The sequence below is a fragment of the Staurois parvus genome, unplaced genomic scaffold (genome assembly GCF_062004578.1).
Source record: "Staurois parvus isolate SC_StPar_1 unplaced genomic scaffold, SC_StPar_1.0 ptg000694l, whole genome shotgun sequence".
Classification (NCBI taxonomy): domain Eukaryota; kingdom Metazoa; phylum Chordata; class Amphibia; order Anura; family Ranidae; genus Staurois; species Staurois parvus.
Genome location: NW_028318490.1, coordinates 1,700,318 through 1,760,038, shown reverse-complemented (window position 1 = coordinate 1,760,038; position 59,721 = coordinate 1,700,318). Strand labels below are relative to the sequence as shown.

General features: G+C 42.9%; 1 protein-coding gene across 1 annotated transcript; it reads left to right on the top strand.

The window, feature by feature from the left end:
• Positions 1 to 21,937: 21,937 nt before the first annotated feature.
• Positions 21,938 to 59,198, top strand: LOC149446172 (phospholipase A and acyltransferase 4-like). The gene is made up of 5 exons (XM_089652789.1): positions 21,938 to 21,982; positions 28,068 to 28,112; positions 29,473 to 29,572; positions 38,507 to 38,766; positions 58,279 to 59,198. Exons 2-5 carry the CDS (start codon positions 28,101 to 28,103, stop codon positions 58,393 to 58,395), a joined length of 489 nt encoding a protein of 162 aa, XP_089508915.1. The 5' UTR covers positions 21,938 to 21,982; positions 28,068 to 28,100; the 3' UTR covers positions 58,396 to 59,198.
• The last annotated feature ends 523 nt before the right edge of the window (positions 59,199 to 59,721 follow it).

Genomic DNA, 59,721 nt, shown 5'->3' with positions numbered 1-59,721 from the left:
GATCACACATTAGTAAGTAAGGCATCATGAATTCCTAATACTTGCCACTTCATGCCCCAGGGGTCACATGCCATACGGGCCTCTGGGAAGAAGTATGGATACCTCCGGAACAGTAAAGAACCTGCCTTTGTATGTACATTTGCTGGGAGGGAAGCAGTTAAGTGTATATCCACTCCAGACAAATGATTTTGCAGCATATTACATTTTTAAAGAGATACTGTCCGTTCGCAAGTGTCTGTAAAGCCAGCACCCCACCACCAACCCACTGATCCTGCTCCAGTGCTTCCAACGGCTTTCTTCTCCATCACAAACTCCACCAAAATACCTGGTGACAGAGCCTACAGGGTCGGGAGTTATAAACCTCTCCATCACACTCTGCCATTTTATTATATCATTTTTGACAAATGAATCAAATGTTCTTTAGTTTTTGTGGGGCTACACCTATCAGCATTGTCCAAGCATGGGGAATTTTCTAGTCCCACAAAGGAAGCATGACGAAGAGTTCAGTAAGGGAATCATGTTGTGGCTAGAAATGAAAGCCCATTTAAAAAAAATATTTCTGCTATGCTCCAAGTATTAGTAGTTTTGTATTTGCAAAGGTTATAGATGTGGTCTTGTTCCTGCCAAAGACAAAAGTAGTTACACAATTAAGATAATAAAATTAATAAAAAAAAAAAACACACACACAGAAAAACAAAATACAATAGTGATATAGTGGTTTAAATACAACTTCAGATGGAGATCAGATATTAGAAAAACACAAGTAATTTTATTAATTAATTATTCACAGCGATAAAAAAAACACTACTACGTATCCAGAATGCGTATGCTAGTATGATCACACAAATTGGTCACACCAACAGTCTACCGACACAGACCAGAAAATTTAGGATACGATTCTAATCCAATATCCTCTGAAGCCATAAGTAGGCAATAAGGAGTCAATGTGCAAGTTGGAAATCTCCACCACATGTGCCACCGAAAACGACATTTAGAAAGATGTCTTAAATCCACGATAGAAGAGACTTCCACTGATGGTCAAATATGTAGACAAAAACACCCTGAACCCCCTCATTGTACAAAAAAAAAAAATCATTGGCATTGTGCTGAAATGTATCACTCCACATGCTATTAGGACGACTATATTATAGCACCATTTCCACGCAAGACCCATTAATTGTTCAATACTGTTCTGTTAGATACAGACAATTCTGTACACAGGTCTTATTACCAAGCCAATACTCCCATAAATAAACCCACCCAATTAACACACTGTATATGAACAGAACATTCATTAGATCCCTCAGGAGAAAGCTGGCTCTGCATGATTGCCCAATAAAGCAGGTGGTGCTTGTGGGCTCTGGCGGGGAGCTGGCCGGACAAGAGGTGGAGGACGAGCTTGGAGAAGACGTCCAGGCTGGAGTGGAGGTGGCTGACGATGAAGTATAGGAGCAGAAGGAATTGTTGGTCTTAGCAATGGAGGTGGGAGGGACATGGTAGCAGCTGTCAGAGTTGTAGAAGCTGTTGAAGTAGTTGTCACTGTCTGAGAGGAGGCAGAAACAGATGTGATTTGTACTTGTGAGAGAAGAGGATGAAAATTTAGCATGTTTCCATTGTCACATTAGGCAATTTTTATGTCAAAATAAAAGTGCAAATAAAAAAAATTAGACATGAAATTAAGCATTTTGTCAAAATTCAAAGTGAAAAGGAAAAAAAAAAATAATGGGACAACATGAACCTTTGCTTTAGAGCAAGGTTTCTTAACCAGTGTTCCTCCAGAGGTTGCTACGGGTAGCTTGAGCAATGAGCAATTTCTGCCTCTCAGATAAGTTCCCACTGACACCAATGATCTTTTTTAGCTTTCTGTAAGGGGGGACTCTTCGCACTGACCACAAATGTAAGGAACATTCTTCCCAATGAAGAACACAAATGCAACCCAGTTTTTTGGTCAAATATAAAAGATGAAGTAAATAGAGAACTAATGAATCAAGCCTTAAAGCTGTGTGGTCCTGTGAAACAGCAATTACTTCAGTAACCTAAATTTTCCATAGTCAATTCACAGTTCACTCTAAAGCAGGGGCGGACTGACCATTTGGAAACTCGGGCACTGTCCGAGGGCCCGGGGTCAGTAGGGGGCCCCATGAGATGCCCCTGGTACCTTTTTCATAGGCTTTTTTGAGTTTGGGCAAGGACACAGGGGCCCCATGATCCCCTATTGCCCGGGGGCCCCATGAGTTGTCAGTCCGCCCCTGCTCTAAAGTCACGGTTCACTAAGGCCCTAGAATTATTACGCTCACTCTCATTGTGCTACACGTATATACTGCCAGATATACCAACGTTTTTGCACATAGGCACCCCTGACATGTGTGTTTATGTATATATGTGGAGCTCAAACATTTTTTGGTGAGAGTTTGATTGTAACTTTTTGCTGCATAGAGAAGGTTTTTTCCTAAGTAGTGAGCATAGGAAACAATGCGACTGATGAAAAAAGAGGTAGCTCTTGGTGTTCATCCCAACTGGCCTACTCACTGGGGTTGATTTACTAAAGGCAAATAGATGGTGCACTTTAATAAGCTCTGGAACAACAGCACCTGCAAATGGGGAAAAAAACAAACCAAACCTAACTAAAAAAAACCAAAACAAAAACACCACAGCATTTTTGCTTGCACACAAATTAATAATGGAAGTCAGCAGACCCTCCCCTCATTTACCAAGCTCTGAAGCATATGCAGTTGCAGAGTGCAAAGTCTATTTACCTTTGCTAAATCAGCCCCACTGAGTGAGTCCTTAAGAACAGGCAAGTGCTGTGGACATTATGCCGCCTCTGGACCTGGACAGCACTATGCAGCTAACGTTTACCACAACTGGAGTCTGTTACACACAACACGCAGATTCAAGTGCCTGAACGTCACTTCCAGGCTATCCCTCAACGTACAGTTCAGCCGGGTCCGAATATGACAAAAGCCAGGCTGTGGACAACACCAGATAACTGCTGAATGGAGGGGAAACTTCCAGTAGCTGTGTAAAGAAAAAAGTATTTTTAATTTTTTTTAAATAAATTCCTTATTTTGTTTTTGCAAAAGTACTAAAGAATAGCATAGCTTTACATCAGAAAATGTGTTTACATCCAGATGGCATATATTTAAGTTTTGGGCACCAATTCACAAAAAGAACATTGGGGAACTGGAGAAAGTACAGAGAAGGGCAACCAAACTGATACGAGGCATGGAGGAGCTCAGCTATGAGGAAAGATTAGAGGAACTGAATTTATTCTTTCTTGAGAAGAGGAGATTAAGGGGGGATATGATCAACATGTATAAATACATCATATAGTGAACTCGGTGTAGAGTTATTCACCCTGAGGTCACCACAGAGGACAAGGGGGCACTCTTTACGTCTGGAGGAAAAGAGATTTAATCTCCAAATACGGAAAGGTTTCTTCACAGTGAGAGCTGTGAAAATGGGGAATAGACTCCCTGAAGAGTTTGTTCTGGCCAGCTCAGTGGATTGCTTCAAAAAAGGCCTGGATTGTTTCTTAGATACACAGAATATAACTGGATACTAACATTTATAGGTAAAGTCGATCCAGGGAATATCCAATTGCCTCTCAGGGGATCAGGAAGGAATTTGCTTCCACTGCAGGAGTAAATTGGATCGTGCTTTGCTGGTTTTTTTTTTTTGGTCTTCCTCTGGATCAACTGTGGGTATAGGATTATAACTTTTTTTTTCTATGGTTGTACTGGATGGACTTTTGTCTTTTTTCAGCCAGACTAACTATATAACTAAGTTAAAGTGACAGAAAATGATACAGCATGCAGAAGTCGTTAAGCAGTAATTATTGACAATCAAAGTTATAAAACCAGGAGAGTTCTGCCGAGGACACTGGAATCTGAGAATGTAGCAAGTTGTTGTCCTGTAATGGGCAAAAGTAGCTCTTGAGCTGGCGGTACCCAATGAAGGCAAGATAAAGATAATAAACTGCTGGTTATGGTCAATGGTAAAAACACAAATCATCTCGTGTGTGAATGAATGCTTGAGAGAAGAACCCGGCCATAGGTAAAAGACTTGGAAGCAGACTGTAGAAAGCATAAAACCCTGGAAGGGATTCCATCAGGACAGGAGGGAAAGTGAAGGACTGGGTGAGGGGAGGGTAAAATAAAATTCCACACCAATCCTATGTATGCATATATAGGTACACGTACCCATATACTGTATTTATGGTGGGGGGCAATGACGGAAGGCATCAGCAGTGGACACAAGATTCAAGAGCAGAGAAAACTGCTTGGTTTTAATGATATATAGAGGCGTTTAGGCATTTGCAGATGCCAAGAGGTCATGATATTCTGAAAAACAGATAAAGTCATGCCAGTAAACCAGGTTTTATAGAACTGTTCTGATCTCCCATTGGCGGACACTATGGTGTCCCCCATGAGATCAATTTAATTAATTCTTGATACATATTTGCACATAATAGAAATATGCTGCTCTTTGACTGAAACCTTCTTTATATGCAAAACAAATGCGGTCTTGGCATTTAAACATTTAAAGTAGACAGCATACAGCTCAAATAAAATAATAAAAAAAATAATAAACACAAAAGGTAGACTGTAAGAAAATGGCATCATTATTCAGGTATGCCTAGGGCAGTGTTTCTACCCAATGCTTAAAAGCCTGTGAATCGTCCTACAACAACCCAAGTAAAGGCAAATGTAAATGATATTTAGAATTTAAAAATGTGTCCTTGGTGTACAACTTAACCCATCTGCTGCCAAAATAAATCCTCTGCCCAAGCATACTGAAGACAAAAAGTCGTAACAAAAGAGGTAGTAGTTGCCATGAGCCAACTACCAAAGTAGGTAATAAACACCCAAGCAATGTAGCTTATATGTAGAATCACATATTTTTATTATTCCCTTTGGGAGAAAAGGTAATATCCGTGGATGGTGACACATACAATCACTGAATACAAAAACAATGAAAGACAAGCAATCCGGATTGCAACATTTAGTATTTCTAGTGGTATTCACTTTGACTGGTTGAGATATACAGCAGTATATTAGCAAAATTAGCCACAATTTAGCTGTGTATCACAAAGCATTATGTTATACACTTATAAATCCTGCATATTCAATGATAGCAGTGAGACAAAAAATCAGCCAAGTATATAGCTATATATGCATGTTCATGATCATAAATGCGTGAGAACTATAAGCTACATTGCTTGGGTGTTTATTACCTACTTCGGTAGTTGGCTCATGGCAACTACTACCTCTTTTGTTACAAATTTTGTAGTTTACACCCTCACCTTTAAATAGGTGTGATCTTTGAGCTTATTAATAGGCTACCCCGCCTAAAATATTAAAGTGGTACATCTTTATCTCTTAATATGAAGACAAAAAGTCCCCTAGTCTTGTTTACCTGGCCACAGCAACCAGGGTTTGACAGGTCTGATCTTGGAAGAGCTTAGGACTGCATGCATGCCTCTCTGTTAATACCTCGTAGGAGAGATCACATTCAATGATCACTCACCATTCACAAATCCTGATAATATCTTTGGAGGTGGGAGGCCTGAGTCTCCAAAGACCGTTTCAGGATGGTGATCAGCAAACAAGATAAGAAAATATTAAAATGTCCCACCACTATACAAATTTGTATACATGTGTTATAATTTTCAGGGCATACGTCCCTCAAATAGGAACACATAGGAAAAAACTGCAGAAAGGGACGAGACACACTGCAACTTATTTAGCATTAATCAATCCCTTTAAACCCCTTTAAAGTGTGCAAACCAGTGCAAAGAAAATTCAGTGTCCATCTTTGGAACGGCAACAGATCTGTTTCACTCTGGTCTTAGATGCTTACAAACTGCAGGCAAGTCCCTCAAACGCTGTGACTGCATTTGTTTTTTTTATTTATTTCTATCTGATCCTGCCAGTAACACACCTCCTGTCCTTGGATGATAATGCACATGCAGTCACTTTACTGCATCTATGAAACAGCAGCATTGTCACCTTAGGGGACAGCTGTATTAGGACTACAGAACACCACCTTTTTTCATCTACATAACATAACATAGGGGTGGGGGTTGTACTGTAGTGCCCAAAACTAAATTTAGCAAGGCTGGTACCACTGCTGGGATTTGAGTTTAGCAGAGGAAGTAAGGTTCTCACTGATGTCTGTCAGGATCAACAGATATTTTTCTGTACCCGTATTATGTTTTTAAAGAGACAAAAACTCAGCTTTCCAAACATTTAATGTATAGTGCAGCAATGCTACACTATTTACAAAGCAGGCTGGACTTTTTAATGGGAATGCCTAGCGCAGCCGGTAGGCATTTGAGCAGAAGAGAAAAATTCACAAATAAAAAGGCAGTAAGGCATTTAAAAAAACAAGAAAACAACGATGGGCTAATGCTGTAATCTCTCACCTCATCATCTTCTTCACTGCTTATCTGGGGGGAAGCAGTGCTCTTACTGGTGGAATCACTGCCAGCTGCAGATGAATCCTCTCCCTGCTCCGCTTCCCACTCCTGAACTACTTCATCCAAGTTAAACCGTCTACGGTAACTAATGAAAAAGGTCTTCACTTGTAAAGGTGTCTTATTTGCAAGAACTCAAAGTCCCTCAAACGCTGTGACTGCATTTGTTTTCTTTTTTTTTTCTTTTTTTTAACTGATCCTGCCAGTAACACACCTCTTGTCCTTGGATGACAATGCACATGCAGTCACTTTACTGCATCTATGAAACAGCAGCATTGTCACCTTAGGGGACAGCTGTATTAGGACTACAGAACACCACCTTTTTTCATCTACATAACATAACATAGGGGTGGGGGGTTGTACTGTAGTGCCCAAAACTAAATTTAGCAAGGCTGGTACCACTGCTGGGATCTGAGTTTAGCAGAGGAAGTAAGGTTCTCACTGATGTCTGTCAGGATCAACAGATATTTTTCTGTACCTGTATTATGTTTTTAAAGAGACAAAAACTCAGCTTTCCAAACATTTGATGTATAGTGCAGCAATGCTACACTATTTCCAAAGCATGCTGGACTTAATGGGAATGCCTAGTGCAGCCGGTAGGCATTTGAGCAGAAGAGAAAAGTGCACAAATAAAAAAGCAGTAAGACATTTAAAAAAACAAAAACTAAAAAACAACGATGGGCTAATGCTGTAATCTCTCACCTCATCATCTTCTTCACTGCTTATTTGGGAGGAAGCAGTGCTCTTACTGGTGGAATCACTGCCAGCTGCAGATGAATCCACTCCCTGCTCCGCTTCCCACTCCTGAACTACTTCATCCAAGTTAAACCGTCTACGGTAACTAATGAAAAAGGTCTTCACTTGTAAAGGTGTCTTATTTGCAAAACTTCTGAGATGGCCTGAAAATCCTTCCCATATCGCCTGAAAGCTGAAAGGGAAAACAGCAAAGATGTTTTAGTCTAGTACAGTATATCCATGTGTTGTATTACCACCTCCCACTCATTCTGTGATCTGCAATCATCTCACCCAGTGTTACAAGATCAGGCAACCAAACACATCTCACCTTGCACAGCCAGCAATTGCTCATCTGTAGTCCACCGTGAATTAAGCTTAATATTCAGCTAAAGAAAAATCAAGAGAATGACCGTTTAAGGCTGAAAAGTTTTAAACAGGACACAGACATAGAAGACAACAGGCCTTATTTTTCATAGCAACAAATCAGATTCATGCATGCTACCAGTGCAGCATGGGAGAGTCAAGATAGAATCTGAGTTGTTGCTTTGGCTAACAAAGACCATTACCTTTAGGTAAAGTAAAGCCCAATAACAATGGTATATAGCAGGGATGCTCAACCTAGGGCCCATGGAGCCCTCTGATGTGGCCCTCAACCTCAAAATAGGGAAGTGCATGCCCAGGGTTGGCAACCCGTTGATCGTGATCTGGGTTTGCCAACCCGCCATCCCAGAGCATCAGAATACAATGAGCCGGAAACAGAGGAAGTAGGTGGCCATTGAGGGAGAAGGATCCACATTCTTCTGTAGTGCCAGCACCTGTCTCAGGTGGAGTGATACCAAGTGCACTTCGCCTGAGACCTTTCTAACAGCCTGGAGGCAGAGAGTGATGCCAGCAGAACCTGGACGAGGAAAAGGAGGTCAGTGTATTAAACAACATATACACTGCGCATATGCAATGGGCATTTTAGCATTTATAAAAAGGTTAACAACTATTAGGCTACTTTCACACTGACCCGTGGGTGCCAGCGCAGTGCGCCTCTCCTGCAGGTTAGCTGCACTGAGCCATAGACTTCTATTATATCCTGCGGGTTTGGTGCACTTTCTGAAGGAAAGCCGCAGGTGCACTGCGCTGTACAAGCGGTGTGGGTATACTGCAGCACATCAGTGTAAAAGCAACCTTATAGGTGGATAAAGGACAGCAAGGGCATTTAGCACCACCACCCACCCGGCCCCCACAACCACTGGTGTAGGGTCAGGGGTCGCAATGGTAACCCCACCCCACGTGACCTCCCTGTCACATTCTGTTTTACATTTGGACAGGAGGGGTGGCAGGAAAAGACAAATAAATTTTTTAAAAATCGTACAATGTGATTTCCTGAATTTTTTTTTTAATTCTGTCTCTCAGAGTGGGAATGCACCTACAATGTGAATTTCAGACCCCTCCATGATTTCTAAGTGGGAGAACTTGCAAAATCGCAGGATGTTCAAATACTTCTATTCCTCGCTGTATCATGTTCAATAGAGAATAGTTATTCTCAGCAGATAGATAAGGGGGGCTTTCAAGTCAAACTGGACTTTTAATGTCACAGGTGTAAAAAGGGAGGCTAGCATGGTGGTCTTACACGCAGTAGTAAGTGGCAAGTATGTCCTATTACTGATAGATTGCACACATGTGGCGGGCCAGTCCAGAGACCGTTAATTACGATGGCAGTGAACAGTGTTAGTGTGTGCATGGAACAGTGTGTGGTGCAGGGGCGGACTGACAACTCATGGGGCCCCCGGGCAATAGGGGGTCATGGGGCCCCTGTGTCTTTGCCCACACTCAAAAAAAGCCTATAAAAGGTACCAGGGGCATTTCATGGGGCCCCCTACTGACCCCGGGCCCTCGGGCAGTGCCCTAGTTCTCGAATGGTCAGTCCGCCCTTGGTGTGGTGATGAAGTTCTTGTTTGCAAAGGTGTAAAACTTTTGGGTATCTACAGAGGACTTCAAGCACAGTCCGGTGCCGAGACGCTCAGCCACAGTAAGACATTTGAATGGTGTAAAAGTTTCAGCGATGATCCAGGCTGTGATGGTTCCCAGTAGAGATGAGCGAATTATTCAAAAATTCGGTTCGGCTGATTCGCCGAATTCGCCGAATAAATTCGCTTCGAGCCGAATATATTCGCTGCGAATTTAACTTATAAAAAGGGTGTTTCTAGGCTTCAGAGAGCCTTTATATTAGTGCAGAACACTGTACCTTTAATTTAAATGCCCTTGGAGTCTGCTGGGGAAGAGAAATAATACTGTCAGTCAGTATGACATGCAGATGAGTGCCGTCGATCTTAGAATCACCGCACACTTCACTCATTTGGCCAGTCACGGGGCCAAAACCAGAGTGTGGAGCCACAGTGTGGCGGTGGAGGCAGCAGCAATGGGAGGCCATACAGCACCCTATGACAAAATGGAACCCACCAGCAGTGTGAGGAGACCTGAAAGTGGCACATGGCAGAGTGTGGCGATGGAGACAGCAGCAATGGGAGGCCGTACAGGGACCCATGACACACTCTGGACCTGGCAGCAGCATGAGGAGGCGGTACAGGGGCCCATGACAGATTACGGGCCTGGCAGCAGCATGAGGAGTCGGTACGGGGGCCCATGGCAGATTACGGGCCTGGCAGCAGCATGAGGAGGCGGTACAGGGGCCCATGGCAGAGTGGCGGAGCGTAAGCAGCTAAAATTGAAGGCCATACAGAGGCCTATGTTAAAAAGTCCCCCCAGCAGCAGCGTGGGGAGACGACTATCAAGAGTCCAATGGCAGAGTGGCGGAGCAGAAGCAGCTTCAATTGAAGGCCATACACAGACCTAGGTTTAAAAGTCCCTCACAGTTAATTCCAATAACGAACTCTACTCCTCCGTGCAATCTACTTACGAGACCCTGGGCAGGTCTGGGTCCAATTTGTGGTAGAGACTGGTTTTGTTCAGCCATGCTTGAGCGAGTAATAACAGGTCTGTGCTGCCCTTTGGTGTCTGGCTTAATGCGCACAACACTGAACGTCCCAGCGTTTGTCAACGATTTGCCGTTAAGTGATGCAAACCCGCTGAACCACGTTCATGAGGAGCCGGTACAGGGGGCCATGAATCAGTATGGGCCTGGCAGCAGCGTGAGCAGACGACAGAGGCACATGGTGCAGGGTGGCGGTGTAGGCAGCATTATTCTGAAGCCATACACAGGCCTAGGTTAAAAAGCGGAAGCCGTCAGCAGCGTGAGCAGACGACAGAGACACATGGCGCAGGGTGGCGGTGGATGCAGCAGTATTCGGAAGCCAAACACAGGCCTCGGTTAAAAAGCGGAATCACCCACTAATCACCCAAAAAATATTACCGCCAGCCGGCGTGTAAATGGATTTAACTCTTTGAACGTACAATAGTGGTTGTGAAGCAGAAAGTCAGTTTATTTTGCACAATCGGCAAACTGCAGCACCAACTGTGCACGACAGCCACCAAAAAAAAAAAGGGTGTATGTCACTTTAAATTTTTCGATTCTTTGATAGCTGTGGCCCTAAGTAACGATTCTGTGTCCCTGAGTAATGATTCTGTGTCCCTGAGTAACGATTCTGTGTCCCTGAGTAACGATTCTGTGTCCCTGAGTAAAGATTCTGTGTCCCTGAGTAACGATTCTGTGGCCCTAAAGTCTCTGTGGCCCTAACTCTGTCCCTTAATACACACAGGTCTGTCTCTCTTGAATGACCGGAGGCTAATGGAGAATTCTAAGATGGCCACGATTTATAGCTCCACCATTACACAGTGCTGGCTGGCTGCTGATTGGCTAATGCGATCACATGTCATGAATGCATTATGGGTCAGCGCGCCTTGTCTGCGCGCCTTCCCAGAGATCCCCGCCCCATCTTCTCTGTCCATTTTCTCCGTCGCCACACATGTCGCCGCCATTTTTGGGAAAATTCGATTCGTGCATCCGAAGTTTGCTAATCTTCGGAATCGTCGCGAATAGAATTTTTCCAAATCTTCGGAACGAATTCCACTTCGTCATGTTCGATTCGCTCATCTCTAGTTCCCAGTCCACAGCCATCATTCCTGTGAACTTTCAACATGTGGAATGCCTGATCCTGGATAATCAATGCATATCCTGTCATAAAATTGCACAAGAGACGAATCTTTCTGTGGGATCGGTGAACACAATAAAGACAAAGTGAAGCAGGCTGTCCTAGCATGGTTCAGGCATACCAACAAATCTTTCTATGTCAAAGCTTTCCAGGTATTAGTGATATGCTGAGAATAGTGTATAAATGTAGCAGGGGAGTATGTTGAAAAATAAATGCAGTTTCCACTCCTTGAAATTTGTTCTTTTATTATATAAACTCAAAAGTTCCAGTTTGACTTGATCGCCCCTTGTAGATTCTATTACAGGTCCTGCTTTGTTTCGGGATGGCTTTTTCCAGAGCAGGATAAGGAACAAATACTAGAGAAGGGACCAATTTAGACACAAATGTATTTCCAAATGACATCATAGTGCTAAGGACTTCGAAAAGACCAGAATAACTAGTATAGGCCATTCAAATGTCACTTACAACCTGGTAAGCTGAGCTACTGCTGCCCTCTTCAGACTGGGAAATACAGAAAAACATGAGGGCGCAAGGGTCTAGTGCAGGTAAACTTTATTAACATAGGAGGACATAATGAGAGTACAGGTGAAACTCGAAAAATTAGAATATCGTGCAAAAGTTCATATATTTCAGTAATGCAACTTAAAAGGTGAAACTTATATATGAGATAGACTCATTACATGCAAAGCAAGATAGTTCAAGCCGTGATTTGTCATAATTGTGATGATTATGGCTTACAGCTCATGAAAACCCCAAATCCACAATCTCAGAAAATTAGAATATTTTGAAAAAGTGCAATATTCTCGGCTCAAAGTGTCCCACTCTAATCAGCTAATTAAGCCATAACACCTGCAAAGGGTTCCTGAGCCTTTAAATGGTCTCTCAGTCTGGTTCAGTAGGAATCACAATCATGGGAAAGACTGCTGACCTGACAGTTGTGCAGAAAACCATCATTGACACCCTCCATAAGGAGGGAAAGCCTCAAAAGGTAATTGCAAAAGAAGTTGGATGTTCCCAAAGTGCTGTATCAAAGCACATTAATAGAAAGTTATGTGGAAGGGAAAAGTGTGGAAGAAAAAGGTGCACAAGCAGCAGGGATGACCGCAGCCTGGAGAGGATTGTCAGGAAAAGGCCATTCAAAAGTGCAGTCAGTGCATCAAGAGCCACCACACACAGACGGATCCTGGACATGGGCTTCAAATGTCGTATTCCTCTTATCAAGCCGCTCCTGAACAACAAACATCGTCAGAAGCGTCTTACCTGGGCTAAAGAAAAACAGACCTGGTCTATTGCTCAGTGGTCCAAAGTCCTCTTCTGATGAGAGCAACTTTTGCATCTCATTTGGAAACCAAGGACCCAGAGTATGGAGGAAGAATGGAGAGGTACACACTGCAAAATGCTTGAAGTCCAGTGTGAAGTTTCCACAGTCTGTGTTGATTTGGGGAGCCATGTCATCTGCTGGTGTTGGTCCACTGTGCTTCATTAAGTCCAGGGTCAACGCAGCCGTCTACCAGGAAATTTTGGAGCACTTCATGCTTCCTTCCGCAGACAAGCTTTATGGGGATGCTGACTTCATTTTCCAGCAGGACTTGGCACCTGCCCACACTGCCAAAAGCACCAAAACCTGGTTCAATGACCGTGGGATTACTGTGCTTGATTGGTCAGCAAACTCGCCTGACCTGAGCCCCATAGAGAATCTATGGGGCATTGCCAAGAGAAAGATGAGAGACATGAGACCGAACAATGCAGAAGAGCTGAAGGCCGCTATTGAAGCATCCTGGTCTTCCATAACACCTCAGCAGTGCCACAGGCTGATAGCTTCCATGCCACGCCACATTGAGGCAGTAATTGCTGCAAAAGGGGCCCAAACCAAGTACTGAGTACATATGCATGCTTCTACTTTTCAGAGGTCCGATATTGTTCTATGTACAATCCTTGTTTTATTGATTGCATGTAATATTCTCATTTTCTGAGATTATGGATTTGGGGTTTTCATGAGCTGTAAGCCATAATCATCACAATTATGACAAATCACGGCTTGAACTATCTTGCTTTGCATGTAATGAGTCTATCTCATATATTAGTTTCACCTTTTAAGTTGCATTACTATAATAAATGAACTTTTGCACGATATTCTAATTTTTCGAATTTCACCTGTATACTCACAATAGCCAAAGGCTAAAACAGCAATATAGACCAGACGAAAGTGGCAATAAAACTCCCATACGGATGAGTATCACCACAATCCTAGGGTCACTATTTATAATAAGGAGGGTACCCTATAACACAAGACAATCCTTTTAATATTGTAAATACACAAAAAAAATATCTGAACAAAATAACTAATAGGGCTCAAGAGATTGCTTCTACTGGTTACTGGTGTGTGTTATACAGTGTGCCCAAGGCTCCAGAGGATGGGAGAAACAATACATGCAAATATATGAATCTCTAAACTTACAGTATATACTCCAAGGCTTTACAAGGTACTCTGCATATACTCCTTGTATGTAGTGCTGCTGGTTTAACTGGTTCTCCCCCAAACAGTACAGAGGCCACCAGCAACAGTCCATTCAATCTGTCTCCAACAAACAGCCTAGGGGTTGTCTTTTTGTGATTTATTGCTGGTAACACTTGTAACAGGAGAGTGATCAGGGCATGGGATACTCCAAAATGGTTAGTAATTACAGGACAGTCTTCTCCTTAGGCAACTGTGAATAATGGACAGTCTAAGGCCTCACATTTAGGGACCATGAGGTGAGTCTCTATGCCATCTAGTTAACCTGCACCACTGCAAAGCTATTGGTACCCAGTGCAATCTCTGGAACACTGCACAGCACAGGAGAGCATTCTTCTCTAAGATCCCACTCTAGGACACTGAGGAGGACTTGGACTGGACAGTATCTAAGACCCTGTGAGAGCTGACTCAGTCCAAGCTACTTCTGGCACTTATATTGCAAAAGCACACAGTCACCAGGAATCAATTCACGGTCATTACAAATCCACAGGACAGCTGCCACCTTCCAGCTTCCTCCAGACACAATACAGTGAGTGAGCCAACCCTCCTATAGACCAGATCCCTTTGGTAAAGTTCTACAATCAGTTCCAGATGTCTTCCAGGTCCCAACTTTGCCACCGCTGAGACCTCACAAAACAACAACACATTCCTCAGTCCAATAGCCTCCTGAGGCTTGGAACTGTCTTTGCTGGGGAAAGAGAATTCCTGCAGAAACCAAGACCATTTATCAGCTTGCCAACCACCATCTGGGCACACCTCTCCAGAAATTAGCTAGACCTTGAGCAATATTCAGGTTGGTTATTTGAATTCTCCCTCCCTAAGCTCTAGAGACTTCTTCTAAAGGCAGGAGAAGAAATCAAACTCCCAATCTGTAAAATGCTGAACAGACCAGACCAAATAATTATTCCTTGATTGCAGAAGGAGCAAAAAACTAAATTTACCTAGCATCCTTCGCTATGAGGGCACTACATGTATAATAATTGTAAATATATTAAAGAGGATAAAATATGCTAAAAATATTAAATTAAAGACTTGCCGACCTCCTGCTGTACATTTACTGCTGGTAGGAGGCAACCCCAGGCACCGCAGCGTACCTGTGTGTCTCGGTGCACATGCGTACTAATGTGCCACCTTGTGCAATCACAGGCTATCAAAGCATCACAATAGTAAACAAGCTATCATGAATGAAAGTCATTCATGACAGTTAAAACAGTTGCTTATAACAGCGATCATCACTTTTATAAGCAATCACAGTGTAAAAAAAAAATTTCCTGATCACCTCCAAGAGTAGTACAGTGTTATTATGGTGATGCTGAACTACACTGATGACAGTATGTAAAAATAGAATTGAACAAAAAGTTACCGGTATTTAATTTATTTTTTTCTGATATACTGTCACCAGTCAGTATCCCTGACCACTGCCATGCCAGTCATATGATGATGCTGTACTGCATTGGTGACAATATATAGAAAAAATGGTGAAAAAATGCATTCTTTTAATTTTAATTTTGCAAAAAATTGTGACAAAAAAAAACAAAATCACACTTCATGCCATAACCAGCTGTGTGTAATTTGGACCATTATCCATACAAACCCCAGTAGGAGGAGTCTGCCCAACACCATGTGATTCCACCCTTCAACTTTATAAAGACTGTGTGGCAGCACTGGCTCTGAGGAAGAGGGAACAGTCCCTCGAAACGCGTAAGCCATCTGAGGGTCTTCTTGAGGTTTGGGAGTTGACCTGGTGACCTGGTTCCTTTGAAATGCTTTTGATACATATACAATAGTTTGTAGACTCTATAACTTTCACACAGACTAAATAATATACACTGATGTGGGATATTTTTACCAAAGAAATGTAGCAGACAGCATTTTATGAAGAAAGACTCTTTTTTTTTTGCTAAATTTTATAACAGAAAACATGTTTATTTTCAAAATTGCTGTATATTTTCGTTAATATAGCAAAAAATAAAAAAAAACAGTGAATACCACCATATAATAGAAGTATTAAAGTGAGCGCTATCCGGTCAGCAGCTAGAACACTCAAGGTAACCAATGTAAAAACCTTGTCATAAACATATAATAAATAAGTGCAGCACTAAAATGGTAAATGATAAATGATAAAGTCTATCCCAAATAAGAAATAATGGATAATGGATAATGTTCAATAAAAGTGACAGTCTGTGTGGATATAAAGTGCGGAATAGTAATGAAATCCAGTGGCGGTGCTCCAAATGGTGTGGTAAAAATTACGCAATCACCAGATGCATAATTTGAATACGCAGTATGTAAACCATATGGTATCCGCCTCTGAAGAAGTGCACACGCACGAAATGCGTTAGTAGGAGCCAGGACGTTGTGACGTCATGCCGCCGGTGCCACGCGGAGGCGCAGCGGCCATCTTAGTTTCTGGAGGGTTAGTTCTCTTCTGACCTGATGCTGCTAATTTGCATACCTTGCTGTTTATTATCGATTGCTATTGTTTGCAACATTCGTTTTTCATTATTTAATAAATCTTTTAAACTACTACACTATGGGCACCCTTCATGGTCTCCTTTGAGGAGCAATTTGTTTATAGAGCCCGTTTGATTCAGTCATCCATCCACTGAATCCAGAGAAGGGAGTTCCTGTAAGCAGGCATCTTCACCCATTTATCCCTTAAAGGGACCTCTGGCTACCTGGATCCACTTACTCTCCGCTGGGCTTATAACAACACTACTCTGAAGGAGGATTATCCTTTACCTGTTCAGGAGACCCTCATTGGTTTACATACTGCGTATTCAAATTACGCATCTGGTGAGTGCGTAATTTTTACCACCATTTGGAGCACCGCCACTGGATTTCATTACTATTCTGCACCTTATAGCCACACAGACTGTCACTTCTATTGAGCATTTTATTTATAATCATTTACCGTTATTTCTTATGTGGGATAGACTTTATCATTTACCATTTTACCATTTTAGCGCTGCACTTATTTATTATAGTGAATACCACCAAAAGAAAGTTTTATTTGTGTTAAAAAAAAAATTATATAAATTTAATTTGGGTACAGTGTTGCATGGCATTTTCCAATTGCCTGTTAAAGTAGCACAGTGCTGAATAGAAAAAAAAACAAATGCCCTGGCCATGAAGGGGCTAAAACCTTCTGGAGGTCGAGTGGTTATGAAGATCATAATAATTGTGATGCATTAAAATGATCACATATATAATAATAATTAATTAATACTAAATAATCTGTCTGTGTAACCAAGATGAGGACCTACTGAGACTAATTTGCACTACCTTTATGCAGGAGGAGGGAGGTTCGTTATGAAGAGCATAATAATTGTGACTAAAAGAAAGCTCTCTTTGTGGGGAAATTTTTTTTATAAATTGTATTTATATACAACCACGCAATTGTCAGTTAAAGTAACGCAAAAAAAGTCCTGCTCAGGAAAGGGGGGGGGGGGGGGGTTGGTAAATCCTCTGGAGGGCAATAACAATACAAATAAGAATAAATAAAAATAAAAATAAACTAAAATTGAATTCAAACTTGATGTGATATCAATTGGGGATATAAAATAAAATCATATATCTTGCATATATCTATAATAACATCAGATGAAATAGCTAATCTACTCCATTGGCAAGCTGTTTTCCTATATTGTAGTCAATAAATTACTATGATGCAAACTATACTGGGTTAATAGTGCTTTTATCATCATCAGACAGACCAACAACGGGAGGAGGTTTGGTAGTAAATGATAAGGAATCTTCTCTGGCAGGAGAGAGTGCATATTAGTCTCAGTAGGTCCTCATCTTGGTTACACAGACCAATGGATTGATATGATTTAGTAATACTTCATTTATTAATATTATTCTGATTATTATTAGTTATGATAATGTTTAATGCATCCCATTTATTATGATCTTATTCATTAATTTATCATTTTTAACACATTTTATCCAATTATATATAGTTACAATTATTATACATGAATTATGAAAATTGGATCTACAGTGCCTTGAAAAAGTATTCACACCCCTTGCAAATTTTCTACATTTTGTCATGTTGCAACCAAAAATGTAAATGTATTTTATTGGGATTTTATGTGATAGACCAACACAAAGTGGCACATAATTGTGAAGTGAAAGGGAAATGATAAATGTTTTTCACTTTTTTTTTACAAATATCTGAAAAGTGTGGTGTGCAGCTGTATTCAGCCCCCTTTACTCTGATACCCCTAACTAAAATCTTATGGAACCAATTGCCTTCAGAAGTCCCCTAATTAGCAAATAGAGTCCACCTGTGTGTAATTTAATCTCAGTATAAATACTGCTGTTCTGTGAAGCCCTCAGAGGTCTGTTAGAGAACATTGTAGTGAACAAAAAGCATCATGAAGGCCATCTAAATCTGCATTTCCTTGGTGCCAACACATGATTGCTAGGCAGCCATGTAGAAAGCAGAGCAGCAGCAGGGTGCCGAGCACTGGAGCACCCTGCGTGTTTCAGTTCTGGTGCTGAAAGAGAGACTGTACTGTGGGTCGAGTTATCGCAATGCTGGGGGTTATTATTGTATCCACTGACACCAATGTTGAGGGTTATTATTGCATTCCATGACACCAGTTCTGGGGGTCATTATTGTTTCCATTGACACCAGTGCTGGGGGTTATTATTGCGTCCAATAACACCAGTGCTGGGTGTCATTACGTTGTCCACTGACACCAATGCTGGGGGTTATTATTGTGTCCACTGACACCAGTGCTGGGGGTTATTATTGTGTCCACTGACACCAGTACTGGGAATTATTATTGCGTCCACTGACACCGGTGCTGGGGGTTATTATTGCGTCCACTGACACCAGTGCTGGGGATCATTACTGTGTCCACTGACACCAGTGCTGGGGGTTATTATTGTGTCCACTGACACCAGCGCTGGGGGTCATTATTGCGTCCACTGACACCAGTGCTGGGGGTTATTATAGTGTTCACTGACACCGATGCTGGGAGTTATTATTGCATCCATTGGCACTGATTGTTACTGCAGTCACTGACGCCAATGCTGGGGGTTATTGTACTCCAACTTCTTTAGTTTGCATTGCAATATGGTGCTAAAAACTCAGTGGGACCAAAATTTTGAGGCGTCAAGGTGTAAAAAAGTGCTGCTATTGTTTGGTCCTCTGGAAGTGTTAGGGGCCACACTTGAGACCATCTATGATTTTTAAGTTGACCACCACTGTGCTAGTCTCCCCCAGACTTACAATCGTGATGCTCAAAGATGTCTCCATTGCTGCTCCATCCAGAGGGCAGACTCCTCAATGCCCCATACACACGATAAGAAAATTGTACAAAAAAGTTTGCAGAACCACTGATTGAACGATTTTCTCTTAGTTGATGAGCAGACTCCGCAATGCCCCGTACACACGATAAGAAAATCGTATGAACAATTTTGCGGAACCACTGATCAACCGATTTTCTCTTCGTTGATGAGTTAACCAATAACGATATTGTGAAAGAAAAGCTCCGGTTGAACAACAGTGAAACATGTTGTCGTTTCGCATACGAACGACCGATTTTCTATGCGGTGGTATGACGGTTGTACAATAAAAATCTATCAAACGCTATCACACATGAGAAGAAACAGAAGATGACCTGGATGTTTATGTCCAAGGAATCTTCGTAAACACGAACGGAAAATGCAAATGTTAAAAGTAGATTGGCCTAATGAGATAATGATACCAGAATTCTGCATATTATATTTTATGTATCACTATTTATGTATATAGGTGATGTAATAAACTATATTATACTCATTGCTGGTAATTGTGTATATCGCTCGTTCTGGCCGGAAGGGCGTGGCTACAAGGTCACACGCACACTGCATCACTTCCACTTGTACGGAAGACACCAAGACTAATGCAGGCCATAGATGGGTCGAAAATCGGCCGATTTTTCGGCTGAAAATAAAATCAGCCGATTTTCAGATCGTTAGTGGGCTAATTGTTCGGCCGTTTTTCGGTATTTTGGCAGATTTTTTTTATTGGTAAAGTTCGAAAAAAATCAGCCGATTTTGCCGATCGGCCGATTTTCGCGGCAATAATGGGCAAATCGGACGATCTTTTTACCGATATAAAAAACTGCGCATGAGCAGTGACCTGCAAGAGGAAGACAAAAAGAAGAAGAAAAAGGAGAAGAGGATGAAGAAGAAGAAGAGGAAGAGGAAGAAGAAGAGGATGAATAAGAAGAGGAAGAAGAGGATGAAGAAGATGATGAAGAAGAAGAAGAAGAGGAAGAGGATGAAGAAGAGGATGAAGAAGAGGAAGAAGAAGAGGAAGAAGAAGAAGAGGATGAAGAAGAGGAGGAAGTAGAAGAGGAAGAAGAAGAAGAGGATGAAGGAGAAGAAGAAAAGGATGAAGAAGAAGAAGAAGAAGAAGAGGAAGAAGAGGATGAAGAAGAGGATGAAGAAGAGGAAGAAGAAGAGGAAGAAGAAGAGGACGAAGAAGGAGAAGGAGAAGGAGAAGAAGAAGAAGAAGAAGAAGAGGATGAAGAAGAGGATGAAGAAAAAGAGGATGAAGAAGAAGAGGAAGAAGAAGAAGAGGAAGAAGAAGAAGAGGATGAAGAAGATGAAGAAGAGGATGAAGAAGAAGAGGAAGAAGAGGAAGAAGAGGATGAAGAAGTAGAAGAAGAAGAAGAAGAGGATGAAGAAGAAGAGGATGAAGAAGAGGAGGAGGAGGAGGAAGAAGAAGAGGATGAAGAAGAAGAAGAAGAGAAAGAAGAAGAGGATGAAGAAGAGGAAGAAGAAGAGGAAGAAGAAGAGGATGAAGAAGAGGAAGAAGCAGAAGAGGAAGAAGAAGAAGAGGAAGAAGAAGAAGAAGAGGATGAAGAAGAGGAAGAAGAAGAAGAAAAGGATGAGGAAGAAGAGGATGAAGAAGAGGAAGAAGAAGAGGAAGAAGAAGAAGAAGAGGATTAAGAAGAAGAAGAGGATGAAGAAGAGGATGAAGAAGAGGATGAAGAAGAAGAAGAAGAGGATGAAGAAAAAGAAGAGGGAGAAGAGGAAGAGGATGAAGAAGAAGAAGAAAAGGATGAAGAAGATGACGAAGAGGATGAAGAAGATGAAGAAGAGGATGAAGAGGAAGAAGCAGAAGAGGATGAAGAAGAAGAAGAAGAGGATGAAGAAGAAGAAGAAGAAGAGGATGAAGAAGAAGAGGATGAAGAAGAAGAGGAAGATGAAGAAGAGGAAGAAGAGAATGAAGAAGATGAAGAAGAGGATGAAGAAGAAGAAGAGGATGAAGAAGAAGAAGAGGAAGAAGAAGAAGAGGATGAAGAAAAAGAAGAGGAATTCCAGTCCGGCAAAAAGTGTCCCTGCAGAGAACTCCGCTATTTCTTTGACAGTTCCTTGACATTTACAGCGGTTGCAGCAATGTATCTATTTGTTTCCGAATAAAAACATCTGTATCCTAAATGGATAGATAGATAGATAGATACATTGTTGCAACCGCTATAAATGTCAAAGAACTGTCAAAGAAATAGCGGAGCTCTCTGCAGGGACACTTTTTGCCGGCTGTAGACGGGATGTAAATCGGACGATTTTTTTTACCGTTCCTGGTAACGTCGGCCGCTTGAACGACCGATTTTTTGTTTTTTTTAAAGAAAAATCGGCCGGTTTTCTCCCTATCTATGGCCTGCATAAGTATTGCCCGACGAACAATTTTTTTAGATTGGATAATCTGGGCCACGATTTCAACCAATGAATGAATGCCTCTCGATCGTCGGATGACCAATCGGTTGATTTTATAATTGTGTATTCCCATCTTAAGGCAGGACATGTGTCAATGGACAGATAAACAGGTGAAAATAATACCTAAGAAAAAAGAGACATTTAAAGACTGGTGAACTGCAATATACTAAATATTTGTTTTGGGGTTAATACCGCTAAGTTTCTTTTCTTATCCCAAGCAATGGTATTACTTTGTGGATAACGTGTCCAGAATCCTATGGGAACCCGGTGTTTTGGCATTGTGTATGTTTAGATTGCCTCTATTTGACCTCTGAATATAGGCGTGTATTTGGCTTCCTGAAAATGCTAGAGGAGGAATAGAAAGTGAAAGCAAAAAGCAAATATAATGCACCTGACACGAATATCCTGCACATTACATGACTAACAGCTGAGCAGGTAAGATGCCCAACATCTGCACCTTTTACATTATTTTATTAACATTTAACCGTGTTGGTTTTGGTTTAGAATACGCAAAGTGATAAATGAGAATACTTCTGATTTCACTGACCTGGAAAGAACAGAAAATAAATAGGTATACCGTATATAGGTGTTATGGCTTTTGCTATCACTTATTTTAATTATGAGCGGTGACAGAGAACATACTGTAAATGTTAAGGGTTAAAACTGTTTCTTCTGGATCTACCTTTTGGAGTAGTTTAGATACAAATCTTTGGACTCACCAGAAAGCCTGCTCAGACTCTTTTTCTACTAGGAGTCACAGGTAGAATATATTTTTTATGTGGGAAGGATCAGGAAACAGGTGCAGATGCCTCTAAAGTGGTTTGAAAAATACAATGAAAATACAAACTAACACAAAAGTAAGGGCTCGTTTATACTAGTGTTGTCCTTTGAAGTGTGATCCACGGTGGATTACTTTTCAGAGGGTGTTTAAAAGGCATCCTCCTCATCACTTGTTTTAACTCCTAAAAGCCTGCACTGTGCACTACTGTGCAACAGACACTGTGCTTCAACTGTGGGCACTGCACACAGTCACAGGGTGATTGGGGCACAGCCCCATTCACTTGAATGGGGGGGGGGGGTGCAGATAATTGATACTCTTGGCTTTCCCTAGTGCTGGTTATAATCTTTTCATGGAATTGAAATTGTAGTTTTATTGTAATATCCGAAATTGTAATATTAATAGCCAAGACTGAGCCTTATGTGAATATGTCATTGTTTCCGTACCCTGCTTATATTATCGGTGAAACTTGGACATGAATTATTGTTTTACATCAATTCTGATATGTGTCTGGTAAGAAGCAATACAATGATAGTAAATGGTAACCTCCCAAGCCCTATTAGGTGGATCATTCAGTAAACTATTAAATGTTACTGAAGGTTTTTAACAGAATTAAACTTTTGTACAGTTACTTTATTGACCAATGCAGGGCCTGATTAAATGTGGGCCATGCATTTCTCGGTTCCTCTATGTGCCACCCGGCCACCCCTCCTATCCATCTCCTGCATGCTGTGGGCTCCTGTATGTTCCCCCCACACCCCCCTGCAGTGCTGTGGGGGATCTGTCAGCATATTCAGTCCCCAGTGCTGACAGTTCCCCACCCACCACTGACCAGAGAGGAGAGAGAAAGCTGCCCCTCCTCCTCCTGTGTCTGCCCCGCCCACACTCCCCACCAGCCTTGTGTCTTCTCTCCCCTTTCTTTCTTTCTTTCTTTCTTTCTTTCTTTCTTTCTTTCTCTTTCCTTCTTTCTTTTTTCCCCCTTTCTTTTCCTCCTTCTTTCTTTCTTTTCCTCCTTCCTACTTTCCTTCTTTATTTCCCTCTTTCCCTTTTTCCTTCTTTCTTTCTATACTTCTCTCTCTCTCTTTCCTGTTTCTCTCTGTTCTTTCTTTAATTATTGACTAGTGCAGGGCCTGATTATTAAATATGCTTTTAGGCAGATATAATTACATTAGTGTTAGTTAATACGTAGGCTATTATTGGTCAGGTCCCGCAGCATGCCAAGTTAAATAAATAACAGCCTCCCCACCCATCCTGTTGATATAATAGCTGATTAACAGGTTTTCTTTCGGTTTTCTACTGGACTATTGTTAATGCTGAAACCATTCAGCTTGGTGTCTGTTACCTAGGAGCAGTGCAATGCATTGTTACAATGTATCACATTGTCAACCTTTTCCCTTTTTTAATGTATTTTTATTATCATTACAGGTACTTGTATAGCAGCATCAATTTGCACAATGGTTTACATATATATTGTACATTCCAGGCCCAGACTGACCATAGCGCACACCGGGCATTTGCCCAGTGGGCCGGGACCACCTAAATAGGAGGGGCAGCCGGGCAGCACGTAGAGGAACTGGGTCGTGCATTTCTCAGTTCCTCTATGTGCAACCCGGCGGCCCCTCCTATCCATCTCCTACATGCTATGGGCTCCTGTATGCTCCCCCTGTGGCCCCCTGCAGTGTTCCGGGGGATCTGTCAGCATATTCTGTCTCCAGTGCTGACAGTTCCCCGCCCACCACAGACGGGGGAGGAGAGAGAAAGCTTCCCCTCCTTCTCCTGCCCTCACCTCCTGTGTCTGCCCCACCCACAATCCCCACCAGCCTTGTGTCTTCTCTCCCCCTTCCTTTTTTCTTTCTTTCTTACTTTCTTTCTTTCTGTCTCCTGTTTCCCTTCTTCCTTTTTTCTTTCTTTCTTTCTTTCTTTCTTTCTTTCTTTCTTTCTTTTCCTCCTTTCTTCTTTCTTTCCTTCCTTCTTCCTTTCTTTCCCTCCTTCTTTCTTTCTTTCTTTCTTTCTTCCTTTCTTTCCCTCCTTCTTTCTTTCTTTCTTTACTTTTCTCTCTCTCTCTCTCTCTCTCTCTCTCTCTCTCTATCTCTCTCTCTCTCTATCTCTCTCTCTATCTCTGTCTCTTTCTTTCTTTCTTTCTTTCTTTCTTTCTTTCTTTCTTTCTTTCTTTCTTTCTCTCTCTTTCTCTCCCTCCTTCTTTCCCTCTTTCTTTCCCTCCTTCTTCCTTCTTTCCCACCTTCCTTCTTTCCCACCTTCCTTCTTTCCCACCTTCCTTCTTTCCCTCCTTTCTTTTTTTCCTCTTTCTTTCTTTCTTTCTTTCTTTCTTTCTTTCTTTCTTTCTTTCTTTCTTTCTTTCTTTTTCTTTCTTTCTTTCTTTTTCTTTCTTTCTTTCCTTCTTTCTTTCTTTCCTTCTTTCCTTCTTTCCCTCTTTCTTTCTTTCTATATTGACCAATGCAAGGCCTGATTATTAAATATGCTTTTAGGCAGATATAATTACATTAGTGTTAGTTAATGCATAGACTATTATTGGTCAGGTCCGGCAGCATGCCAAGTTAAATAAAAAACAGCCTCCCCACCCATCCTGTTGATGTAATAGCTGGTTAACGTGCTTCCTTTCAGTTTTCTTCTGAACTATTGTTAATGCCAAAACCATTCAGCTTGGTGTCTGTTACCTAGGAGCAGTGCAATGCATTGTTACAATGTATCACACTGTCAACCTTTTCTCTTAATGTATTTTTATTATCATTACAGGTACTTATATAGCAGTATCAATTTGCACAATGGTTTACATATACAGTATATTGTACATTCACAATAGTCGCTGTGCTCAAGGAGCTTACAATCTAAGGTCCCTAAATCACCTTCATACATACACATACTAGGGCCAGTTTGATTACCAGCGTGTCTTTGATGTGTGGGAGGAAACTGGAATACCCAGAGAAAACCCACGCAGGCACATGGAGAACATACAAATGCCAGGCAGATACCATGGCTAGGATTTGAATTGATGACATTAGTGCTTACTAGGCAGAAGTGCTAACTTTATAGACATTGTGCTCTCCATTTTTGTCATGTCTGCATTTGAATGCAGTGTCTGCAACCCACCTTGAGGCCTCATTCACACCTGAGCATTTTGTAGCTCAGGAAGCTCCAAAACACTTGAAGAGCAAAAATCAATTATTCTCAATGAATATGGTTCTCATCTCCACTCCAAGTCGCCTGAAGCCAAACAGCTGAAGCTCAAACAAGTTCTGGAACTTTTTTGTAGCTCTAATTGGGCAGATTTACGCAATTTTTATTCCCATAAAAATAAATGGAAACACATGGTTTGCATGTTTTTGCGTAATTTTCTGCTCAAATTAAAAAAAAGTAATGATATATGAATAAATAAATGTGAAATAAATATACAAATAAAGTCATCATAAATAAAAAAATAAATTAAACAAATAATATGTAATAATATATAAATTATAATTAACCCCTAACCTTAATCCACTAACCCTAAAAAAAAAATAATGTATTATTATTATTATTACAATATATATATATATATATATATATATAATACCCCAAATCTGAACAAAAAGTAAATTATTATTATTAATATTATTAATGATAATAATAATAGTACTAAATAACAATGTATTTATTATGTGTTAGTATTAGGGTGTTTATTTGTTATTATTATTATTTTTATTATTATTAATTAATTAATTTGTGTTAAAGAGTTAGGGGTTAAGGTTAGGAGTTAATTATTATTTGTTTATTATTACATACTATTAATTTATTATATTTATTTATTTTTTGATTATTTTTATTTATTTGTGTATTTATTTTACATTTATTTATTATTTTAATTATTATTATTACTACCCTAACAAAAAAATTAATTATAAATACATAAAAAAGAAGAAAACAAATAAAATATTAACCCCTAGCCCAAATCATAACCCCTAATCCTAACCTTAATCTAACTTTAACTCTAACCCCTTACCCCAACAAAAAAAAAATCATAAATGAATAATAATAAAAAAAGATAAAAAGCTGATGGAAAAGCTAAAAAAAAGCTGACAAACCTAGCAACACATGATGAAACAGATATTTTTCTTTAGTAAAATAATACCTTTATTAGCCTATTGGCTATTTAAAAATGCCAAAAAAACCTGTATGAAAATGCTCAACATTGTGCAAACAAATTGTGCAAGCAATGCTCAAATGCACTATGCTCAAGTGTGAATGCAGCCTAATGCAGCTTTATGATGGGAACAGAGCAATTTTTTTTATATGTTGAGGCTCTATTAATGTTTGTAGTTTAACACAGTTTAAAGCTTAAAGTGGAGTTCCAACCAAAAGTCCACTACCACATTTGGTACTTTTTAATTTTTGGGAGGGTGGGGGGGGGAAGGGGAGTCGATACCAGGTTTTGACAGGTACCCACTCCCTCTTTTGCCTCAGTGCACCGCAGCTTACCAATCATTAGATGTGGTGGCTGCATTAGTTTTATCTTTTAGGCTTTTTAGGCTTTGTCCCACTGTTTTCATCTGGTGATCTGGCCAGTAACACACCTCATGTATTACAGTGCCCCTAGGGGCATCCCTAGGGTTGGTGTCACCCAGAGCCGGAACACTTAGTGACACCCCCTCTCTCTCTCTGCCCTCTTTCTCCCCCCCTCTCTGCCCTCTTCCCCCCCCCCTGCCCTCTTTCTCCCCCCCTCTCTCTGCCCTCTTTCTCCCCCCCTCTGCCCTCTTCCCCCCCCCCTCTCTGCCCTCTTTCTCCCCCCCTGCCCTCTTTCTCAACCCCTCTCTTTGCCCTCTTTCTCCACCCCCTCTCTGCCCTCTTCCCCCCACCTACTATATGAAGCTGCAGTGCTGTCACCAGGGTCGGGGTATTACACTGACCTGCTGCATGCTCTCTGCCCGCCCCTCCAGCTCTCCGACTTCAGTGCCTGTGGGAGGGATGTGAACCCGCCTCTCTGCTGAAACTCCGAGGAGGAGAGGTGTCCGAAGTGCCTGCCTCACTGTCAGTCCCCTCAATGCTTGCTTATTTCAGCAGCGGCACATTCAGGGATGGACTGATCCTCTCATGGGACCCTGTAGTGACCCTTGGCTCTTGGTCAGTCTGCCCCTGGTCGAGTGGGTCCGATGTCACCCCCCCGCACCTGCCTAGGGACGCCCCCGAGTGCCCCCACTCTGGATGAAGGAGCACAGGGGGCACATATGGACAGCAGCATTATCAGTCAAGGGAGAGGGAAGAGTTAGCTGTACTAGCAGATTTAGATGCACTAACAAAATGAAGCCAAACTCCAGCTAACACTTTATAATGTTACATCAAACAGTTTTTTTTCCTTTTGGGATAAAGGTTTTACTTGAATAGATAAAAGCTGATCATTGTAAGCGCTATTTCATTGGTAAATGACATGTCTTATTCCTGTAACTGATACATTCTGCTGGAGAGCATGAGCTTTTGAAAAACAACAGACTTACTGGCCAGATCAATAGGTGAAAATCAGAGAAAGAAAGCCTAAAAAGGGAAATGTAATGCAGCCATCACATCTAAGAACTGGTCAGCTGCAATATAATAAATGTTTGCTTTGGTTTTGCTTCAACTGCGAGGGCTGTATAAAAAAAAAAAAAAAAACACTCATGAGAAAATAGAGCAAATGCATAACTTATTATTGAGGTATGAACGTTTTTATAGACACTTGTTACAATTATACATTCTCTGACCTTCTTTTGGTAGAAGTGAACAAAAAGATACTGGAAGTCACGAGACATGCCTTTGATTGTAAGTATCAGTTTCCCCTGATATTTTCTGTTAATCTCAGCATATTTGTGACAAGAAAACCCTTGTAACTGAATCAAATCATCAATTACTTCCGTACTCTTAAACACAACATTCCCTTATGATTGTGTAACCTTTTTTTTATACCTCAGAGCCCTTAAAGAGAGTTAAGCCTTAGGGAACCCCTGTAAAAATACATTTACTGTTCTAGCATGAACAGAAAATTGTAGGAAGGCTTAAATAACATAATAAATGATTTGGAGTACCCGGTGTATTCGGCACCTGATCGGATCAATTCCTGTCTGTAGCCCAACTTGTCCTCGATTATTTTTCACCACCAGGCCCAGGAGAAATAAAGCTCCAGACACTGAAGTGTGAAAGCGAAATATCTGAAAGTTTAATGTGGACGAGCCGTATTATACAAGAACTCTATAGGCGTTGTTAGGCCAGAATGACCAATGAAATATTATATTCTTATCAAAGTAGATAGAAATTACAAATGGCTGATGAGTACCATATAAGGTGAATCCGTTTACAGAAAAAAGAAACTAAACTCAGGAAACGAGAGAGAAGTTCCGAGTAAAACTCAAAACTAACTGTTTACACATCTAAAAATGGAGGCATTATACAAAATAGATGGCAGTTAACCTTGACGCCACTCACACGCAAATATGCGGCCTCTCGGTGTCTGGGCCTTGACACCGGGCAGCCGCATATTTGCGTGCAATTAGAAAATACAAATGCGCTGAGAGCGCGTGCACTGCGCGCTCCCAGCACATATGTCCACGACTCCTGGAAAGGTCCCGATCTCCCCTTTCGATCAGGACCTTTTCCAATCATGTGACAGCGAATAACGGCGGTCACATGACCCTAAAACCCAGCCCCGCCTCCTGGCTTCTGAAACCAATTTGAAGCCGATGCCAAGAGGTTAAAAAAGACATAATTCCTTACAGCACCCAGGGTGGATCACTTAACACGCCTTTTCTCTATGGATTAAAATTATTTATAACAATAATCTTGAAATTAAATAAAAAATAATAATCATAGCAAAGAAACGCAAACAGTAAAAATGGTGGTTTCCTCTAAGTGATTAATGACCCCTCTACATTGATGGTTAGTGGAAAATTGTTTCTTTGGCATTGGCGGTCAGTGTAGCTGGGAAATCCAGGAAAACTCCATAGGAATCAGATCAGCTGCAAGTTCTGGAGACTATTGCTTCTCTCCTGTTAATGTTGTTAATGTATATTTAAAATTAGTGGTTATAGCATGAAACCATAGAAAAGTCAAGGAATTTCTTCAGTTTGTCTAATATTGCATACCTCTAAGATTTAAAACAATCTAACATACTTCAAAACTTTCACAGGGACCAGAGCCAAAGCCAGGAGATTTGATAGAATTTTATCGCACAGGCTATCAGCATTGGGGTGTATATGTTGGAGATGGATATGTTGTACATTTAACAGGTGAGGATACATAAATATACAGATCTGATCTTTCACTTTTTTTACTATGAATGTTCTAAACCAGTGGTCTCCAAACTGTGACTCTTTGCTTGCCTTTGGACCCTTGAGGCATTATTCCTGCCACTGACACCAACAATGGGGCACCAACTTTTTCTTCCTCTGATACCAAAGATCAGGCATTGCTTACTTCCACTGGGCATAACCAACCTCACTAAAGTCTGAAGGACAGTAAACTGGTCCTTTCTTCGGAAAGTTTGGAGACCCCCTTTTTTAACAGTATTTTCTCATACATTGTACATTTATTATTGTTAATATACATTTTTTGTAAATATGTTACTTTTTAAGGCCTAACTACAGGCAAAACCTTTTTTTAAGATTTGAAAAGAAGGGCTAGAGATTTTATCATGTTTTGTCTGTGTCCCCATTGGAGAGGTCTTTCTTCACTTTATATAGGGACAGTGATAGCTAATATTTTTTAGTTCAGACATAGTCTGTAACTATTATTTTTTTATATTTGGAAGGGTAAGAACCTTTCTCTGGTTATCATAACTGTCTGTCTTACTGCCTTTGATAACCATGGAACTACAAGTGATGCATATATTTCAACCAACCAAACCATTCCAGAATGTTTCAATTACCTGTGGAGAAAAAAAAAGAAGGGGAACAGGGAGAGAAACTTCTAGAGGGTTGTTGCAGTCCCATGGGGTTACATTGGTGCCCTCTAGGCTCTTTGAAATTTCTTCACCCTACTGATTTCTTGTCCTGCTGCCAAAGGTAGAAACAATGAGGCAGAATGTCTTTCAACAGGATCCTGTGTAGAGCAATAAAAATTAACAAACGACAACCTTGCAGCCTGCATATTTAAAATCAAATTAGTGTTGGCACCTCCTATGTTTTTCTCCTCACCAGTTCTTTTTTTATAGTAGTTACTGTCTGCAAATATAAAAATAGCTTCATAATCCTTCCAGAGCTCAACTGGAACCAAACCTAAGGTGGTATACAGTTGTGTTCAAAATAATAGCAGTCAGACATCACTAACCTGATCAATCACTGTTTTTGGTAGAAACGATATTTCTACATGGCAAATAATTTACTAGCAGGTGTAGTAGAGTAATAGAAATCCAACAGACCCAACAGTCATGACATGCATGCTGCTGATTCTGTGTAATTGAATCACTAATTGAAAGGGGCATGTTCAAAATAATAGCAGTGTGGAGTTCTATTAGTGAGGTCATTCATTCTTTGAAAAACAGGTGGCAATTATTGCCCTTTTTTAAGGAAGGAAGGCAGCAAATGTTGTACATGCTGGTTACAGTGCATTTCTCTCTGAAATTCTGAGGAAAATGGGTCGTTCCAGACATTGTTCAGAAGAACAGCGTACCTTGATTAAAAAGTTGATTGGAGAGGGGAAAACATATAAAGAAGTGCAGAAAATGATAGGCTGCTCAGCTAAAATGATCACAAATGCTTTAAAATGGCAACCAAAACCTGAAAGACGTGGAAGAAAGCGAAAAACTACCATGGATGGAAGAATAGCCAAAATGGCAAGGACTCAGCCAACAATCAGCTCCAGGAAGATGAAAGAAGGTGTAAAGTTCCCTGTGAGTACTGTTACAATTAGAAGACGCCTATGTGAAGCCAAGCTATCTGCAAGAAGCCCCCGCAAAGTCCCACTGTTGAAAAAAAGACGTGCTGAAAAGGTTACAATTTGCCAAAGAGCACATTGACTGGCCTAAAGAGAAATGGCGCAACATTTTGTGGACTGATGAAAGTAAGATTGTTCTTTTTGGGTCTAGTGGCCGGAGACAGTTTGTCAGACTACCCCCAAACACTGAATTCAAGCCACAGTAGACTGTGAAGACAGTGAAGCATGATTGCGCAAGCATCATGATATGGGGATGTTTCTCATACTACGGTGTTGGGCCTATTTATCGCATACCAGGGATCATGGATCAGTTTGAATACATCAGAATACTTGAAGAGGTCATGCTGCCTTATGCTGAAGAGGAAATGCCCTTGAAATGGATGTTCCAACAAGACAACGACCCCAAACACACCAGTACACGTGCAACATCTTGGTTCCAGACCAACAAGATTGACATTATGGAGTGGCCAGCCCAATCCCCGGATCTTAATCCAATAGAAAACTTGTGGGGTGACATAAAAAATGCAGTTTCTGAGGCAAATCCAAGAAGTAGAGAAGAACTGTGGAATGTAGTCCAATCATCCTGGGCTGGAATAGGTTCACAGGTGCCAGAAGTTGGTTGACTCCATGCAACACAGATGTACAGCAGTTCTCAGAAACAGTGCTTATACAACAAAATATTCATTAAGTGATTCAAAGGAAAGCAAAATCTTCAAACATTTTTCAGTTTATATAGTGAATGTTAGAGTTTGTAAAGAAGAATACAAACACTGCTATTTTTTGAACAGTCTAATATTCACTTTTCTTCAATTTTTTTAGAGGAACAACACAAATTTGATATATTTTTCTTCATGTTTTGATTTGGAATAGAATGTGTAGTGTTCCCAATGCATTTGTGTGTATGGAAATAAAAGCTATTAGAAGGAGTTTGAGTTTTATTCACTTTTTTCAACACACTGCTATTATTTTGAACACAACTGTAACATGAGCATAGTTCTAAAAACCATCTTCTCTCATCATATTTGATGACCTGTAGTAAAGTGTGGAAGCCTTGATGGGACGACTAGAACCTAATCTTCCAAGGTGTATACAGTATTTTCCTAATAAAGCTGCATGCTCGGTAAAGTTATGTTGGGGTGACCGTCTACTAGGACCGAAGTCACTGCATGAACACTGTAATGAAACAGACATTTTGAAGTAGTACCACCTTTAATCAGGTCTAGTAGATAAGTCAGTATTTCACTCAGGTCTAAAGAACTGAAATTCCAGTCAAGCTGCTAGCAACTTTTGTAACACCTGTCCTCTGGATCTGCAACCGAACATGGATTTATTAGGTTTGATTTTACAGTAAAGTGGTTGTAAATCTCAGACATAAAATATGAACAAAGCAGAAGTGTCATTTCTGTCTGCTGCTTAGTTCCTCTGCAATCTACATGAAACACTTCTGACAAGTTTTCCTGACACCAAAAGACAAATGATGACAGAGGAGGGACCTCCAGCTGATTGACAGCCTCAGCTCTGTTCATGTGAGCTGTTTGTAGGAAGGTGTCCCTTTCTTCCAATTATTTCTCAGAGCTCTCCTCACTGAACTCTGCAGCATGTAATTTCAGCTCTCCACCCCATTTTTTTTTTAACTTTTAGACAAGCTTTAAAATTCAGCACTTTGAACGGATGTAGAGTAAAGAAGGCTGCAGATAGACAGATACAACTTATGTAGGAGGCTTTGTTTCATCTCTGTGTATTACCTAATCCCAGTCACTTCACTGGGGATATGTAAGGGTTTACAACCAATTTAATTGAATGGAGTTATGTAAACCTTGTGAAGTCATTTTAATCAAATCACTTTATCATTTCTAAGATTTGGAATATGTTTCCAAAAGACATGGTGGGGTTGATTTACTCAAACTGGAGAGTGCAAAAGCTGGTGTAGCTGTGTATGGAGGGCCGGTGCTACTGCTAGGCAGACTAGGCAGCTGCCTAGGGCGCACTGCCGTCTATGGAGCAACCAGGGCCAGGACAAGGGAGATGGGGGTGCCTTGATGAGAGCTCCTGATACTACAAGCTGACAGGAGTAGTGACTCCTGTTAGCACAGAAAGTGACAGACCAAATCTATAAAGGAAGAGAGAGCTGGAAGTAGGCTGTGATCTCTCTCCTTTAGCTCCACACTTGTGCCACTGCAGTGCTCCTGATCGAGATTGTCAGACAAAGAATGTGGTTAGGGGCTGGGTAAACATACCCTGCACAGTCCCGATCTGACAGCCAGTGCTATCGCTAGTGTGGGTCCCTGTGCCTGGCAGCCCGCAAGCTAAAGAGGAGCCAGGAGATATCCTGCAAGGTGAGGAGGAGCCAGGAGATATTCTGCAAGGTGAGGAGGAGCCAGGAGATAGCCAGCAAGGTGAGGAAGAGTTGGGAGACAGCCTGCAAGGTGAGGAGGAGGAGCCGGGAGACAGCCTGCAAGGTGAGGAGGAGGAGCCAGGAGATGGCCTGCAAGGTGAGGAGGAGCTCGGAGACAGCCTGCAAGGTGAGGAGGATCCAGGAGACAGCCCATAAGGTGAGAAGGAGCCGGGAGACAGTCCGCAAGGTGAGGAGGAACCAGGAGACTGCCCGCAAAGTTCGGAGGAGCTGGGAGGCAGACCTGCAGCTGAGGGATGTGTGTTGATGACTGGGGAGGACTGTATTGGGGACCTTGGGGGTGCACATAGTAAAAGTATTTGTGCTGGGGATAAGAGTGTGCTAATAGGGGGAAAGGAGACGATGATTAATTCTAGGTAGGGGTATTTGTACTGGAAAAGGGGAATTTGGGGATAACAGGGATAGGATTTGTTGTAGGAGGATAATTTTTTTTTTTTGGGAGGGGTTTGTGCTGGGTGGGGGAACTTGGGGGCACACAGAAGTAAAATTTGTTCTAGGAAGGAGAATTTGTTCTGAGAGAGGCAATTTGGGACAGGAGTAAGATTTCTTCTAGGAGGAATGATTTGGAAAGGGATTTGTGCTGGTCACCGTGTGACCCTAGCTACAGGCTGTTTTAATATTTTCTACTGTCTTTAAAAATGTTGCAGTTTATTTTGGGGGGGGGGGTGCAAGTAGCTGGTCTTGGCTAGGGTGTAAATAAGTCTAGTACCGGCCTTGATGGAGGCCAATCAGCTTTTAACTTCAGCTTGTTCAATTAAGCATTGACAATAAAACTTGGAAGCTGCACCAGATTTTGCATGCTCCAATTTTAGTAAATAAACCCCAATGTTTTTTGGTATGCAAATAAGTATTTATTAATGGATAATATTTTTTGACAATTGTCCTGTAGCACTATAGCAATATACATTCAGGTCTATCTCTACATACATTAGGTTTGACATGCTAAAGAACAAGAATATGTTCACTTTACAGAGTGAAATGTCAAATGGATAACTCAATACGGTGATGATGTTAGTAGTAATTTATCATATTCAACTGGACGTGTTCTGTAATGTTGAAGACATTTAACAGCCTATCCAAGCCTATCTCTTAAGCAGGCCATAGATTATGCAATTTTCTTTCCTTTCACCATGGGTGGAAGGAAAGAAAATTGGTACTGCTGAATCTTGGATTCATTCTTCACATGACTGGGCCATTAATATTCCTGGTTATGTTCTTTTTTGAAGAGACAGGGTAAAAAGGAAAGGCGGTGGTGTCTGCCTCTGTGTGAGAAGTGATCTCAGAGCGAGTGTGAAAGAGGATCTAGTTGATGGAGAGTGTGATGAGGCTAAAGCATTATGGGTGGAACTGCACATGGGGGTGCGTACTACAAAGGTAATAATTGGTGTTTGTTAAAGGGGTTCTAGTGTTAATGAGGAGGTGGAAACTCATCTCCTTGCACAGGACGAAGGAGCTTCAAGGGCTGGGACAGTGATAATAATATGGTATTTTAACTACCCAGAAATTGACTGGAGTAATGGTACTGCAGGAACAGTTAAAGAGCAAACATTTATAAACCTACTATAGGACAAATTTATGGTACAGTTCATAGAGGCCCCAACTAGTAATGATGCTCTGCTTGACCTGGTTATCTCAAACCATGCTGAGCTTATTATGAATGTCCATATAAAAGAACATCTGGGTAGCAGTGACCATAAGATGATTTTATTTATTGTTAGCTGTAAACAACACGCACATACTGGAAAAATAAAAATGATCAACTTTAAGAGAGCTAATTTTCGAAGGCTCAGAGCTGCTCTCCAAGACATAGACTGGGAGGGAATATTGGCATCAATGAACACAACACAGAAATGTGAACACACTGCAAAATATATTCCCATGGGCAATAGGTTTAAAAGGCTAAACCTATGTGGCTTACGGCCAAAGTTAAAAAAGCTATAGATAATAAGCTTTTATTAAATATAAAAATGAAGGAACACTATCATCATTTAAATATTACAAAGAATATAACAGAATATGCAAAAAGGAAATAAAGGCCACAAAAATTGAAAACGAATGACATATTGCAAAAGATAGCAGGACAAACCCCCAGAAATTCTTCAAATATATTAATAGTAAAATGGTCAGATCTGAGCATGTAGGCCCTTTACAAAATAATCTAGAGTGGGTGACTGGGGACAAAGAGAAGGCAAGTTTATTAAATACCTTCAGCTCTGTGTAGACAAAGGAGCATGGGGGAGCTCTTGTCCATAATGGGCATGGTATTGACACAGCTCTAGATGATCCACATTGGCTCACAATTGATATTTAGACAGAATAAAGATGAATAAAGCTCCTGGACCGGATGGCATACACCCACGGGTCCTTAAAGAATTGAGCTCTGTCATTTGAAAGCAATTGTTTCTAATTTTTAGGGACTCTTTAATGACTGGCATAGTACCACTGGATTGGCGTAAGGCCAATGTGGTGCCAATATTTAAAAAGGGGTCAAAATCTTTACCAAGTAATTATAGACCTGTTGGTTTAACTTCTATAGTTGGGAAGATACTGGAGAGTTTAATAAAAGACCACATAGATGAGTTCTTGCTGGAAAAAAATATTGTAAGCAACAGACAGCATAGATTCATAAAAGACAAAAGTTGTCAAACAAATCTGATTTTTTTTATTGAGGAGGTGAGCAAAACCTTGGACAGTGTAAGGGAATTCCCGTGAGACGGCTGGTGAATAGACGTGTGCATGCGCACAGAAATGCAGGATCACGCACACGCACGTGTACACGCATGGTGAAGATTGGCGCCAGACGGACTATTTAAAATGCGCCTCTGCCTGTGCTGAGTGCTGACTGGTCTTCAGCTGTTCCCCGTTTCCTGCTCGTTCCTGTGTGATTTCCTTGTTGCTGACCCGGCTTGTTCCTGACCTGACTCTGATTACTCTCCAGCCATATAGGAAACATTAGAGGAACTGAATTTATTTTCTCTTGAGAAGTGGAGATTAAGGGGGGGATATGATCAACATGTATAAATACATCAGCCACTGCAGTGCTGGAGCTAGGGGCCAGTGAATACACCTGTCTCTTCAGCTGATAGACATCTCTGCCCAGCCATTTCTATATGCCAGCCCTACGGCCCCGTTCACACTTCGCATAGCGGGACATTCATTCCTGCTCACATTTTTTTTCTCACATAGGGCAGCTCATTCACAATGCACTATGCGCATTTGCAGTGCGTTTTTGAATTGCAGTGCAAAATGCACTTTCCTGTATACTTTGTCACATGTTCAGGAAATGCCAAGTGTGAATGCGGCCTAAAGGCTCTTTAATGTGGGCGGCTGAAATGTGGATTTACCACTATCCCTGGCTGCTCACCCAAATCCTAACAATACAGTCAGATAGGGCTGTATACATGTAAATTTACTTCACAGCTTCAGTATTTTAAACGCAGGCTTCAGAGTTTGACAGGCAGCCTCATCTATCAAACTCCCTATTAATTTCAATATGGATGCTCTGCAGCTGTGAGCCAAGTTGCAGTGCGGTCTTGCAAAGTAAAATTGTAAAAAGTAAAAAAAAAAAAAAAAAAACGGGTGTCAGGCGGCAGCAGTAGCGACGGAATAATTTCTGCCATGGCTGCAAAGCATAGCATTGCAACTGTGGAACTTTAGTGAAAATATAAATTGATATTTTTTGGGGGTAGGGGACCTGTCATGTAGTCTGTATGGGGCCCTGTGATTACTCACAGCAGCCCCAAATGATGGGGTATGTTCCTGACACTCATTAGGACTGAAGAAGTGGTTTTCAAGGGCCGTGATACATTACAGAACAAGTCCATCTGACTGTGATAAATTACATGAGAACCTACACAGACAAGGTGAAGCAGTATTTACGTTAGTTTTAATAAGGCTGGCCATACATTATACAACTTTCTTGTATAATTTTCCTTTAGATTTACCAAAACCATATAATATGAGATCAAACTTAAACACTTTCAATTTGTATGCAATCAGGCCGGCCTTTGCACTATATTGTTGAAGGTAAATCTAAAGGAAATTGAACAAGAAAATTGTATAATGTATGGGCAGCTTTAGTTACTAAAGTTTTAAGATAAGGCAGTTAAGAGTAAATTGGTCATATGGAGTAAGCATACAAATAGCAAGTCTGTTGTGCAAGGATACACTGTAGTTATTAGGATGAATGAAATGTTATCACAAATTGTGAGGTTTTGGCAAAATGTCACCATTTCATGCAAGTAAAATCAGCATTTTTTTGACAATAAAAATTACTTGGAACCCCCTAACATTATATGTTTTCTGAAAGCAGGGTACTGGAGAACAAAATGGAAGCAGTTGCTCTTTTTCATATCAAACAATATTCGCACAGCTATTTATCAAACACATATTTTCATTAAAAAAAATACACTAAAATGAATTTTAGTGCAGACGAACACAATATTATACCCAATTTTTGAGGTAAAAAGGAAAAATTGAGGTTGTGTTGAGTAAATAGATACTCACTACCTGAAAAGCTATTGGGCATCTGTAGACTAGCCTGGATCATTTTTACTGAACAACTTTTCACTGGCTGAAAAAATGACACCAAGCTGATGATATAGGAAGGAAAGATGGTAGTGCAAGACTTAGCCTGTAGCAGTGAAGCAGCAGGACAATGCCCCGAAGAAAACCCTGCACAACTGGTAAGACTGGATGAAAAAAAAGTTGGGGGGAGGGGGAGTTGATGAAGTTTCTTTGGTTTCAATGGTCTTTACATGGCTCCTAAATTCTACAGAAAGCCCTTTTATCCATAAACCAAAGTAGGTAGGAGTGCTAAACTTACTAACTCCATCTGCTCCACAACTTACATATCTCCTCTACCCCTTCTATTCAGATCAAGCAGGCTGCTCCACCGCATCTTCTGCATTAAAAGGAACAGCTGTGGTGAAAAAGGATCGTTTGGAGTTTGCCGCCTGCGGATGCAAGTATAGAGTGAATAACAAGTATGACAGCAAACGCTCCCCTTATCCAGCTGGAAAAATTGTTAACGCGGCATTAAAAGAAGAAGGGAGAAAAATGGAGTATTCCCTCACTAGCGCCAACTGTGAACACTTTGCAACTAATCTGAGATATGGAGAAGAATTCTCTGATCAGGTACTGTATGAATCACTGACAACTAGACATTATTACTGTTTATAGTTCAGCTACTATGTATAAAGTCCATAGCAGAGCTGTATTCCACCATGCTCATGCTCATTATTCCATATTTATCATGCCTACCATTCCTGAAACCCTTTTATGAATGAAGTGTATAAAAAACGAACACATGCTGGAACTGTGGTAAGATGATAAAAAATCATTCTGTCCAGCCGCCAGCTTAGCCTTGTTAGGCCAGGTACTCTAGCCATATAGGCAAACCCCTAAGAAAATAGAAATAGAAATCAGTATATTATAGGTAAAGTTTAAGCAATCCTATTAATAATTCTTTAGATGCACTACAATATGAAGGTTTGGGTCATTTCATTAAATTTGTATATTTTATAAATAACTTTTTATTAAAGATTTTCCAAAACATACACAGCGTACATAGCACTCTGTAGCAACATGAGTAAAGAAAGTAAATTACACTGAAGTTGCATTGCCATGTGAAAAAAAGAATGTTATAATAGACAAAGACAATGGAATGGTGGGTAACAATATCCTTACACAGAAGGCAAATACATCTTGAAAAAAGCTGTATATACCGTATTTTCCGGCGTATAAGATGACCCCCTACTTTTCCTGTTAAAATATAGGGTTTGGGCTATATTCGCCATATAAGACTACTAGAGATGAGCGAAGAAATGAAAAATTCGATTCGACTGATTCGGCGAATTCGTGGACAATATTCGATTCGAGTCGAATAAATTCGCTGTGAATTTAACTTAAAAAAGCGTGTTTCTAGGCTTCAGAGAGACTTAATATTAGTGCAGAACACTGTACCTTTAATTTAAATGCCCTTGGAGTCTGCTGGGGAAGAGAAATAATACTGTCACTCAGTATGACATGCAGATGAGTGCCGTCGATCTTAGAATCACCGCACACTTCACTCATTTGGGCAGTCACGGGGCCAAAACCAGTGTTTGGAGCCACAGTGTGGCGGTGGAGGCAGCAGCAATGGGAGGCCATACAGCAACCTATGACAAAATGGAAACCAGCAGGAGTGTGAGGAGACCTGAAAGTGGCACATGCAGTGGGAGCAATGGGAGGCGGTACAAGGACCCATGTCACACTGTGGACCCAGCAGCAGCGTGACCAGGCGGTACGGGGGCCCATGGCAGATTACAGGCCTGGCAGCAGCAATGGGAGGCCCGTAATCTGCCAGCACCCTATGACAAAAAATGGAACACACCAGCAGTGTGTGAGGAGACCTGAAAGTGGCACATGGCAGAGTGTGGCGATGGAGACAGCAGCAATGGGAGGCCGTACAGGGACCCATGAGAGACTGTGGACCTGGCAGCAGCATGAGGAGGCGGTATAGGGGCCCATGGCAGATTAGGGGCCTGGCAGCAGCTATAGGAGGCCCGTAATCTGCCAGCACCCTATGACAAAAAATTGAACACACCAGCAGTGTGTGAGGAGACCTGAAAGTGGCACATGGCATGAGACACTCTGGACCTGGCAGCAGCATGAGGAGGCGGTATATAGGGGCCCATGGCAGATTAGGGGCCTGGCAGCAGCTATGGGAGGCCCGTAATCTGCCAGCACCCTATGTCAAAAAATTGAAAACACAAGCAGTGTGTGAGGAGACCTGAAAGTGGCACATGTTTGGGGCATGATTCATGGCGGATTTAGTCAGTTGTGTCAGGAACTAGTGGTTTGAAATCCAGACTAATCCACGCCTGATTCATTTTCACAAACGTGAGTCTCTCCACACTTTGGGTGGACAGTCGTGTCCTCCGCGGAGTTGCAATACCTCCTGCCGCACTAAACACGCGCTCCGATGCCACGCTACTGGCCGGGCATGACAGCCTTTCAAGGGCAAATTCAGCTAGTTGGGGTCAAAGGTCAAGTTTCGTTGCCCAGTAGTCAAGGGGATTGTCTACCTCGATTGGCAGGGTGCTGTCCAAGTAGGCCTAAGCCTGTTGTTTGAGGTCCTGCTCCAGGTCCACCTGATGCTGCTGCTGCTGCGGCTGGTTAGTAGTTTCCTCACTGCGCTGGTGAAGAAAGCTACTCATCATCGACTGCAGACTGAGGCAGCCGCTGCTGGTGGAGCTGCCACTGCTCCTACCACCCCACCCCTCCCCTGCTGCCATGGCAGCGGAACGCGAGCGCACAGGGCCCACAGTGTCTGAGGATGGACGTTGGCGCAGAAAGGCAGAGACCAGCTGACTACATAGGTGGTTTTTATAGTACGTTATTTTGGCCTCCCTCTCAGCAGGTGTGAAAAAGGCCACCATTTTTGAACGGTAGCGAGGGTCCAACAAGGTGGACAGCCAAAAGTCATCCCTCTGTCTGATGGTTATTATTCGGCTGTCGCTACGCAAGCAAGCGAGCATGCTATGGGCCATTTGTGCCAAGGAATGCGAGGGACTCCCTACCTCCATCTCCACAGCATACTGCCACGGTGCGTCTGGGTCCTCTGTCTCCTCCTCCTCCTCCTCTACCAGATGCTCCTGCTCCTCCACTCCTGTCCGCTGAGTGGAAAAACCACCCATTTCACTCAATAATTCCTGAGCACCAATGTCCTCCTCTACCTCCTCCTCTTCTTCCTGTCCTGCCCCCACAGGGGTCATGTGGCGTTGAGATCTGTGCGCCACGTCTACCGCACCCTGACCAGCCATTGTTAACAGCATTTGTTCCAGGACGTGCAACAGAGGAATGACGTCGTTCATCCCATAGTCCTGCCGACTCACGAATAGCGTGGCCTCCTCAAAGGGCCTGAGCAAGCGCAGGTGTCACGCATGAGCTGCCAATGGCTGACATCTAAGTTACACAGGGAGTACCTTTATCCGCTTTTAACATCAGGAAATCTGTGATGGCCTTTCGCTGTTCGTAAAGGCAGTCTAACATATGTAGGGTTGAATTCCACCTTGTTGCAACGTCAGAGCATGAGGAGTCGGTACGGGGGCCCATGGCAGATTAGGGGCCTGGCAGCAGCAATGGGAGGCCCGTAATCTGCCAGCACCCTATGTCAAAAAATTCTACACACCAGCAGTGTGTGAGGAGACCTGAAAGTGGCACATGGCAGAGTGTGGCGATGGAGACAGCAGCAATGGGAGGCCGTACAGGGACCCATGAGAGACTCTGGACTTGGCAGCAGCATGAGGAGGCGGTATATAGGGGCCTATGGCAGATTAGGGGCCTGGCAGTAGCAATGGGAGGCCCGTAATCTGCCAGCACCCTATGTCAAAAAATTCTACACACCAGCAGTGTGTGAGGAGACCTGAAAGTGGCACATGGCAGAGTGTGGCGATGGAGACAGCAGCAATGGGAGGCCGTACAGGGACCCATGAGAGACTCTGGACTTGGCAGCAGCATGAGGAGGCGGTATATAGGGGCCTATGGCAGATTAGGGGCCTGGCAGCAGCAATGGGAGGCCCGTAATCTGCCAGCACCCTATGTCAAAAAATTCTACACACCAGCAGTGTGTGAGGAGACCTGAAAGTGGCACATGGCAGAGTGTGGCGATGGAGACAGCAGCAATAGGAGGCCGTACAGGGACCCATGAGAGACTCTGGACCTGGCAGCAGCATGAGGAGGCGGTATATAGGGGCCTATGGCAGATTAGGGGCCTGGCAGTAGCAATGGGAGGCCCGTAATCTGCCAGCACCCTATGTCAAAAAATTCTACACACCAGCAGTGTGTGAGGAGACCTGAAAGTGGCACATGGCAGAGTGTGGCGATGGAGACAGCAGCAATAGGAGGCCGTACAGGGACCCATGAGAGACTCTGGACCTGGCAGCAGCATGAGGAGGCGGTATATAGGGGCCCATGGCAGATTAGGGGCCTGGCAGCAGCTATGGGAGGCCCGTAATCTGCCAGCACCCTATGTCAAAAAATTCAACACACCAGCAGTGTGTGAGGAGACCTGAAAGTGGCACATGGCAGAGTGTGGCGATGGAGACAGCAGCAATGGGAGGCCGTATAGGGACCCATGAGAGACTCTGGAACTGGCAGCAGCATGAGGAGGCGGTATATAGGGGCCCATGGCAGATTAGGGGCCTGGCAGCAGCTATGGGAGGCCCGTAATCTGCCAGCACCCTGTGTCAAAAAATTCAACACACCAGCAGTGTGAAGAGACCTGAATGTGGCACATGGCAGAGTGTGGCGATGGAGACAGCAGCAATGGGAGGCCGTACAGGGACCCATGAGAGACTCTGGACCTAGCAGCAGCATGAGGAGGCGGTATATAGGGGCCTATGGCAGATTAGGGGCCTGGCAGCAGCTATGGGAGGCCCGTTATCTGCCAGCACCCTATGTCAAAAAATTCAACACAACAGCAGTGTGTGAGGAGACCTGAAAGTGGCACATGTTTGAGGCATGATTCATGGCGGATTTAGTCAGTTGTGTCAGGAACTGGTGGTTTGAAATCCAGACTAATCCACGCCTGATTCATTTTCACAAACGTGAGTCTCTCCACACTTTGGGTGGACAGTCGTGTCCTCCGTGGAGTTACAATACCTCCTGCCGCACTAAACACGCCCTCCGATGCCACGCTACTGGCCGGGCATGACAGCCTTTCAAGGGCAAATTCAGCTAGTTGGGGCCAAAGGTCAAGTTTCGTTGCCCAGTAGTCAAGGGGATTGTCTACCTCGGTTGGCAGGGTGCTGTCCAAGTAGGCCCAAGCCTGTTGTTTGAGCTCCTGCTCCAGGTCCACCTGATGCTGCTGCTGCTGCTGCGGCTGGTTAGTAGTTTCCTCACTGCGCTGGTGAAGAAAGCTACTCATCATCGACTGCAGACTGAGGCAGCCGCTGCTGGTGGAGCTGCCACTGCTCCTACCACCCCACCCCTCCCCTGCTGCCATGGCAGCGGAACGCGAGCGCACAGGGCCCACAGTGTCTGAGGATGGACGTTGGCGCACAAAGGCAGAGACCAACTGACTACATAGGTGGTTTTTATAGTACGTAATTTTGGCCTCCCTCTCAGCAGGTGTGAAAAAGGCCACCATTTTGGACCGGTAGCGAGGGTCCAACAAGGTGGACAGCCAAAAGTCATCCCTCTGTCTGATGGTTATTATTCGGCTGTCGCTACGCAAGCAACCGAGCATGCTATGGGCCATTTGTGCCAAGGAATGCGAGGGACTCCCTGCCTCCATCTCCACAGCATACTGCCACGGTGCGTCTGGGTCCTCTGTCTCCTCCTCCTCCTCCTCTACCAGATGCTCCTGCTCCTCCACTCCTGTCCGCTGAGTGGAAAAACCACCCATTTCACTCAATAATTCCTGAGCACAAATGTCCTCCTCTACCTCCTCCTCTTCCTCCTGTCCTGCCCCCACAGGGGTCATGTGGCGTTGAGATCTGTGCGCCACGTCTACCGCACCCTGACCAGCCATTGTTAACAGCATTTGTTCCAGGACGTGCAACAGAGGAATGACGTCGTTCATCCCATAGTCCTGCCGACTCACGAATAGCGTGGCCTCCTCAAAGGGCCTGAGCAAGCGGCAGGTGTCACGCATGAGCTGCCAATGGCTGACATCTAAGTTACACAGGGGAGTACCTTTATCCGCTTGTAACATCAGGAAATCGGTGATGGCCTTTCGCTGCTCGTAAAGGCGGTCTAACATGTGTAGGGTTGAATTCCACCTTGTTGCAACGTCGCAGATCAGGCGATGCTGTGGAATTCCGTTCTGCCGCTGCAGCTCAATGAGGGTGTTCTTTGCGGTGTAGGAATGGCTGAAATGCATGCACAGTTTACGTGACATTTTAAGGATGTCTTGCAGTGGGATGGTGGATTTTAGGAACCGCTTGACAACCAGATTGAACACGTGAGCCATGCATGGCGCATGGCACAACCTTCCTTGACGCAGAGCAGACACCATGTTCTTTCCGTTGTCGGTCAACATGGTTCCGATTTTCAGTTTGCGCGGAGACAGCCATCTGTCGATTTCTCTGTTCATTACACTCAGAAGTTCCTCCCCTGTGTGACTACGTTCGCCAAGGCATACCAGGTGCAGCACAGCGTGACACCGTTGCGCCCTGCACATGTGATATGCCGGTCGGGTAATGGGACTTGGCACGGGGGTGGCGGCTGAGGACACGGCGGAAAAAGAGGTGGTAGAGGCGGACATGTTTGCTGGACCAAGGACGTGCAAACGTGGAGGCAAAAGCGTCGTGACCTGTCCAAGTTGCTGGTGCGGCTGTGCCGGCACCACGTTCACCCAGTGGGCCGTAAATGACATGTACTGTCCCTGACCGTAGTTACAGCTCCACACGTCGGCGCTGCCGTGCACTTTGGCAGAGACCGACATGCTCAAAGACTGGCCCACCATCTCTTCTACATGTGAATGCAGGGCTGGCACTGCCTTTATGGCGAAGAAATGATGGCTTGGCACTCTCCACCGCGGCGCGGCACAAGCCATCATTTCTCGGAAAGGTGCTGAGTCCACCAGTTGGAAAGGGAGGGACTGCAGCACCAGCAACTTGGACAGGAGGACGTTCAGCTTTTGCACCGTCGGGTGCGTGCTCGTAAACTGTTGTCTCTTGGAAACGGATTCCAAGAAAGACTGTTGACGGAATCCGAGAAGAGGAGTAGCAGGAGAAGGAGCATCTGAACGAGCGGAAGATGCCAACGAGCGACAACTCCCCTCAGCAGAGGTGTTGGAGCCTTGACTGGCTGATAGAGGGTGATTGACGACGTCGGGTGACGGAGCAAGTAACGGAGCGGGTGATGGAGCGGGGGCTGGGGCAGGCAGAACCGCCGTATCTTTATCACGGTTTTCCCAGGCCACCGAATGGTGATGCTGCATATGCTGACGCAACGCTGTAGTCCCAACATGGGCCCCCTGGCCACGCTTGCATTTCTGGCCACATAGTCGACATACGGCTACGTTTACTTCCTCGGGCGGCTTGACGAAAAATTGCCACACCGCCGAGTAGGAAACTTTGCCCCCGCTACTCCTCACTGGCTGACTGCTACTTCCTCCGTGCGCACCGGCACCACTACTGGCCGTGGTGGTAGGCTGCAGTGGAGCTGGTGCTCTACTCCGTGGACGTTTGGATCCACTGACACTGATGCGACCCTGCTGCCTCCTGGGCAACCCACCGACTGTTTCGCTCGCTGCCAAGCTGGCACCCTCTTCTCCTGATGATGCGGAAGAAATTGCCTGATGACGACGAGGCAGCCAAGTGCGATCAACCTCCTCATCATCAAGTACGGTCTCCGCCTCACTACTAGCCCCCTCGGCTGCGTCTGGGTCAGGAGACAGACCTGTCTCTAGACCGGCTACAGAGCCACTCTCCTCGCCAGTACTTCTTCGCCTGGCTGCTGAAAAGGCCGATGTCTCCCCCCGTTCCTGACCGCCCTCTGTTAACTCTTCCTCACTGTACAGTGGGGCTGAGCCCACAGCATGCGATACTTCGCTTGGTGAGGGAACAGCAAAGGACAGGGGCAGGTAGAGGACACGTGATTTCAGTGGGCTTGCTCCCGGGCCATGCCAACTAACGGTTGTGTCTGACGTACCCACCGACCGTTGGCTGTAGGTGTCAGAGGTGACCTGGGAAGAGGAAGACGACCGAGCCAACCAATCAATGACGGCAGGGTTGTCGGTGGAGACACGACCGCTGGATGACACCGGGAGCACTGGCCTCTGGCTGCGAATACTGCTGCCTCGACCCCTTCCTCTGCTGCCACGTCTGCTCGCTCCTAAAACATTGCCTCCTCTGCCACTCCTCTGCATGTTGTCTGACATACTCTTTAATTAAACGATTATGTGTCCCTGAGTAACAATTATGTGTCCCTGAGTAACAATTCTGTGTCTGTCCGAGTAACAATTCTGTGGCCCTAAGTAACAGTTCTGTGGCCCTCAGTAACAATTCTGTGTCTGTGCGAGTAACAATTCTGTGTCTGTGCGAGTAACAATTCTGTGGCCCTAAGTAACAGTTCTGTGGCCCTCAGTAACAATTCTGTGTCCCTGATTAACGTTTCTGTGGCCCCAAGTAACAGTTCTGTGGCCCTCAGTAACAATTCTGTGTCTGTGCGAGTAACAATTCTGTGTCTGTGCGAGTAACAATTCTGTGGCCCTAAGTAACAGTTCTGTGGCCCTCAGTAACAATTCTGTGTCCCTGATTAACGTTTCTGTGGCCCCAAGTAACAGTTCTGTGGCCCTCAGTAACAATTCTGTGTCTGTGCGAGTAACAATTCTGTGTCTGTGCGAGTAACAATTCTGTGGCCCTAACAGTTCTGTGGCCCTCAGTAACAATTCTGTGTCCCTGATTAACGTTTCTGTGGCCCCAAGTAACAGTTCTGTGGCCCTCAGTAACAGTTCTGTGTCTGTGCGAGTAACAATTCTGTGTCTGTGCGAGTAACAATTCTGTGGCCCCAAGTAACAGTTCTGTGGCCCTCAGTAACAATTCTGTGTCTGTGCGAGTAACAATTCTGTGTCTGTGCGAGTAACAATTTTGTGGCCCTAAGTAACAGTTCTGTGGCCCTCAGTAACAATTCTGTGTCCCTGATTAACGTTTCTGTGGCCCCAAGTAACAGTTCTGTGGCCCTCAGTAACAATTCTGTGTCTGTGCGAGTAACAATTCTGTGTCTGTGCGAGTAACAATTCTGTGGCCCTAAGTAACAGTTCTGTGGCCCTCAGTAACAATTCTGTGTCCCTGATTAACGTTTCTGTGGCCCCAAGTAACAGTTCTGTGGCCCTCAGTAACAATTCTGTGTCTGTGCGAGTAACAATTCTGTGTCTGTGCGAGTAACAATTCTGTGGCCCTAAGTAACAGTTCTGTGGCCCTCAGTAACAGTTCTGTGTCCCTGAGTAACAATTCTGTGTCTGTGCGAGTAAGAATTCTGTGTCTGTGCGAGTAACAATTCTGTGGCCCTAAGTAACAGTTCTGTGGCCCTCAGTAACAGTTCTGTGTCCCTGAGTAACAATTCTGTGTCTGTGCGAGTAAGAATTCTGTGTCTGTGCGAGTAACAATTCTGTGGCCCTAAGTAACAGTTCTGTGGCCCTCAGTAACAATTCTGTGTCCCTGATTAACGTTTCTGTGGCCCCAAGTAACAGTTCTGTGGCCCTCAGTAACAATTCTGTGTCTGTGCGAGTAACAATTCTGTGTCTGTGCGAGTAACAATTCTGTGGCCCTAACAGTTCTGTGGCCCTCAGTAACAATTCTGTGTCCCTGATTAACGTTTCTGTGGCCCCAAGTAACAGTTCTGTGGCCCTCAGTAACAATTCTGTGTCTGTGCGAGTAACAATTCTGTGGCCCTAACTAACAGTTCTGTGGCCCTAAGTAACAGTTCTGTGTCCCTGAGTAACAATTCTGTGTCTGTGCGAGTAACAATTCTGTGTCTGTGCGAGTAACAATTCTGTGGCCCTAAGTAACAGTTCTGTGGCCCTCAGTAACAGTTCTGTGTCCCTGAGTAACAATTCTGTGTCTGTGCGAGTAACAATTCTGTGTCTGTGCGAGTAACAATTCTGTGTCTGTGCGAGTAACAATTCTGTGTCTGTGCGAGTAACAATTCTGTGGCCCTAAGTAACGGTTCTGTGGCCCTCAGTAACAGCTCTGTGTCCCTGTGTAACAATTCTGTGTCTGTGCGAGTAACAATTCTCTGGCCCTAAGTAACAGTTCTGTGGCCCTCAGTAACAATTCTGTGTCTGTGCGAGTAACAATTCTGTGTCTGTGCGAGTAACAATTCTGTGGCCCTAAGTAACAGTTCTGTGGCCCTCAGTAACAATTCTGTGTCCCTGATTAACGTTTCTGTGGCCCCAAGTAACAGTTCTGTGGCCCTCAGTAACAATTCTGTGTCTGTGCGAGTAACAATTCTGTGGCCCTAACTAACAGTTCTGTGGCCCTAAGTAACAGTTCTGTGTCCCTGAGTAACAATTCTGTGTCTGTGCGAGTAAGAATTCTGTGTCTGTGCGAGTAACAATTCTGTGGCCCTAAGTAACAGTTCTGTGTCCCTGAGTAACAATTCTGTGTCTGTGCGAGTAACAATTCTGTGTCTGTGCGAGTAACAATTCTGTGTCTGTGCGAGTAACAATTCTGTGGCCCTAAGTAACGGTTCTGTGGCCCTCAGTAACAGTTCTGTGTCCCTGTGTAACAATTCTGTGTCTGTGCGAGTAACAATTCTGTGGCCCTAAGTAACAGTTCTGTGGCCCTCAGTAACAATTCTGTGTCTGTGCGAGTAACAATTCTGTGTCTGTGCGAGTAACAATTCTGTGGCCCTAAGTAACAGTTCTGTGGCCCTCAGTAACAATTATGTGTCTGTCCCTGAGTAACAATTCTGTGGCCCTAACTAAAGTTTCTGTGGCCCTAAGTAACAATTCTCTGGCACTCAGTAACAATGCTGTCTGTCCCTGAGTAACAATTCTGTGGCCCTAATAACGTTTCTGTGGCCCTAAGTAACAATTATCTGGCACTCAGTAACAATTCTGTCTGTCCCTGAGTAACAATTCTGTGGCCCTAATAACGTTTCTGTGGCCCTAAGTAACAATTCTCTGGCACTCAGTAACAATTCTGTCTGTCCCTGAGTAACAATTCTGTGGCCCTAATAACGTTTCTGTGGCCCTAAGTAACAATTCTCTGGCACTCAGTAACAATTCTGTCTGTCCCTGAGTATGAATTCTGTGTCCCTAACTAGCGTTTCTTTGTCCCTAAGTAACGATTCTGTGGCCCTAATTAACAAATCTGTGTCCCTGAGTAATAGTTCTCTGTCCCTAAGTATCGTTTCTCTGTCCCCAAGTATCGTTTCTGTGGCCCTAACTCTGTCCCTGTCCCTAATACAGAGCGGTCTGCCTCTGTTCAATGACTGCAGGCAAATGAAGAATTCCAAAATGGCCGCTATTTATAGCTCGACCATTACACAGTGCTAGCTGGCTGGCTGCTGATTGGCTGATGCGATCACATGTCGTTGAGGAATGCATTATGGGTCAGCGTGCCTTGTCTGCGCGCCTTCCCAGACATCCCCGCTCCGTCGCCGCACATGTCAGCCGCCATTTTTGGAAAAATTTCGATTCGCGCGTCCGAATTAGGCTATTTTTCGGATTCGGCGCGAATCGAAATTTTTCCGATATTCGACTCGAATTCCACTTCGGATACTTTGATTCACTCATCTCTAAAGACTACCCCTCTTCCAAGGCACACCAAATAAAAATTAAAAAAACATAAAATTTGATTTCAATATGGTATGGTATTCCAATGATGGGGCACGATTCCTCGCTCTGACACCAATGATGGGGCACGATTCCTCGCTCTGACACCAATGATGGGGCACAATTCCTCGCTCTGACACCAATGATGGGGCACGATTCCTCGCTCTGATAGCAATGATGGGGCACGATTCCTCGCTCTGACACCAATGATGGGGCACTATTCCTCCCACTGACACCAATGATGGGGCACTATTCCTCCCATTGACACCAATGATGGTGCCCCATCATTAGTGTCAGTGTGTGAGGAATAGTGCCCCATCATTAGTGTCAGTGGGAGGAATAGTGCCCCATCATTGGTGTCAGAGCGAGGAATAGTGCCCCATCATTGGTGTCAGTAGGAGGAATAGTGCCCCATCATTGGTGTCAGAGCGAGGAATCGTGCCCCATCATTGGTGTCAGAGCGAGGAATCGTGCCCCATCATTGGTGTCAGAGCGAGTAATAGTGCCCCATCATTGGTGTCAGAGCGAGGAATCGTGCCCCATCATTGGTGTCAGAGCGAGGAATCGTGCCCCATCATTGGTGTCAGAGCGAGTAATAGTGCCCCATCATTGGTGTCAGTAGGAGGAATAGTGCCCCATCATTAGTGTTAGTGGGAGGAATAGTGCCCCATTATCGGTGTTAGAGCGAGGAGTCGTGCCCACACGTCCTTTGCAAAGGCACACGTGGCTCTCCTCTCCCTCCTTACAAAGCATCCTGGTCCTGTAGTCCTGTGCAGTATAAAGTTACATTGTCTGTTTCTGTAATAAAACTGCAATTCCCACAAACACTCCAGTACTGCTGAAAGCTGAGCCAATCAAACCCTTTCTGACAACATGTAGTCTTAAAAGGGAAACAGCAATGGCCCTGCTACACAAGTACTCTGTGTACTAATAATAAAATGAAAAGAGGAAAAAGGAAAAGAGAGAAGAGAAAAACAGTAAAAAGAGAGATCCAGTCTCATTTCCTTTCATTGAAGACTGGAGGAGTTAACCCAGGAAGAATGACAGGGGCCAGGGAAAAAGGCCTGTATAAACAGGTTGTCAAACTGGTATCCCATGAAAGAGCCAAAGGTCAATCTGCTGCTGTCGCCTCAGATGTTGGATGCATCATTGATGCAACTGACAAGACACATCACTTTGCTGTTACATTCTAGGACGCTCTAGTCCAAAAAGTTAGACCCAGATCTGAAGTGCTCTTATGTATTGTAGCATCTGCCGCTGCCTGCAGAGCAGCTATAACATTTGCAGTGGTAGACAGAGCAATATGGAGTTTGGACAGGTAATATTAAAGAAATCCTGGAGGAAGTGGAGAGAGACAAGGTGGAAATAGCCTTGTAAGAGCTAAAATTGGTGGGAGACTCTGTGGCGGAGGCATCAGTGGACATCATTTAATGTTGTTGCTTGCAGTCACAGCAAGGAGGGCATTATGGCTGAAGCCATGGTCGACAGATCCCATCCTAAAATCAAACTGGTGCAAGGCACCAGATGCTGGCTCCAGGCTATTTGGGAGTAGACTAGATACAGCCATCTTAAGGGTGACCACTGGCAGGTTAGGGGGGATATCATCTGACAAAAACCAGAAGAATCAGAAAGGTCCAGCATACAGGCGGCAACTCCCGGGTAGATACGAGGAGGCAAAATCCTAAGGATTGGGAAAAGATTACAAAGGGAACTATAGTGATCACTCTTCATTGCTGAAGCCTTAAAAAGCTAAGGCACCTGTCCTGAGAGAACAGCAGAAGTCCTTTTTAAGGGTGTGCTCATCTAGGGGATGTCTGTGGGAGCCAGCTGAAGCTTTGCAAACACACCTGGAGCGAAAATATTCAGGATCAGTGAGCCATATTAATAGTAAAAAGGTTCGGTCCGAGCATGTAGGCCCTTTACAAAATAATCTAGAGTGGGTGACTGGGGACAAAGAAAAGGCAAATTTATTTAATATCTTCTTCAGCTCTGTGTATACAAAGGAGCATGGGGGAGCTCTTGTCCAATTGTGGTGGTGCCAATATTTAAAAATGGTTCAAAATCTTTACCAAGTAATAATAGACCTGTTAGTTTAACTTCTAAAGTTGGGAAGATACTGGAGAGTTTAATAAAAGACCACATAGATGAGTTCTTGCTGGAAAAAAATATTTTCAGTAACAGACAGCATGGATTCATGAAAGACAGAAGTTGTCAAACAAATCTGATTTCTTTTTATGAGGGGGTGAGCAACACCTTGGACAGAGGGGTGGTGGTGGACGTGGTATACTTGGATTTTGCAAAAGTGTTCCCCACACACGGCTAATGTGTAAGATAAAGTCTACGGGCTTGGAAAAATCTGTATGTAAATGGATAGAAAACTGGCTGAAAGATCGTATTCAAAGAGTAGTGGTTAATGATTCATACTCTGAATGGTCTAGGGTCATCAGTGGTGTACCCCTAGGTTCAGTGTTGAGACCCTTACTTTTTAATATATTTATAAACAATATAGGGTCTGAGATTAAAAATCCCATTTCAGTCTTTGCAGATGACACCAAGCTGTGCAGTGGAATAACGTCCTTACAGGATGTGTTCAAATTACAAGACGACCTCAATGCACTGTTTAATTGGGCAACTATATGGCAGATGAGGTTTAATGTTGATAAATGTAAGGTTATGCATTTGGGGGCTAAGAATATGCATGCATCATACATACTGGGGGGGGGGTACAACTGGGGGAATCCATGGTGGAGAAGGATCTGGGAGTTCTGGTAGATCACAAGCTTAATAATGGCATGCAATGCCAAGCTGCGGCTTCTAAAGCGAGCAAAAATCCTCTCTTGCATTAAAAGGAATATAGGCTCCAGAGAGAGAGATACCATATTACCCCGGTACAAATCATTAGTAAGACCTCATCTGGAATATGCAGTTCAATTTTGGGCACCAATTCACAAAAAGAACATTGGGGAACTTGAGAAAGTACAGAGAAGGGCAACTAAACTGATAAGAGGCATGGAGGAGCTCAGCTATGAGGAAAGATTAGAGGAACTGAATTTATTCTCTCTTGAAAAGAGGAGATAAAGGGGGGATATGATCAACATGTATAAATACATCAGTGGTTCATATAGTGAACTCAGTGTAGAGCTATTCACCCTTAGGTCATCACAGAGGACAAGGGGGCACTCTTTACGTCTGGAGGAAAAAAGATTTAATCTCCAAACACGGAAAGGTTTCTTCACAGTGAGAGCTGTGAAAATGTGGAATAGACTCCCTCAAGAGTTAGTTCTGGCCAGCTTACTGGATTGCTTCAAAAAAGGCCTGGATTGTTTCTTAGATACACAGAATATAACTGGATACTAACATTTATAGGTAAAGTTGATCCAAAGAATATCCGATTGCCTCTCGGGGGATCAGGAAGGAATTTTTTACCCCAGCAGGAGCAAATTGGATCGTGCTATGCTGGGTTTTTTTTTGCTTTCGTCTGGATCAACTGTGGGTATAGGATTATAACTTTTTTTTTTTTTCTATGGTTGAACTGGATGGACCTTTGTCTTTTTCCAGCCAGACTTACTATGTACTGTGACTGTATCAACTATATTAGTGTGACATTGGTGGAAGATTAAGGGTATAGCCACCTTCCAATCACTTCCAGCCAGCCTGGCTACCGGATTTGATGGAAAAGCAAAACGTTTTGGTTCAGTTTGTAGCTGAAGTAATATTAAAAATGAGCAATTGTGAAGTTTCCAATCTCTCAAAGGTGATGAGAATTTAGTTCACCTCTGTTCCTAGTAAAAAAAACCAAAAACCTCAGAATCAAGCGATCTGTGCCCAGTGCTAAACTTGAGAAAACTCAGCAAGCACAGAAGGTTGGAGTCATTCCAGATAGAGAATCTGCAATCAGTTCTATTATTGATAAGTCTAGGAGAGTGGATACTCTCTGGTTTATCAGACACCTACTTGTCCCAATCCATCCTGCATTCCACTACCAGTTTTGGTGCCTTCCCTTCAGTCTGTCCACTTCCCCCAGGACATTCACATGGACGGAATCCTTTTTCTAGCCAGAAATCATGAGATGCTTATCCAGCAACGCGATGCCCTGCTACACCTTCTACAACAGTTTGATAGCTAATTAATTGGAAGAAGAGCTTCTTCTGCCCAGCTCAAAGAATGAGGCTCTTGGGGGCATTTTGAATACACAGAAAAAATAAAGTAAAACTTCCAAGAGGGTTGAGCCATCCTCTGATAGAGAAAGTCAAAGGTGATTTGGGAGCGAAGTCCCTTTCAGCAGGACAGTGCCTGAGTATCCTTGGTTCTTCTTAATTGACCAATTGTTTTCAAATGGAACATTATCACGTCCAGTCAGAAAGGTTGGGGGATGCATTTCAAAGAGTAGGCAGCTCAAGGTCATGGGTTGTTCAGCTTTTGAGGCATGGTATGAAAACTCTCAAACTGAGTGCAGTGTTCAAAGCTCTTCTAGCATTCACTCCTTTTATAAGAGGTACAAGAGTTGTACTGCGCCTAGAAAGCGTAGAATCCATAGGCTACCAATGGAACTTACAGTATTAATAGGAGGCTCTGGTGTCTATCTCTCCTACAGTTGAGCACTGAGTCACCACTGCCTCTGCCAGTGATGATGGATCTACTCTCTCATGGCCAGTTTTGCCATCCAGCCCCAAGAGACTACATTTTATGCATGGAGGCAGAGGCTACCAAGTCAAAGGTGCTCAGTGCAGGTAGTGGCTACCTTGTGTCAAACCAGAGAGGTCTCCATGAATAAGACTTACCAGAAAATATGGGTAAAATTTCAGATCTCACAGCAAAAGTCTGGAGTCCTTTATCACCAAAATCAGCCAAGGCTTCACAGTTCTTACAACTGAGGCTGGACAGGGGCTTAGGTTCAAATACATTTAACATTCAAAGTTCAGCCTTGTCTGCCACTACAGGAGTTTAAGGAGGCCTTAACCCTTTAGCAGTTCTTAAAGGCTTGCATAAAGTTAAAGACTTGCCAGGAAGCTATTGTTCCCTAGGTGGGACTTGCCTATGGTCTTCGAACCTCTATCTAGGCCTGTTTTTATCCTACAGAATTGGCTACACTCTGCAATCTAACCCTGAAGATCATATTTCTGATTGCTACAACCTCTGTGAAAAGGGTGTCAGAGCCACAGGCTTTGTATGCGAGGAGCTTCATCTAACGTTCTACCCCGACAGAATTATTCTAAAAGCAGACCGCTTTTATCCATAAGGTTTCTTTCTCCTTCCACTTTAACCAGGAAGTCAATTTACCATCATTCTTTGGTGAATCAAGAGAACCATATCCTCTGGATGTTGGTCTAACTCTGATGGCCTGCTTGGCAGCTACCTTTTCATTCAGGAAATCTGAAATCTGTTCTTGGCCCCGCATGGCTTAAGGCAGTGTCAGTCAGCATCAACAAGTACAGTCACCTCCTAGATTGTTAAGACAAAAAAAGAGCCTACTCTTCACAGAACCTTTCTATACCATAAGACTTAAGAGCACATTCAGCCAGGGCAGTACCAGCTCTGTAGACAGCACAGTGCTGAGTGTCTCCCGAGGCTACTTGCAAGACAGCAATATGGTCCTCCTAGAACACCATTATTACGCTTTATTAGGTGAACCCGGCTCAGCTTACGACAGTAAATTTGGAAAATTTGTTGTGCAGGAGGATACTTACACTACTGAACATTACAACGTATTTCATGTACCCTCCCATATGGCGAGTTAGTTCCCATTGTATGCTGCCATGATAGACCAGGAAAACGGAAAATTGTATACGCACCTTTCCATAATTTTCCTTTCCTGGTGCATCTTTATGGCAGATACAAATTCCCACCCAAATGGTGAGAGTTACAGAGAATGCTGTTAGCCAGGTCAGTCTTTGATTTATAGTTAACCAGTCTTATCAGGTTGTGGGGGCAGAGACTCAACCCATTGTATGCTGCCATGAAGATGCACCAGGAAAAGAAAATTACAGAAAGGTGTGTATTTAATTTTTGTTTTTTTTTCAACAGAGGGCTTGTAGGTACACATTATATTTAAATTTTGAAAATATTGTGAGGGAAGGGTAAAGAAGAAAAGGATACAAATAATAAAATGCACTTATAATTTTAAGGAAGTATAAAACATTTATTCATAGCTTATTATTCACACTCTTTTAACTGTTAATGACCATGAGATACAAATATACAACTATGGGCTTTCTGCTTCATTCACATATTGTCATTACAATGGGATAAAGCAGAGCTATGGTTTAAAAAAAAAAAAAAAAAATATATAATATATATCGAGAGGCTTGTTTCTAAACAAAAAAATGGCAGCATTTAATGATAGCAAATAGCATATTTAAAAAAATTGAAATCTCACCTTCCAATGTTTAATTTGTTTTCTAATGATTTTTATTGTTACAACAAATAAATCATTACAATTATTAGGATAAAACAAGTTTGTATTAGAAAGCATTAACTTACGGCAGCACAGTGGCTAAATGGTTAGCACTTCTGCCTGGCAGTACTAAGGTTGTTGGTTCCAATCCCAACCACGGCACCACCTGCCTGGAGTTTGCATGTTCTCCCTGTGCCTGTGTGGGTTTCCTCCAGTTTCCTCCCACACTCCAAATACATGCTAGTAGATTAATTGGCTCCTGCCAAACGTGGCCCTCATATGTGTATGTATGAATGTGAGTTAGGGACCTTAGATTGTACACCCCTTGAGGGTTAGGGACTGATGTGAATGCACAATACATATGTAAAGTGCTGTGCAAATTGATACCTAAAATAAAACAACTTATTCTGGAAGGAGAATCGGATAAGCCCCAGTGGGATAATTCTAATATCAAGCTCAAAATGTAAAGGTATAGTGGTCATAACCTGTTATGTAACTTTTCATTAGCTTCCCAATCCAACAATTTGTTTAAATCCTAACTATAGGTAAAATAAAAACCAGAAAAATTCAGCACAAGGGACATAACTTACAGCCAGGAGGATGTGTCCCTTATGCTGATTCCTCTTCTGTTAGTAGAAATCCTCGTCCATTCATGTCCACCAACCCCATATAAGGGTCTGTCATCGGCTCTCATCAAGACAGCCTGATTATGACCGCCCTTTTCATCCAGCTGCTCTGTTCATAGAAGTATTATTACAGCTTTTATGAGTGAAAAACTCTATATGAATGTAGGGGTGGGCTTTTCAGGCATCAGCCCCCTCCATTCATAGATCCAGTTTCATTCATAGAAGCTGTAGTACAGCATGAATGAAGGAGCAGCTGGGTGGAAAGGCTCTGGGATTGCCGGGCTTTCTTGATGAGTGCCTGCGATAACCCGTTAGATGTAGTATCCCTGCCACGCCAAAAGATTACAACAGCAGAGGTAGGGGAGCATTAACATTAGAGGTAATGAGTTCAAATTCGAAATGGAAACATGTTGCAATAAATACAGTAAGGTATTAAAGTGAAATATGATGATGATTCCTACATAGGCTGCTGATTAGAATAGAATAAAGCAAAAAAGAAAAAAAAAAAGAAAACAATAGAAGAATAGAATAAAACATAATAGAATAGAAGAATAGAATAGAATGAATATAACTTCCGAAATTCGAATTTAAATTTGAAAATAATTAATATATGGAACTTAACAAACGAATCCTGAAAGGAAACAAATTATTCCTTGATGCACATCTGTAAAATCAACGCCACGGTGTAAAACTTTAAATGGAAAGAGCCAGCACTCCAAAAGTAGTAGCTATCAAATTTCTACTGAGAGTTTAGTAGAAAAACAAAGTTTATGCACTAAGAAAAACTCCACCATGCTATTTTGCTTTACTGCATAAGCTATGTTTTGCTACTGCTAAGGTTAGCACTTCCGCCTGGCAATACTAAGCTCGTTGGTTCGAATCCCAACCACGGCACCACCTGCCTGGAGTTTGCATGTTCTCCCTGTGCCTGCATGAGTTTCCTCCCACACTCCAAAGACATGCTGGTAGGTTAATTGGATCCTGTCTAAATTAGCCCTAAAATATGTATGTAAGAATGTAAGTTAGGGACCTTAGACTGTATACCCCTTGAGGGTTAGGGACTGGTATGAATGTACAATATATATATATGTAAAGCGCTGCGTAAATTGACGTCCCTACATATCTTAAATAAATAAATAAAATAAATACTCAATATAAATTGGAGATCTACTACTTTGGAGTGCTGCCTGTTTTTGTTTATAGTGATGAGAACCTGATAAAATCTTTCCCACTTAATAAAAACCAACAAAAAAGGCTGAAGTTGGGCTTTTTTTTTTTTTGTAGAATCACAACAAGAAATAACAGTTTCTGTAGTAATATAAAGGGTTTACAAAGTTTTTATGTTGCTCTTCTTGCAGGTGGATAATGCAAAGATTTATGCAGCCGGAGGTGCAGCTATTGCTGTTGTTGGTGGAATTCTTGCAGTGGTAGCAACTGCAATAAGTCGACGGAAGCAAAGAAACGCTACAGAATAAGTTCATCATTCGACCAAAAATAATAAATGCACATCTTTATGCAGGTAAAAAAATGTGCATTTATTATTTTTGGCTGCAGGAACCTGTAAAGCTGGTGCCATGCAGGGCTCCTGCAGATCTGTCAGTATACAGGATGTACAGGATGTATGGGTAAGCAGATATACTGACAGGAAGATTCAATTAACTACCCTGGTGTTCCACAGCCCCTTTTTTTTATATTAACAATTTTTATTAATTTTCACAAAGATTTATATACATACAAAAAACATCACAGGAGAGAGAGAGCACATCGATGGTGAGATCTGCATGGTTACAAACATAATAATGACATAAAGTTACATTGAGGAGGCCGTCAAAACTAAACATCTGTAGAAAGGCGGGAGTTCCACAGCCTTTTTAAGTTCACCTTTTGCAAATAAATAAATGCACATTTATTTGCAGAAAAAAAATGTTTTTGCAAATGGGCCAGCAAAGCATTGCAATGATTAGTGGACTGCGGATGCATTGTCAGGCTCCTGCAGACTCCTCCTCCAGCTCTGTCAGTACAGAGGTATAGGTTCTCATTTGGAGAGCTGGTGGAGGTGTCAATAGACTATGTATGAGGATATCACTGCACTTGTGTTCCACTGAGAATTAGAAGTCTGTCAGCCGCGGTGGCGCATTGGATTTGTAGTTTTCTCATAGAAAAATAATGTGGCAGTGCAGATGGAGTCTAGCACAGCCACGCCAATTTCATATCTGATAGTGGTTAAGAGTGAGAAGAACTGCAACATGTGGGGGAGGGTTGTTTTGGTAGTGTGGAGGGGGGGGGGGGGCATCCACAGGGCACAATGTTCTATGGTACACCTTATATATGGGTGTAACATGTAAAATGTTCTATGGGTAGAATTAGCCTTTAATGGATACCAAATACGTGGTGCCAGGCAGTGTACATGCAGAGAAAATAATATATACTGAAAATTACACTTGGAATGTAGAAAAAGTGCAGTATATATATATACAAAGAATAGAAAAGAAAAAGCACATAATGTAAAACAGCACACAGTTAACCCTTTGATCACCCCTCATGTTAACCACTTCCTGCCCAGTGCCATTAGTACAGTATCAGTGCTTTTTTTAAGCACTGATCACAGTGCAATATATATATATACAAAGAATAGAAAAGAAATGAAAATTACATCCAACATCAGTGCACCATATAATTATTCTGTAGATATGGATGGTACACAGCAGCACTTATCCATACTTACAAAATAATTACAGTGCATTGAAGGTTCAAATGGGTCTTAAGTCCCCGGCCACACTGGATGCGAATTGGCATGCGAT

Excerpts from the sequence above, each read along its gene's own strand:
- LOC149446172 (XM_089652789.1), top strand. Across the intron at positions 29,573-38,506 it reads ATATGTTGTACATTTAACAG|ATCAAGCAGGCTGCTCCACC; the intron begins GTGAGGATACAT and ends CCTTCTATTCAG. Across the intron at positions 38,767-58,278 it reads GAGAAGAATTCTCTGATCAG|GTGGATAATGCAAAGATTTA; the intron begins GTACTGTATGAA and ends CTCTTCTTGCAG.